Source organism: Microtus pennsylvanicus, chromosome 7 (assembly GCF_037038515.1).
Source record: "Microtus pennsylvanicus isolate mMicPen1 chromosome 7, mMicPen1.hap1, whole genome shotgun sequence".
Classification (NCBI taxonomy): Eukaryota; Metazoa; Chordata; class Mammalia; order Rodentia; family Cricetidae; genus Microtus; species Microtus pennsylvanicus.
Window position 1 is genome coordinate 112,929,725 of NC_134585.1, and position 72,089 is coordinate 113,001,813.

At 46.1% G+C, this 72,089-nt stretch overlaps 1 long non-coding RNA gene across 2 annotated transcripts; it reads left to right on the plus strand.

The window, feature by feature from the left end:
* The first annotated feature begins 26,496 nt into the window (after window positions 1-26,496).
* On the plus strand, window positions 26,497-35,504 carry LOC142853893 (uncharacterized). Of its 2 annotated transcripts, none has more exons than XR_012911278.1 (5): window positions 26,497-26,588; window positions 28,451-28,545; window positions 31,471-31,590; window positions 33,391-33,454; window positions 34,764-35,504. It is a non-coding gene; the product is annotated as an uncharacterized LOC142853893 (long non-coding RNA). The 2 variants fall into 2 exon arrangements; XR_012911277.1 differs by having other exon boundaries at window positions 35,097-35,504.
* The last annotated feature ends 36,585 nt before the right edge of the window (window positions 35,505-72,089 follow it).

Sequence of the window (72,089 nt, forward strand, 5' to 3'; positions counted from 1 at the left end):
CATACATCTGTGTGTTTTGATTTCAGATGACTTCTAATACACGAAACTAAACTAAATTCTACAATATCAAGTTCAGGGCAGTGCACATTGTATGTGATCACTGATAAACAAAACATGATTATACATGTTCACAAATACAAGAATGTTCTTTTCTTAGTTTGAGTTCCTATTGCTATGGGGAAACACCATGACCAAAAGCAACTTAGGGAAGAAAGGGTTTATTTGCCTTACATTTCCACAGCATTGTTCACCATTGAGGGAAGCCAAAGACAGGAACTCAAACAGGGCAAGAGCAGGAGCTGATACATAGGCCATGGAGGGGTGCTGCTTACTGGCTTGCTCACCATGGGTGTTTAGCCTGCTTTCTTGTAGCACCCAGGACCCCAGCCTAGGGGTGGCCCCACCCACAATGGACTGGGCCCTCCCACATCAATCATTGAACCTGTACAGGTTCACCTGAAGCCCAAACTTATCTTTCTCAGTAGAGGCTCACTCCTCTCAGATGGCTATAGCGTGTGTCAAGCTGACATAAAACTAGGCAACACACTCTCCTAAGTTCTTTCCAAGAAACTCTTTACAGTTCCTCTGTGGAGAAGAGTCTGGAGCAGGGAGATAGGCAAGAGGAGAAAACCTTGTTGTTACTACTTATAATTTTCTCTTCCCTCCACTTCTCTCTCTTCCTTTCCTCTCCTCCCCTCGTCTCTCTTCTCCTTCCTTCTCCTTCTCTCCAGTCCCCTACCCTCCCCCTTTCTTTTCTTCCTTTTGTCCTGTATGCATGTATTGATTTATGAGCCAAAAAACAAAGATACACTTTGCTGTTTAGTAGCTTTCCTGGCTCTGCCCTGGATACCCTGAGCCTCCTCCTGGCTGCCTCCTGCCGCTCATCTCCTCACTTCCTGTCCCGGTAATACTGAGTCCCTGGCAGCTCCCCACACACCTGCCACAGTGGCCCTCTTCCCAGGCCTTGGCGCTTGCTACCTGGACCCTCTGTTTCCATTGTTCTTCTCCATCCTGTAGTGAACCCCCAGGCTAGGCTAGAGTCCCAAGAGTATCCCCGCCATACCCTTGTGCATCTCTGTCTCTGTGCCCTGTTACCCTGGGATTCGTGGGTTTGGAGGCAGCGGCGGTAAACTGGTCTTGGTGCAGCTCTGTGCTGTGCTGTGTCTTTGCCCTGAGTTCTCAGCAGAGGGCTTATCATTCGAAAAGCTCTCAGGAAATGGTGGCCAGATGGATATTAAGGAAGTACACACTCTCTCCAAGATTATTTAAAGACAAACAAATAGAACTCCACTTCCCACCAAACTCCATTATGATGGATGTTGGTATTATAAAGGTTTTAGGTTTGTTGTTTGTTTTGTTTCTTAGAGACAGTGTCTCACTATATTGCCCAGGCTGGTCTTAAACTCATGATCCTCCTGCCTCAGCCTCCTTAGTCCTGGGGCTGTAGGCCTACACCCTAGTACCTAGTGAGACTAATAATCTCACGTAAAGAGAACCGCCTACAAAGCTGGGTGTTGTGTGGATATCCCTGCATCTCCATTAGCAGCTAGCAGTTGGGAGTGACTGGTCCCAGCACCAAACACCTCCATCTTGAATGGAGCATCCTTTCTGCATTGCTCAGCCTGTAGTGGCATCTGGCCCCAGGTCCATCTACAGTTCTAACAAGCAGTGAAGCCCGGGGAGAGGGAAGGGCTTACCTACCCATGTGCCAAGCTCTGGATGTATGCCAGGCACTTCACAAGGCAGCGACTCACCTGAAGCCACAAAGAGAAAAGACGTTGCCCTCATTCTTCAGGACTTTCTTTTTCACTGGAAAAGAGGGTAGGGGGAAGAAACCACGTTGAGGCAGAAGTAGTGAGTAAATAAATACTGGCAACTGAGGGGTCCAAAACTTTCAGATCATAGGTTCACTTGGCGATGAAATCCCTGCTTGGCAGAGATGTCTGCCTACAAGGTACAAATCATCATTATCAACATTATCATCACCACCTTCGTTACTATCACTACCATCTTCTTCATCATCAACTATTTTCATGATCACTCTTGTCATCATCATCATCACCATCACAACCATCTTCATCATCACCTTCATCATCATGTTCATCATCAACAACTATTGTCATAATCACTGTTGTCCTCATCATTACCACCATCATCATCACCACCATTATCATCACCATCATCACTATCACCAGCATCACTATGTAGCATCATCATTGGGTACAAATGGATTTGCAAAGAAGATGACTAGCTGAGGAAAAGATGGAAAGGAAAGCTGACCAGGAGACAATCTAAAGCTTTAATGGACCAGGCCCAAGTCAGCGACCTCCATGGGAGCAAGTCTGAGTGAGTGACCGCTGCAGGACCAGGCCTGAGCCAGAGACCTCTGCAGGACCAGGCCTGAGCCAGAGACCTCTGCAGGAGCAGGCTTGAGCCAGCGACCCCTTTGGAAGCAGGCCCAAGCAAGCAACCTCATGAGAACAGGCTCAAACAACCTCCTGAATTACAGAGAGACCTCTGGGAACACCAACTGACCTCCAGGAACAACGAGCAACCTCCAGGGTGACTAGAACCATGGCCCAGACTCCACCATGAAGAGCAACCATCTGAGCCTTGGATTCACTGGCACCTGGAAGAGTGATCGCTAGAGACATGACCCCAACTATATCAATTAGAGGAAAAGATGGGTAGACAAGGTAAGAACACAACACCACAAAGAGCAACATGGAACCACCAAAACTAGTGGCCCTACAACAGCAAAACTTAAACACCCCAATATAGATGAAGCAGAAGAAAATGACCTAAGAAATAACTATAGGAGAATGTTTGAGGTCATTATAAAGGGAATGAAAACTTCTCTCAAATAAACAGAGGAAATGACAAACAAAGAATTGAAAGAAATCAACAAATCCCTTAAAGAAAACCAAGAAAAAAAAGCAATCAAATGCTTTAACATCAAATGTACAAAAATAATAGAGTCAGGGAAAGGTTCACGTGGTTCTGGAAGTTCCACAGGACTCGGCTCCTCTGCAAGGGCTAGTCTACCGTCTGTGGTGGAGCAGATGAGGAGCGGGGTCCTTCAGGTGTGGGTACTTACAGGCAGCTGGTGTGGGAGAAGTGTGGGCAGCAGATGAGGTGTGGTAGGTAGAAATGAGTTGGGCGGGCCTGCACACTTGCCTCTCCCCTTCCGCTAGCTATTCCTGCTCTTTCCTCAACTCCCTCCTGCCTCTGCTTCTGCCTTGGCCTCTGCAGCCTGAAGGTCACAGTGGCTTTCACATTGACAGTCAGAGCAGCTTCAGTAACATGGCCTGGAGCTCAGGTGAGAGACGACGTGGGAAGTCACAGAGGAAAATGTGCAAGATCTTCCAATAGGAAAAGCCTAACACGGGTCTACCATTAATCCACTGCATGAGCAGGTGACTCCTCTCTGCGGATTCTGTCTGAACATTCTCCATGAAATTATTGTTACTAAAACAAACAGGCTCTCACTGTATGTTCCTAACTGACTTGAAACTCTACACACAGACCAGGCTGGCACTGGACTCACAGAGAATCTTTTGGCCTCTGCCTCAAGGTGCTGACAAATGTGCACTACCATGCCTGGCTTTACCATAGAATACTACATTTCACACATGTCTAGACTCTAAACTTCTAGAAACACTACAGGTAGCCCAGAGAGCAAAGAGTAGAAAAAAAACAATTCTACATATTCACCAGATTCTCTGTAAGCAATAATTGGAACACAGTGCCTGCAGCATCTAATTCATCGTATGGCATTTATTGAAGGTGCCATCCATGTTAAGCAATTGGTTCAATATTTTTTAACAATTAGTGTTTATAATATTAACATTGGTATTTTGAACACTCTCATGTATATCCCCTCCTTTACTCCTCAGTTCCGGGTGGGAAGATGCTTTCCTCCTTATTTACATGGTTTCTTTCAAAGACTCAGAGATTAAGAAACATGATCAAAGGTACACAGGGAGGGAACAGCAGGGCCAGAATAAAAATTCATGCCAGTCCGAATGACTCCACGTCTTGACACGTCCCTACCATGTATGGCCTCTTCTGGAAATAATTACAGGCTGTTTCGAAAGAACAAGCAGCTGCTATACTAACTAACCAAATCTCGTCTGCCCAGGATCTAAGCAGTGCTTTCTCCTCCACTGGGTCAATTCCCAATGAACCTGAAACTTCCTACACCTATTTTAATCTGGTTGCTCAGGTTCCTAACCCTTACCCTCTTGTTTGGGGCGGAGACCAGGGGCTGACCCAACTCTCACCCCACACTCCTTACTCCAGGTTAATCCCCTTTGTGCAAATGGTCACCAGCTACTTTTCACAGAAAGGGGAAGTAACCCACTTCTCACTGTTGCCTGCATTGATGCTGTGTGTTCTGGGCTAACAAGGCCCTGGTAGGAGCTGCCAGCAAATTGTGTGGTTGTTATTTAAACTCGAGGGCTGCTGAGCTGTCTCAGACAAAGCAAGTAGATGATAGTTTAACTTCTCCAAGAGTTGGCACCTGGATCCAAAGATCTCTTGCTTTTTAGCTGAGGTCTGGACCTCAGGGTAGAAGGTGAATTTCAAGCCACTTTAGGTGGTCCTGGGCCTGCTCAACTCTTGGTCCTGCAGAAGTCCCAAAGCCACGAGGATTGCCTCCCAGAGTCACGAGAAGAAAACCAGTTTGGCTTATTTCTCTAGGTTTGCAAGCAGCTCCTGTGAGGACCGCAAACAGCATTCTGCTCACAGGTCTAGAGAAAGGGAAAGGAATTCAGTCGATATAGCCAGGGAGGTTGTGGGTAAGACATCAGATCTGTATGTAACTCCAGGGAAAAGTAGGACCGCATGCACAGTGGGGCCGAGGGCAGATACTGAAGACTGCTGGAAAGGGACATGGCCCATGTGTCTCCCAGAGGTAGTCCCAGGCTGAGATGGGGGTGTGCATAGGAATGCCTCATCTGCTAGAAAGCAACAGAAGTCTTACTGCCGTAAGGAGTGCGGCCACTTTCATGCTATGGATGAGAAAGCTGAGGCTCAGGGAGCGGACTTGCCCAAGGTCCAGAAAAAAGAGGACCAGAATGCAGCCTCCCTAACAACTCTTGTTGCTTTCCCACACAGTCAGCATTAGCTAGGTCTCGTTCTTAAAAGGTGTGTGTGTGTGTGTGTGTGTGTGTGTGTGTGTGTGTATGTGTTGGGGTGAGTGTATACAGTCTCTGCAAATGTGAGTGTGCAAGGGCAGACACCTGTGTGCACATTCGGAGGCTGAAGGAGGCCACCATGTGCCCTGCTCAATTCTCTCTGCCTTACCCTCTTGAGACAGGGTCTCTCACTGAATCCAGAACAAAGCTGGTTGCCAACAAGCCTTAGTGAGCTTCCTGTCTCTGTGTGACAGCCCTAGGTTCTAGGCACCGTCACAACCATTCCCAGCTCCTGACATGTGGCCTGGGGATTTGAACTCAGGGTTTCATGCTTGCATGGCAAGCATCTCTTACGCACAGGGCCTTCTCTCCTGACCTAAGAAATAGTTTCACTGTTTCTCAAGCTGCAGTGAGCATCTTCATGACTACAGATACTGAAGCCTAGTGACTCTGATTCAGTGAGGTGGCAGTTTGTTTTACGTTATAAACAGTATAATAAAGAAAGGCTCCAGGCTTTGCCTGAAAAATACTTAAGAAGAATATGATATGGATCATCAGAGACCTGAAGAACTGGGTAAGAGGAATTATTGGACTTCCTCTTTGCTGCCAGAGAACTCTGGTTCTCAGAGCTAAGTCCAGGACTGGGGTGTTGGTGTCACCTGGGAACTTGTTAGAAGCAAAAACTCTTGGACTTTACCCCATACCTCCCATTGAATCAGAGTTGCTGGAGCAGGCCCTAGAAACTGTTTTCACAAGTCTCCCTTAAGACTCTCATGCACACGGTTAAGGACCTCTGCTCTGGAGTGAAGGCAGGTAAGACAAATTGACAGGAAGACAGGAAGACAGAGAGGGAAGGTCTGTGTGACAAGAACGGGCTCTCTGGGGTGGGGCAGTGAGTGCTTGCTCCAGACTGTGAACTCAGAGTGAGGGGAGCTGGGAGAAGGCAGTACCCTGGGAGGACAGTTCAAATAACCAATCATATCTCTCCAAGTTTAGGAAAATTTTCCCGTAACAGTAGGCCGGCATCTTAGTTAGGGTTACTATAGCTACAAGAAAACACCATGACCAAAAATCAAGTCATTGAGCATCACTGAAGAAAGTCAGGACAGGAACTCCAGCAGGGCAGGAACCTGGAGGCAGGAACCAGTGTGGAGGCCATGGAGGAGAGCTGTTCACTGGCTTGCTCATCATGGCTTGCTCAACCTGCTTTCCTATATCACAGGACCACACACTTAGGGATGGTGCCACCCACAGTAGCTGGATCTTAAGGAGCCATTTTTCTCTCAGTTGAGGTTCCCTCCCTTCAGATGGCTGTGGCTATGTCAGGCTGATATGAACCTAGCCAGGACAGTCAAGAATGCAATTGTTTTGCTCTTCTGGAATGTCAGCTCCGCAAAGGGAAGGGTGCGCTCTTGTTTTTGTTTTTAATTTTTAATCATTACAACTCTAGTGCTTAGAGCAGGGTACAGCTTATGAGTCAAATCCAGACCACGGCCTGCAGTTATAAATAAGAATTTACTGGAACACAGGCACACCCATTCACACCGGGGCTTTTTCTTTTTTAACTACAATAGCAGAGGTGAGTCCCTGTGATGGACCGTATGGCTGGTGCTTTATACAAAGAAGTTTGATAACCCCTGATCCATACTACTGCGTTCATTGTAGCCAAATCTTCAATAAGCATTCATTGGAAGGATGGGCTTCTTTCTCTGTTGTTGACAGAGAGATGCAGGACCTTGGCCCAGGGAAGAGTAAAGAGGACAAGGAATGGATTCTAACAGCTGAGGACCTGGACTGAATTGTGACTCCTCTTTCTATAAGGTTCCGACATTGGGCAGATACTGAGTCTCTGTGTATTTGTAGCTGTATTTATAAAACAGTAGTAGGACTGGCCAACTTTGATCAGTTTATCAGGATGAGAAATTGGATTCCATACTATCCAGCACAGAGCCTGGTCCAGGCAAGGAGGAAGACTCCTCATCAGACAGATGTTCAGGGAGAGGGGCAGACATGCAGATTTGGATAATGGGACGGCCTGGCCTCTCCACGGCTCTATCTCCAAGCCATGAGTTCTGGGGTGTGGAGGGGGCAAGTTCACAGCAGATTGTTGTGCAACTCAGCTTGGACTCGGAGGAAGCCAGAGGTCAACCAGTTGACCCCTAATGACCTTGAAGACAGTGAATAACTAGGGAAGATCTAGTTGGCTCTGGATTTCCTATAGTGTTTTGTTTTGAGATAGGGGTTTTCTATGTAGCTCGGGCTGGGTTCAAGCTCACAGAAATTCTCCTCGTGTCTGCCTTCTGAATGCTGGGATTACAGGTGTGAGCCACCAAGCTGTGCTGTGCAACCTAGGAAGTGAGCCACGATAGCCAGACTTTTGCTTTGGAATGAGTGGGGCTGCTAAGGATACGACGATCCAAAGTGAAAGGAGAGAGGGGGAGCAAAATATCATCAAATCAAATATTCTAAACAGCCTGCAGAAATCAGTGAGGAAACCTCTTTAAAGTAGCCAACTGGAGTTCCCTGCAGACTATACGCCATCTTGGGTAGGGCAGAGTGTTGCCTCTGGTGAGGCTTCCGAGTTGACAAAAAAAAAAAGCAAACAACAACAACAAAAATAACAACAGATAGAAATGATGTCATCGGGTCCAGAACTCACAGCATCCGGCTGACACCAGATGGGAAAGCTGAGGCAGCCAGCCCAGGTTCTGGGGTTAGCTTTCTCTCCACCACTGAGCTTCTGGTTCCTCAGGCCACTGCAGACACTTTTGTATTCTGGGATAAACAGTAGTAACCATTAGCAATGGTTTACCATATAACTGTTCTCGAGAATGCAACGTTTTCACTCTGGGGGTGTTTTGCTATTCTTTTCCCTCTGTGTCATAGAGTAATTTGAGGGGCATCCCTCGACAAGGGCCTTTAGGGGACATTTTGAGACAAACATGTTTAGGTCAGGGGAACCCCACTTTTAGAGTCAACTTCATCGTAAACTCAAATAACTCATGACAATTTTTGAAAATAATGCTCATGGCCCAAGCCTGTATGCTTCTACATGTATTTCCGGTAGTGAAAAGCTATGCACTTGTGTGCCATGGCCTAGTCCCCGATGACCAATTGTGAATACCTAACTGGGGGTCCGAAGCTTGTGAGCCCCTGGGCTCATCCTGGTCACAAAAGGACTGACTATGGCCCTTGTCACAAGCTCACTAAGTTCTCCAAGAGGAGAGGGTTCTTTACAATGTGGAGGTGTGGGCCCTGGGTGTTTGTGGTATGGTGAATTACTCTTTTATTTTTCTGTCAGGAGCTCGGCATAGCCCAGGTATTCTGGCAGAAGTCTCCAAGCCCTCTTAGTTCCCCCAAGGTAAAGCTGGGCACAAACTTAATTACAGGCAGATACAATCCATATTGGCAGGACTCTCAGAAGCATGCGTAGGACCTAAAATGCTCTTGATGATCGAATCTTTGCTCCTGAGACTTTGAAATTACCTCACATTCCTGCTTCCTGCCTATCAGCAAATTGAATTTCTCCCTCATGTTGAGAGAGATGCAGTGATTCCCAGAACTCTCCGGGCCAGTGCTGGCAAGTTCATTTTCACATGTGAGAATTGGACCCCGGAAGCTTATTCCTCTCCTTGCTCTCTTCCTCCAAGCCCCAGGCCCTAGACCACAAACCACAGATCTCATTAAGAACCTCTCGCTCCACCGTGCAGAATTCAATTAGCGTTATCTTCAGGGTCCGAGCATCTGCTGTGTTTGTTCCAAGGAACGGAGGCTTAATGAAAAGGAACACTGAAGAAATACAACCTGAATTTTATTTCTTCATGTTTCTAGCTTCCTATGTTTCAGGATCCAAGACACCGTAATCCCCCTCTTGGGAGGCAGTCACCACCAAACAGAGAAACAGGGTTTTCTGTCTCTCAAGAGCTTGGCTAGGCTCCCTCCACCCTGCAGCCATCCTTCATCCTGTAAACAGCTGCTGTCAATCAAAAATAAGACTCCTACAGACCACGAAGCACATCCCCCAAACACCCACAAACTCTGTGTGTCTCTCTAGTAACTCACACTTGCTGTTGTATCCTTCCAGGAAGCAGAACACAAGTAAAGGGTGCCCATAAACACCATGGACCGATTCCTAATGGCGTGTGCAGGAGTCCTCAGAGAATATGAGAACTCTGTGGATGATTGGAACTAGTCAATGGGGAGGTCTGAGGAGCCAAAAGTCCCATGCTCAGGCGTGGACTCACAGGCCATCTTGACTTTCATTTCCACCGCGCCCCCATGATCCTTCCCATATTTATATGGACCACGTTCCTTCTTCTCAATCATCTACATATCGAGGTCTCTACAGTAAGTAGAAAAAACAGATATCACCTTTCCTCAGCTCAGGAGTCCCCTCAAATTAACAGCCAAATAAGCACACCCCAGTTTCTCAGCTGTGCAGAAACAAAACCCACTGTACCTCATTCAGTAAAGAGAATCGAGGAGGACCAGCTCCCCGCCCCCAACTCACTCTGCAATACCTCTGAGCCATCTCAGCACAGGTCAGGCCATTGGCATCATAACCCTTAACAAAGGGTGGCTTGTCTTCAAGAAACAGAAGACAGTTATGCATGTCTAAAGGCTTAGTGATGCTTCTCTGTGGAATGCAAGGCTCTGCGGGAGCATCCTGAAATATTGGTACAGAAGTCTCAGAAAATCTGCAGTCTTTCTGTGGTAGTGCTATGTCCAGGTTCCAGACTGTGTTCCTCAGTTTCCCAGGCCTCAGGGTGTGCTCCTCGGCTTCCAGGGCCTGGACATTTCAGGCCACTGAGGAATCTTTGGCTTGGTTGGCCAGGATTAGTGTTCTATCTTTTTCTGTGAGACTAAGGATGGAGCCCATGGCTCCCTGCATGCTCAACAAGTGTTCCATAGCTGAGCTCCACCCCAGCCCTGTTTTTACCTTCCTTGCTGAAGAAGCAGAAAGTTGATAAGGGAGTGCACCAGAGCTAGGAGGAAGGGTAGAAGCCTAGGGGCCCTAGGTTGGGACTTCATAGGTACTTTATATGACAATGGCTTTCTTGAATCCTCCTGGCTGGCTGACTCATGAACTGACACTAACGGTTATCGGGGTTCAGTGGGACCCCCTGGGATGTCCAGGTTCTTCTGTCCTGGAACAAGGAGCTAGACAGAGACACACAGTAGATACAGAGAATGCATTTCTGAGGGAGGAAGTAGAACTATGAGGAGGGCTAGGAGCTTTTAGGAGAAGAGCTAGGAGTTCAGTAGCTTTTACATGGTGTTTGGAGGCCGGCTTTCAATAAGTCACTCAGAGTGAGGTGTTGAGTTTGTTATACAGCCCAGGCAGGATGTGAACTTTTGATCTTGCTTTCAGACTCCCAAAGAGCTGGGATTACAGCCCTGAGCCACCAGGCCCAACCTTAAAATCATTTCTGGTCTAAATCTTCGCATCCTCCTCTGTCACCACCTCAGCCAAGCTCTGGACTTCACTATCCAGAGAGGGTTGGGGCTCCTCCTCTCTGGATAACTGTGGTTCTCCCAGTCTCTCCCAGGATCTTCCCCCTGGGCAGCTTCTCCTCTGACGATCTGTTTCTGAGATCTCAGCCCTCCCGGCTCCCCACCTGGTTTGATCATCTTTTTCTCACACCCCTCCTCATGTCTCCTCACAGCCCATCTTCCACCCCATGTCTCCTCACAGCCCGTCCTCCACCGAGCATCTTTCTTCCTCCCTTTGACCTTATCCAGAAGCTCTCCTCTTTAAGACTTTCCTGGGCAAGGGAGAGGAGAGCTGGCATCTGCTTCCTACCCAACCCTAGATGACTTTTCCATCTCCACTCCTAAAACACAAGAACCTAAAGGCAGAGGTGAGGTGGAGGCAGAGCTGGAAAGGAGATCACAGATTCCTCAGCCCTGCTCCTCCCAAACAAGGCTGCAGGACACTGGACCAGAGAGAGAACTTGCTCTACCCCGAGAAGGTGAGGAAGCCCATGTTCTAAGACTGAAATCCATACAGGGCCACTCTACACAACAAGTGCCAGGTCTTTATAGAATGCAGGCTTTATTGCCGAGTTCTGTTTCTGCTCGGCTCTGACCTCCAACCCTGCCATTGCTCCCTCCCTGCCATAGTGAGTTAATACGACTTTGGTTTTTATGATCCAGGGTTCCTTCTGGAACAAGAGTCCTCTCGATCACATCTGTTCTCATATTGTCCTTGTTCTTCCATCCAAGCAAATAAACATGAATGACCTCCAAACAACCAGGAACACACACAAGCCGGCAGCTGGGGGCCCACACCAGCAGCACCAGATCAGTACAAAATGAGGTGTGCCGCCACAAAGAATCTCAAGTGTTCCTTCAGGGGAGCCCAAAGAAAACAGGCGGGCATACCTGAGTCCATGCAGAAGCCTGGGGGAGAGGGGAAGTGAGTGGGGGAGAGCAGCGGAGAGGGAGGGCAGGAAAGGGAGGAAGGGGAAAGGAGGACCCAGTGGGAGTGAGGAATGTCACAGAGCCAAATGACACCGGGAGGGGGGACACTGGTTGGTTGAAAGGATTCTGAACTTGAGGTCTGCCTGGACTGGCTCGCCTTTTGAGACCGCAAACCCCTGGAGTAAAAGGCTGAGCCCACATCTGCTGCTTCTTCCATCTAGTCTGAAGGGCATGGGTGATATCAAGAATAGGCAGCATCACGCTATGCTTGGCTAAATGATGAACTTCCTGCCTTGAATATGTTCAATGAGGAATAGCAAGAAATATCACAACATACACGTTCGCCATTTTTACTTAACTAGTTTTCTTTGCAGGCTGAAATCTTTCGATGATACACACCTGAAGGGCTGTGAGCTGTCAGGAACCTTGTCAGCCTCATAATTGGTGGAAGGGGATTCCTAGAAGCTGACATGTTGTTCTTTGGACCATGTTTCATCAGCGTTTGCAGAAAGAACATAGGTCCATGCTGGAAAGTCACAGGCTCTCCAGAATTGCTGGTGGAGAGAATGATGTGATGTGTCAATGAAGGCCTGAAAGTAGAGGCTAGGCCCTCACCTTGGCCCCATCAGGGGCACCCAAGCAGGAAACAGGTCTCTGAATAGACAGGCCTGTGGAACCCCTTGTCCCGGCTCCTGTAGGCACAGACCTTCACAGCCTCTAAGCTATACCCTACTAAATCCCATCTCATCACATTCCTACTTTGTAAAACTGGCACCCATAAGTGTTACATGTTGTCAGCTCTATGCTGTGAAGCAGGAGGGGGCCTGAACACTGGTCTTCCAGAGCCCTCATTCCTAACCCCACAGCCTGACCAGCTACCTGACCATTGCTTCGTCTCTCAGGTGGTCAAGTCGAAGTTTCCTCGTGTATAATGGGAGTACAAAACCTGCTTCACCAGCAACTGATGGGAACAGATGCAGAGACACACAACCAAACACTAGGCAGAGCCAGGGGAGCCCTATAGAAGAGGGGAAGGGAGGACTATAGGGGCCAGAGAACACAGCCTACGGAATTAACTAAGCAGGGTTCATAGGGGCTCACAGGGACTGAAGCGACAATCGCAGACCCTGCATGGGTCTGTGTCAGGTCCTAACATATATGGTTGTGTAGCTTGGTGTTCTTATGGGACTTGTAAAAGTGGGAATGGGCAGGGTGTGTGTGTGTGTGTGTGTGTGTGTGTGTGTGTGTCTGTGTCTGTGTCTGTGTCTGTGTCTGTGTCTGTGTCTGTGTCTGACTCTTTTGCCTGCTCTTGATACCTTTTTCCCTCCTACTGGGTTGCTTGTGATATGAGGGTTTCTGCCTAGTCTTATTGTATAACTTGTTATGCCTTATTCAGTAGATACGTCTGGGAGGCCTGCTCTTTTTTGAAGGGAAATGGAAGGGGAGTGGATGAGGGTGGGTGGGTGGAAACTGCAGTTGGGATGTAATATATAAGAGAAGAATAAAAGAGGAAGAAAATCTACTTTAAATCCCTGTGCGAAGTAGGCCATGTGTGTGAGTCAGTCAGCAGGGGGACAGTAGGTTTATCTTCCAAAGGCCTCACTTTACAGTTTGGTGGAAAGAGGCCCATGAGGAGTTGGAACCCCAAAACAGCTTCACTAAGAGGCTAGAGTCTCGCAGACACCCCCACCCTCCTGGCTCAAGTCCTTACCTCCTTACCCATCCACTCAGTGAGTGGAAGTTATAGGCTGTCCATGAGCCAGTTGTTGCCAAGGAATGGGAGAGGCCAGTGGGGACCTAGGCTTTGAGCTGGAGGCTTAGGCTGCTGTCCTTCCTCGTTTCCTCTTCGCTGGCCCCGAGACTCGGGGCAGGTCCATTAAACCACATGATCCTCAGTATCCTCACCTGTCACGTGGACATGATAACTTCACCCACACAGCTATGAAGTTTAAATAAGATTTTTGTAGCAAAAGGGCTGGCCTCAACCCAATACACAAACCTTAAAATCAGAGCTCATATCTCCACTGTTGACCTACTGAGGGCTGACCAGGAGTGACCCCGTGGAGCCAACAGACAGGCCCCATTTAGCCTGGCAATTGTTTAAGGTTTAGAATAAAGATTATGTATTGGGAAAGGGCGGAGTGCTTTCGCTGCTGATATTGTAAGGGATTTCTAGTGCGAAGTAATAACACAAAAAGCAATGGACTTCCAGGCCATTTTACAACTGTTTTAAATTCCTAGTCACCAAAGCAACCTTCCTGCCTGCACCTGAGGCAGGCCATGCCCCAGGCTAGCCCCTCAGTAAGCGCTGGCTTGCACAGGTGTGCTCTGATACTCAGGCAAATCCGGATCAGCTAGCACAGCTGCCAGCCCCACCTAGAATAACACCCTCTTGTATTTACTGGTGAAACCCGCAGACTTTGCGCGATAGCAGCAAATACCTTCATTAACCCAACAAAAATACAGTCTCGCCTTAACTTAAAAAAAAATTATACTATACATCAAATATGCATGTATTGCAGCCTGCTGGATGTTCATGAGTAGAACATACTCAGGGAAGCAGAAGCCGGCTACGTAGTATACAGAAGAACCCTGAAGGCCCTTCATGTCTACATTCATGTAACCTCTCTCACCCTTTTGTGTAAGCAGGATGTGTGTAGTAAGTATGCTATTGAGTTCGGCTTCTCTCGTTGAACATTATGTTGGTGTGTAATTGGAGATGGTTCATTCCCATTATTGTATGATGTCCCATTATGGATCTATACCCTACTTGACCCATTCAACAACCAGAGGGCATTTGGGCTGTCTTCAATTTACATATTTCTTTATCAATAATTCATTGCCCATAATGCAACGTTAAGAACTGACTTTTGGTGACTATGTGAACTGTACATGTTTCTGCTGGGCCTCTAGCTAGGAGTAGAGTTACCAGGTCAAAGGGCGCGCACAGACTTGGTACTAATGGACACTGCCAAACACCTCAAAGTGGGTTTTGAGGGGCCCCTGAAAGAACTGTGCTATCATTTCTAAACGTGAAGTCCTTTGGACTGAGGGGAGCAATAGGCTTCTGGAAAAGGCAAGAAGGCCCATAGAGCCCCAAGGCACAGAGCCTGTCAGCATCAAAATGGCCCCCGGGGCTGAGCACACCAGATACCCCACTGTAGGAACAGGCCTCGGTGTCCCAGGTCTAAGACTTCCCTCACTAAAGGCTCCTAGGGATTGCCAAGGAAGTCAGGAAAGAGGGAGAAACCAAAACTATAAAGAAATCCGGGTTCTATAGAGAAGTTACGAAACCCAGAGCCAACACTCAGAAGGAAACGTGCCAGTCACAGAAGTGAAGTGTGGCTTCCTCGTCTGAGCCACCCGTGAAGAAGAAAAGCAATGTTCTTAGATGCCCTTCCTGGCTCCTCGCCTCACCCAGCCTTTCTACAGAGCTCTCTGCCACCTCACTTGTCAGCAAGTTACTTCCTCAGTTGTTCATCCCCGCACAGTCCTCAGCACCAGTCAAAAGGAGTCTCGGTAACTCTCTGCTGCCTCCTAGTCCCTCCCATGGTCCTCATTTACCCAGAGTCCGGAGACAGAGCCCACGTGGCTCTGCCTCCCAGAAGCCTGAACCTGTCTTCCCTCATGCCTTTAAATGTATTTCTAAACTGAACATGGCCACGTCAACCCTTAATATAAACCCTTGGAAGCCTTCCCAATATCAGCAGAAGCCAGCCAGTTAACATACTTTATCAAGGCCATTTGGTTAGGGAGAGTCATTAGAACCCATCTTATTATTTAATGTGTTCATAAACAGTAATAGACTCCGAGACCCATATTTAGTTCATTAACATTTTAATTCCTTCTGCTTGGGTGAGGCTCAGTAGCAGAGCACTTAGCTAACGTGGTAGAGACCCTGAGTTTGATCCTCAGCCCTGCAAATAAAACAAAATTGTCTTGGCTGAGGGTTTGTTTTATGTTTGTTTCTCAGTTTTTTACAGGCTAGGTTCATTGGAAGAGGGAGAAAATGTCTCCATAAGACTTGGATTAGCCTGTAGAGTGATCTGTGGGAATATATATATATATATATATGTATATATACACATATGTATTTTTTAATTAGTTGTTGATGTAGGAGTGTCCAACTCACTGCGGGTGGTGTCTGCTCTGGGCCAGTGATCCTGGGGTATAAAAGAAAGCAGGCTGAGCCCGTCAAGGGGAGTGAGACAGCAAGCAGCATTGCTTCACAGCCTCTACTTCAGTTCCTGCCTCCAGGTTCCTACCTTAGTTTCTGCCCTGACTTCCTTCCTTGGTGAGGTGTTACCCAAATGTAAGACCCTTTCTTCCCTAAGTTGCTTTTGATCGCATTGTTTTTATCCCAACAATAGAAAGTCTGACTAGAACAGCAAGTAAATGAAAAACAGTATTTCACTAGGATGGATTTCCAGTTTCCTGCATAATCTTGCAGCTTGAATTTGACTGTTTCATTGAGGGGAAAGTCAGAAGAGGGTGTCAGATTGCCTGGAATTGGAGTTATGAACAGTTCCAAGCCTTCACGTGGGTGCTGGGAACTGAATTCAAGTCTTCTGCAAAAGCAGCAGGTGCTCTTAACTGCTCAGCTACCTCTTTGGGCCCCTAAAAAATGTATCAATTGAGGCTGGAAATTTCGAGATGGGGCTAACAGGAATTAACCCCGGAAGACGGATGGACAAAAGGAGTGGCGGTTTGGAAATAGTGGGGAGCGCAGAAGAGGTCTGAACGAGGACAGGGAGAAGGCGAAGAGAAAAAAAACAGCTCATCTTGTAAGAGAACTCAAAAGTGGCAAGGGCATTTGAACCGATGATTGAAAGCTGTGTACGGGTGGGAGGCTATTCACCTGGTCCGACCACAGGCAATCCTGCGGTCACTTCCACAGAGTTCCATTACAGGGCAACCCAACCTTGGCTTCAGACGGTGGAGCCTAGACACATGAATGTAGAGTGTGGCTGGGTATGGGAGGAGTTGAATTCGACAGACAAAGTCACTTGATGGTAAAGGGCAGACCTATTTTTCATGGGCCTGTTGCAAGACAGGCTGGCAGGAAAGGAAATTTTACCAGGTTTTACCTAGTTTACCAGGTTTTACCTAGTTTACCAGGTTTTACTAAGTTTACCAGGACACATTAGCTGGGACCACAGGAATAAAACGAACGCAGTGATGCAAAAACCAGTCAGACCTAGATTCCAATGTGGGTCTCAGGCATGTTATCTAATCTCTGTGCGCCTGTTTTATCCTGTAGAAGTATGACTTAGTACTTGTTTCAGACTTGTGAGGACACTTGGCGTGGATGAGAGCCTGAGAACTGTTAGGACATTTTCCTTCCCCCGGTGTATAGCAGCCAGCTTCACCAACTTCAGATTCCCAGGGGGGGTCTGACCTGCATCGCCCATTGTCCAGACTCCGCTGCCTGAGTTTGCTTCACTAACTTCTTAGTGTGCGCTTCACCATGAGCTAAGACCTGTCTCCTTTTGGCCTCACAAAACCCAAGTCAAGTCAGAAGTCTGTTTTACGCATGAAGAAACAGGCGCAGAGATGTGCTGTGGCGTGCCCAGTCTCATACCGAGTGAGTAGCAAAAGTGAAATTCACATCCAGGTCTGGCTGACATCAGGTCTCTCAGCCGCGTTGTGTCGTTGCTAGGAGAATAGTCAGGGCCATGAGGTTGTGTAAGACTTTAATCCCCAACTACCGATGCTTGCCTGAAGCCTGAGTGTGATACACCTCCGCACACAATGCATTACACACCTAAATAAACAAAAGCACAAAAGCAGAACAATGAGCTGCCCAAGTAAAAATGCTCAAAAAGAAGGCAATATAAACAAATGCAGTAACAGCAGCAATCTCCTGGGCCCTGGAGACAGCGCCATCCTTCTCAGGCAGTTAAAGGCAACAACCACAGTGAGGCCAGAGACAGCAGCTCCACCTGGAATGACGCCACCTACCATTCTCGTCCCCCACCCTGCATCTCCTGCCGCTGCTGTGAAGACTAACTTCACGTGGCTTTTAGTCAGCGTTCACTTTTACTTTCTGTTTGCTGCCGTGACCTTGGGACAGGGTTGGGACTAAGGTCATCTGTGTTCTTGTAAACCCGAGGCTCAGAGAAGCAAGGTCACTCACTCAAGGCCAGGGACGTAGTAAAACAGAGAATTTTCTCACTCCTTTTTTAGGGTCACATCCACACCAAGTTCATGTCAGTGCATGTGCTAACTCACACGTGGAGATCAGAAGACAACTGGAAGGGGCCAGTTCTTTCTTTCCACCACGTGGGTCCCAGGAATTGAACTCAGGTTGTCAGACTTGGTGGCAAGCCCCTCTACCCATAGAGCCATCTGGCCAGCCCTTCCTGGGTATTGATTGGAGCCTTTTCTCATCTCTATTGTATAGGCTTTACAGATTTAAGGATCACCTCCGTGCTTCTTTGGTTACATCCACCACAAGATTCAGAATATCACGGTTTGTTGTTGTTACTGTTTTCATTTATGTGTGGCTTATTTTCTGACATCCTTTCTCAATTCTCTTTTTTGGATAATTAAGCCTTAGCAAATAAATGCATTTTCCAAGATTCCTTCATTACTGACTTTCAGTTTCGTTCCATTATAGTCAGGCAAGATATTTTTGGAGGACTTCTCTCTTTTCTAAGCACATTGAGGCAAATTTTGAAGCAGGACACATGGTCTAGCCTGTGGACTTGTCAGGAACATGTCTCCTATGGTTGTTGGATAATGTTTTGTGGGTGACCACTGATGTCTAACTCAAAACTATTGCCTTTTTTTTATTAACTTACAGTTATAATGCAGAATAATTTATGGTATTTTTATTCATGAATATCATTGTACTTTGTTCATCTCACCTCACCCTCTCCTGTCCCAACTACCCCTCTGGCTGGTCTCCTTCCTTCCCCAAATAGTCTTCCCTGCTTTCATATAGAAAATGTGTGATTTTCCTATTTCAGTGGTTCCCAACCTTCCTAATGCTGTGACTGTTTAATATAGTTCCTCATGTTGTGGTGACCCCGAGCGCAAAATTATTTTTACTGCTACTCCCTAACTTTAATTTTGCTACTGTTATGATCATAATATAAATATCTGATAATGCAGACGGTCTTAGGGAAATGCTGTGTAAGGTCGTTTGACTCCCAAAGGGACACAACCCACAGGCTGAGAACCAATGTCCTATTTTCAAATATTTCACACATATATAGTTGAATCTAGAATCTACATGAGGAACACTGTGGTGTAGTCTTTCTTTCCTTATTACCCTCTCTTGCTTCTCTGCTACTCTTTTTAGACCTCTCCCCCATATAATCTTCCTTCTACTTTATATACTGACCCCCAAAAGGAGTGGCACTAATGGGAGATGTGGCTTTGTTGGAGTAGGTGTGGTATGGTGGGTTAGAGGAAGTGTGTGGAGGTGGGCTTTGAGGTCTCATATATGCTCAAGCTGTATCCAGACCACTTCCTGTTGCCTGTGGGATCAAGATGTAGCTTCTTCACCACTCTCAGCTCCTTCTCCAGCACCATGTCCAAACATGATGATAATATACTAAACCTTTGAAACTGTAGGCCAGTTCTAATTAAATGTTTTCCTTTATAAGAGTTGCTATGGACATGGTATCTCTTCACAGCAATAGAAACCCTAAGACAATATATGTGTGCATATATATTATATTATATATTCATGTATATTTGTATTAGTTGCTTTTCTGCTGCTATGATAAGACACCACAACCAAGGCAACTAATAAAAACATGAGTTTACTTGGGTTTATGGTTCCAGAAGGATGAGTCTGTCATGGCAGGGTGGGGTTACTGTAGCAAGCAGCAGACATACTGAGAGCTCATAGCTCAATCACAAGCATGAAGCAGAAAGAGCAAACTAGAAGTGGGTGCAGGATTTCAATTTCAAATCCATTCCCAGGGACACACTTCCTCCAGCAAGGCTGTGTACCATCCGTCCTTCCCCAAATAGCATCACCAGTTCAGCATCAAGTATTCAAATGCCCAAGACTATGAAGGCCATTTCTCATTCAAACTACCAGAAGTTTTTAAATGCAGATTCAATATAAGCCAGGTTTGCATCTTTTAATTAGAAAGCTAACATCATTTACATTTAGAATTTTTTTGGAAGACATTTGCTGATTTCTGTAAATTTGTTGGGAATTTAAGTTTGATGGTAGTTGCATTATTGTTGCTGTTGTTTTATTTGTTTATTTCTCCCCTTTTCATATTGGGAAAGTATACTGACTGGTTTTTTGGGTCAACTTGACGCAAGGTAGAGTCATCAGAGATCCAGGAACTTCAGTTGAGGAAGCTCCATGAGATCCAGTTGTAAGGTATTTTCATAATTAGTAATCAATGGGGGAGGGTCCAACCTATGGGGGGTGGTATCATCTCTGAGCTGATGGTCTTGGGCTTTATACAAAAGCAGGCTTAGCAAGCCAGGGGAAGCAAGCCAGTAAGCAGCACCCCTTCGTGGCCTCTGCATCAGCTGTTGCTTCCAGGATCCTTCCCTGTTTGAGTTCCTGAGCTGACTTGCTTCAGTGATGAACAGAGATGTGGAAGTGTAGGCCAAATAAACCCTTCCTTCCCCAACTTGCTTTTTGGTCTTTTTTTTTTTTTTTGTCTCAGCAAACAAAAATAGAAACCCTGGCTAACACGGGGAGTCTGCTGGATAGTTTTATGTCAACTTGACACAAGCTAAAGTCATCTGAGAGAAGGGAACCTCAATGTAAAAACTAACTCTATCAGCTCGGGCTATAGGCAAACCTGCAAAGCATTTTCTTAATTAGTGATTGCTGTGAGAAGGCCCAGTTCATTGTGGGTGGTGCCATCCCTGGGCAGGTGGTTCTGGGTTCTATAAGAAAGCAGGCTGAACAAGCCATGAGGAGCAAGCCAGTAGGCAGCCCCCCTCCCTGGCCTCTGCAACAGCTCCTGCCTCCAGGTTCCTGCCCTTTTTGAGATCCTGTCCTGACTTCCTTCAGTGATGAACAGTGATGGGGAAGGGTAAAACAAATAAATCATTTCTTCCTCAACTTGCTTTTTGGTCATGGTGTTTCATCATAGCAATAGAAACCCTAACTAAAATGGGGGGAGGTGGAGTTGCTGGTTTACTGAGCCAGGCAGGACTAACTTTTCTCCTTTATGTCCTTATTCTTCTCAAGAAATGCCTTCTCATGATTGAGACTCTCTTTCTGTGTTTAGCACTTTTTAAGCATCGTCTGCATGGTCTAGTGCTCATGAATTGCTTTGGTTTGTACTTGTCTTGATGCCTTCTTTTCTCTGTAAATGTAGGTTAACACCACTGGACCTCGCCATCCTGGTTGGCATTTATTTATTTGAAACACTGTTCTATGTTTGTCTGGCTCTCAGAACCAGGTTTTTCTGGCTCTCGGGTCTGGTGTCATTTGATATGTTTTCCTGACAAATGAGTTAACATTTTCTTTTTCAGCTCTTCATTCTGCCTCTGTTTTGTGACCTTTGTCATCTGTACTACAATGTACCATGGAAAATGTTCCCTTTGGGCCATGCCTATTTCTCAATGGCTCCTGTTCTTAGATGTCCCTTTCTTACTTAGATTTGGGGAATTTTCTGCCATGGTTGCCTTGACTTTCTGCATCTTTAGTTTTACTTCAGCTCTTTCTGTACCATGAATCCCCAGAATTGCTCTTACTCATGTCCAAGGTCCTAGGTGTTTACGGTAAGGGTTACTTGATTTACTTGTCTGTTTATAGATGTAGTCCACTCTTGACCTTGTCTCTCAGCTCCGGTATTCTTGTTGGTTGTGGTCCAGTCTACTGGTGATTGACAGCTGTCACTGGCCATTTCCTCTATGTTTTCTCCAAGTCGTTGCATTTTTGATTTACATTATTTCTTTTTTTCAAAACCTTTTCTTTTTTTTTTCTTTGCTGGTTTGTCATCTGTGTTTAGTTTTCTCCTCTGGGTCCTTAATTTATTTCCTTGTTTTTTTCATCAGCTCGCTTGCATCCCTCTTTGAGTCACTGTTCATTTTCACAAGGAAGCCTTGCCATTTGCATCCATTTCAGCATCTTTGGACTCAGTAGCTGAAGAGTTATGATCTTTTGAAAGGGTTGCGTGGCTTTGCTTTTTTGTGTTTGGGGGTTGTGATTTGTATATCAGTTGGGGTGGATATCTAAGTGTTAGAAGACATATACAACATGAATAATCAAGAATACAATCTCATGGGTAGAGAAGATAAGAAAAGAAGGAGAAGAGACATGTAGAGGGGGTGTGATCCCCATCAGGCTCTAAGAGTCTTTGTAATAGGACTTACACACCCAGGGCTGCCGTGTGGAGACAAAGCTTCCCTTGCAACTCTAGTCTCCACAGATGAACCTTGGCCATCTTCAAGAAGCCACAGTTAAATGACTAAGCCAAGGGGCATGGTTCACTCTTGGGCAGCCTGAGGCCCATGACTTGAACCAGCAGAAAAAAGAGGAACTATGTGGACCAAATTCTCTTTGAGAAGCTGAAATAAGAGAACCACCAGCCCAGGCAGGTGCCCAAAAACTTGGAGCAGATGTCTCATGTGGTAAAAGTGGAACTAGGGGGTCTAAGGCGAGCTGAAGCCACAGAAGCCAACGCTGTTAGGAAACAGAAACTGTAGAGAGGCTAGAATCAGCTGGGGAGGAGAGGGGCGGACACGCAGCAAGGGTCATTCATAAGGAAAAGAACAAGAGCCTCCAGGCAGCCTGCACTGGGTCTACTTGGAACTTGATGTCTTGCCAGCTGCAGTCTGAGCCCGCATGTGGTCTGATGGCCACACCTCATTCCTCTTTTCCTGGTGACTGATTGACAGCTAATTGCAGATTCAATTTGACAGAGAAGAGACCAGCATTCCAGAAGTCCTGCTTAGCCTGGATGGTGCCAAGAGGAGGGGGAGGATCAAAAGAGGACTTCGTAAAGTAAGAGTTAAAAATGACTATCGCATGTTGGGTTGTTATTAATAACAAGTCAAAAAATAAATTTAAAAAGACAAAAATTAAAAAACAGGTCAAATTAGTATTTGATACATAAACAATTGGATATAGAACAAGGCCAATAAGTAAAACTTTGAATAACAGCATCAAGACTTTAGGCTTAATACCATAGGCTATAGGAAACCTCAGCAGTTTAGAACAGGAAGGTGAAGCCATCCATCTGGAGTATGAAATCCTGAAGGTGTAGAATATATTCCATCTCAACAGTAGAACAAGCTTGTCCACAGTCAATGTGGTTGGGCTGAACACGTATGGCTAAGGTGTGAGAGCAGTGGGGGAGGGGGGAAGCAGAACTACACGACAAGATGACTGGGGGAAGATTCCACCCAGAATGCCTAGACGCTATCTAGGAAGAAGCCAAAGACATCAACCAGGCAGGCTACTATGGAAATGCTGTAACTCCCCGACTGCCTAGAAGCAGTTCCAAGATCCTGGGTTGGGCACCATCAGTTTTCAGTGGGTTGGACAGAGCAAAGGTCAGGACTGGGGGGAGGGGGGAAGCAGGTCAAAGGTATATACTCCAATGAAGAAGAACAAGTTCAAGAGGGCTGCTGAATAGGCTGCAGTATATTATGGTCTGGGAAGAAGGGCAGTGTGGGTGTTGAATAGTATTACAAAAATGATATTTGTATGAAGCAAAAAAAGCTAATATCTGATTATCTAATTCCATGATGTGTAAATGTATTTAAATATCGTGTTGCACACACATACACACACACATACTCTCACACGCATAAGCAAATAGCATCAAATCTGTATACTTTTCTGTACAGCCACTACAGGCTTTCTTTTTCTTTTTTTCTTTTTTATTTGTTTGTTTTGTTTTGTTTTTTTTTTGTCTTTTGTTTTTTCGAGACAGGCTTTCTTTCTAGAGCCTGTCCCGGAACTAGCTCTTGTAGACCAGAGATCCGCCTGCCTCTGCCTCCCAAGTGCTAGGCTTAAAGGTGTGTGCCACCACCACCTGGCTCACTGCCGGGTTTCTTTTCAATCCAGAGCAGTTTAGCAGTTTAGACAGAGGCTTTTTCTTCCTCCAGCAGTTTAGGACCCACCCTCTGCAAGATGACAAATGGATGAAGAATAGTTTTTTCTTGTTGAAGGCAGAGCAAGGAGTGCAAGACTCTGATTCCCCCCATATGACACCTGCTTAGCTTTCTTGGCCCCCTCACCAGCTCTCTGTTTCTTATATATATGTGGAGGGATGTAAGGGTGTGTAATGTGTGTGTTCATATGTGTGTACGTGCATATGAAAGTCAGAGACTGACTTCCTCAGTTGCTCTACACTTTATTTTTTGAGACACTCTTTCCAGGAAACTGACTGGCCAATGACCTCCGGAGATCCGTCTGTCTTTGCTAGACTTGTCCACTTGGCTTTAAGGCATGTGGTGGGGATCTGAGGGCAGGTCTAAGGCTTGTGGCATTACTAGCTGGGCATCTCTTCTGTCCCTCTGCCTCCTGTTTCTTACTCTCTAGTATTAGAGATGGGCTGGGATGAGTACCGGGGCTAACGCCATCTCCCAGTTTGGACTATGTGGAAGGATAAAATGGAGGGAGACAACTGTGCAGAAGGCAGCTACATAAACCCAAGCTTATGAGCTCGGTGTCTGCAAAGGGAAAAATGGATGTTGGGCCAGTCAGAGTCACAGGACAAGGGATGTACATCTTGGGACTTTCCTGTGGTGTGTGGTGTTTGGCCCTGGCTGCCTCTCTTACAGGCACGATGCAGCCTCCAGCACAGGGTAAGGAGGCCAAGATGGCTTTGTCTTTCCAGCCACCCACGCTCCAACGGCATTCAGGGTCACCGTGAGCCCACAGTGACTTTCTGATGAAGTGGACATAGCTCCCTGCAGGGCCAACAATCCCGCGGTCTGAGGGAAGAGGGGAATGCAGACAAAAGCCCAGGAGGCTTCCAATCTGCCTTTATCGGTGTGTGCTTCTTAAAGCTCACCTACTGGACGCTGTTTTTATTCTAAGCCATCCATAGCTCTCAGTCAACAGCAAGATGTGTGGCTGGGGGGGGGGGGGTAGAAACCAGCACAGCCACCGCCAAGGGACCAGCATCTGTGGGAACACCTATGGATATATACTGTTCTCAGCGGGAACAGAACAAAGTCCCTTTTATCTCTTGCTTTCCAAAAGCCTTTGTGTGCTTTAGAAGCTGGGTTTTATTGTATTATTAAAGCCCCAGTGAGCCTGGCCAAGGCCAGAATTCAGGGAGCTGTCCCAGGCAGCTTCAGCTGGTTCAGACTTCTCCTGTGACCCCACTTGACTCTAGGCTGGTAGCAGCAGCTGCCCAGGAAGGAACAGGCAGGTAGGGAGAGGCTGGCCCTAGCTGAAAGTGCCCCCAGTTTCTCACTAGACTGGCTCAACCAGTTCCCAGGAGTTGTTCTAAGTAGAACCCTTGTTGTTAATATTGTATTTCTTAAAGAACCAGCAACAGACTTAGGGAGCCGGTCGTGTTTGTAATATCTGAAACCAGGCATCTTTCAGCTTCGGCAAGGAGGTGCTTGGGGGAATGGGAAGGACCAGGTGGTCAGGTTCTGAGCGTCCTGGGGCTTGGCAGTATGTTGCAGTTTGCTGCAGTTTGTTGCTTTTCTGTCACTCGGTCATCCCAGCATTCACAGAGGAGAGAAGATCCCAGAGGGGAGGTGACTTGTCCAAGGTCTCACCTTGGCTCGGCGCTCAGTTCAGATAACTACAGTTGGGAGTCTGGCTGAGCATTCAAGGTGTCTGTCCCCTGGTTGGCGGGCACTTGGCGGGCACAGACACCCTTTCGACGGCAGTGCCTGTCTGCTGTTACTGCAGTGAGGGAACATCTCGGCAGCAGGAAAGATGGATTGCCAGCCAGAGTGAGGGCGAGCAAAATCTTCCTTCTTTCTTCCCTCCCAAACTCAGGGTGGGTCTTCCCACCTCAAATGATCCAGTCAAGGAGATTCCTCACAGGCCTGCCCAGCTACCTAGGTTTTAGCTGATTCCGGATGTAGTCAAGTTAACAACTAAGATTAGTCGTCACACTTGTCATGACACGCATACACACACATAGACGTGTGGCTTTTTTTTTATGTGCATGCTGGGGATCCTGACTTGGGTCTCTGTGCTTTCATGGTAAACACTTTACCAACCGAACCTTCTCTCTGGACCCTGTAAATTTCTTAAATCACTGATAATCGAAACAACAAACAAACAAATCAAAGCCAATTCTGAGCTTTACAAACAGGTATATAGAATATAGAGACGAACACTTACCATAATTATTTATTTATTACATTAGCATCCCCTGCCATAGGAGGTGCATTTTAGAACTCACCAGAGACTCATGGAGAAGCAGGAGACACTTGGCTCCTGTCTTCCCTAGCTGGCAGCTGGTGCCTGCTTGTCTAAGCTTGCAGACTCAGTTCATCCCAGGGTTGAAAAGTTTCAGGCAGTCAGCTACACCACTGAGCCAACATACCAGAAAAAGGAAGAGACTGGAGGGGAATCTTGAGCCCTCAGATATGCATTGGCTAAGGCTTTGTGCACTGAACAAATAGAATGGGTGATCTGATTGGGCGCAATAATGGTCACCAGCAAGGTTTACCTCCTGAAGAACTTTGCCAGTGAGGAATCAGGAGGTGGACAAATGCAATCAAGCATATGAAAGTTCCATTTTGTGCTAAATCAACATGCCAGCCATTTTGCCTTTTTACTAGCTGACATCTATTCTTGTGAGGTTGTAAAATAAACTGTTTAGATTTCTCTCCTGGGTCTCCAGAATGCTTCTTATGAAGTGGGGATCATTGCTTCTCACAGGATTGACAATGGCAGAGAAGGAGGAGGAGGAGGAGGAGGGGAAGAGGAGGAGGAGGAGGAGGAGGAGGAGGGGAAGAGGAGGAGGAGGAGGAGGGGAAGAGGAGGAGAAAGAGAAGAAGAAGAAGAAGAAGAAGAAGAAGAAGAAGAAGAAGAAGAAGAAGAAGAAGAAGAAGAAGAAGAAGAAGAAGACTGTTCACATGATTCTTATTTCCTAGCCCCATAATTCTGTATGCGTGTGTTTCTGTGTGTGTGCCTTTTACCTAATCTAAACTTCTTGTGAAGTCTGGGTTTGGGACCAGGCTGGGTGAAGTCCAGGAACACTTTCCCGCCCACATCCCAGGACATCCTCAGGTGGGGCGTTGGCTGGGTTGTCCCCACCCTAACCTATTGAGATACTTGGAAGATTCTTCAGTTACACAAATAACTGTGGTCTGAAGTTCAAAACAATAATACGGCTGTCATAAGTTTTCTGAGAAACAAAAATCCTAACGGTAAATAATGTTGTGGGGGTTCTCCTTCACCAAGAACTGCATCTGCAAGCCATTTTACCTGGCTTATACTAATGATGTAGACAGATCCTGAATCTCTAAATGCATTCTTGCTGGCCAGCAGCATGGTGTGTCTGAGTTTCTTTCTGTTGCTATAGTAAAAAGAATGAGACTGATTAATTTGTAAAGAATCAGAGTCGGATGGGAAGATGACGCAGTGGATAGAGGTCTTGTCTCACAAGCATGAGGACAGGAATCAGGTCCCCAAGAGCCTGGTATAACCTGAACAGGCATGGCAGCCACCTGTAATCCCGATACACTCTGGAGACAGACCGGAGACTCCTGGGGTGAGCTGGCTAGGTGGATGAGCTGGAACTGGCAAGCTTTAGTTTCAGAGAAAGACCTTTGTCTCTGTATAAAGTGGAGAGCAGGGGAGAGAGACCACCAACATCAACCTCCACCTCCACATGCGTGCACACAAATGGGTGGGGTTTTTTTTTCAGTCTTGCAAAGTTAGGTGCCCACACATATTCAAACATGCACACACAGACACAGACATACACACACACGGTTCTAGAGTCTGGCACTGGTATCTGTTTCACTTCTGATGAGGGCCTCATGAGGTGATGCATAACAAACCTACTAACTAGGGTCTGATTTCAGCCTATTCAGTCAGTAATGTCATGGCGGTGGGGGGGGGGACCTCATGCAAATGACCTCATCTAAGTCTGACTGCTCCCTTCCCAGAGGTGCCACATCCAAACACCACTTGTCTTAGGGTTACTACTGCTGTGATGAAACACCATGGCCAAAAAGCAAACTGGGGAGAAAAAGGTTTATTTGGCTTACTCTTCTAGATCACTCTTCATCACTGAAGAAAATCAAGACAAGAACTCAACAGGACAGGAACCTGGAGGAAGGAGCTGAAACAGACGACACAGAAGGGTGCTCCTTACTGGCTTGCTGGTCACAGCTTGCTCAGCTGCTTTCTTAGAGAAGCCAGGACCACCAGCCCATGGGTGGCACCACCCACAATGATCTGAGCCCTCCCCATCAATCACTAATTAAGAAAATGCCCATAACTGGGCAGTAATGGCCTATACTTTTAATCCCAGCACTTGGGAGGTAGAGACAGGGGGATCTCTGGGAGTTCCAAGACAGCCAGGGCTATACAGAGAAACCCTGTCTCAAAAACCAGAAAGAGCTACAGGCTTGCTTATAGCCCAGTCTTATGGAGGCATTTTCTCAACTGAGGTCCCCTCCTCTCGCGTGACTTTAGCTTGTGTCACGCTGACATAAAACTATCCAGCACGCCCCTCGTGAGTGAAACTGAGGATCCAATTTCCAACATACAGACATTTGAGGGGGACACATCAAAACCATAGCAGGATGTGCCCTGCTCTGCGTCCCTACTGTTGGGATGGAAGATGACGGGTGGAAAACATGAAAATGAAGTATCCGTTCAAGTAACTGCAGTCATTACAGTTTCAATGGCATCTTTCAGGATTAACAGCAAGAAAGGAGATGACATTCAAAGGTGGTAAGGAGGGGGAAAAAATCGCAAGAATGCTAGCAACAGATGTGGCTATTTTACATTGCAGCAGCTTCGATGCCTGTGACCGCGGTGCTAGGAAGGCTCAACTAGTCAGGAAGCATCCTCTGCTGGGGAGTCCACAGACACAACCTTACGTACCAGGTAAGCACGTTTTCCCCATTCCGGGCATAGAAAAGCTGGGACCTCTAATGTTCGCTGTCCTCGGGTTTATGAAAGAAGTAAGCAGATAAGCGCTAGTAAAATCCTGATCCATTCACCCCAAACCGAGTACACCCCCTGACAGTCTGCCATCTGCTGCACCAAAAGGCGGAACAAAGTCCCAACAGACCCTGTCTTCTGCAAAGCTTTCTTCGCTTGACCCTGCTGTGGTCACCATGGTAACGGACTCAAATCTCCCTCTCGCCTTGGTTTGATTCTCTGCTGCATCAATCAGCATTCTTCTCGCTGCGGTGAGCAGAAAGTCAGGGAAACTGGCTTGAGCGTGTCAGGGACAAAATGAACTCGTGTTCAACAGAAGACAAACAGCGCTTCAGGCCTGGCCACACTCGGGGCTCCTAGCACATTCATCTGGGCCCTATCTGTCACTTTCATCTCTCTGCCCAGCCTTCCTCTAGCTTCTGAGCATAGCTTGGTTTTCAAAGGGCTCTCACCTCTAGACAGACATTCCACTGCCTTCCCTTCTCCCAGTGTCTCTATTGCTCATATACGAAACATTCGTGGGAACCGGCATTTCCAGCCCAGAGCAGTCGCCCATCCCTCTGATCCTGGTGGATGTCAAGTATTTGTGCTGTGTATACAGAAGCTTTCATTCAGTAGCCTAAGTTTAGACCAAAAGCTATGTTTTAATCATGAGAGAATGACTGCTTCTTGGTGACGTCATTCCATGGGAGTCATGGATTGCTTTCTTGTAAATGTCTCAGTGCATCAACGATGGGTTGTAATGGACAAAGGGCACAATTACTCCCGATTAGCACCCATGACAGCAAGCCCAGAGTGATGCAGCAGGACCTGCTGCTGCACACAGGATTGCAGCTGCCTCTGTTTGAACCCGCCAATGAAACCATTGCCCCTTGTTTGACCGGACTTGTGGATGCCTCGCTGTGTTTGCTCAGACAGCAGTCCTGGCCTTCCCTGTGGCCATGAGCCACACAGCTGTTTCTGCAGTGCCAAGAGCTGCAGCTCTTTCTCAGAGACCATGTGGTCTCTGAAGCTTGATCCCAGGATCCCTCACTTGTGGGATCTTCCTGAGTGTCCAAGAGCATCCGCAAACACCATCCGTAAATGCATCCTCAGGTTTCACCAACTATTTTGCACTTCAAAAGTCAGTTATTTTAATTGCAGTTGGCTGAGCATCTCCCCTCCTGCCCCCACGCCCATTGTAGTCACATCTCTTTCTCTAGGTGAGGTGAAAATGTCGAGTCCCGCAGGCACACGGGGTGGGGAGGAGAACTAGGCTTTGTGTTTGCATTTATGGAGATGTGTTCACGTGGGTTGCAGACATTCCGCGCTCATCACATCACATTATTGCAAGTCATCCCGAGCAGGAATGGCTTTCTAAAACACTCCTTTCGCCCACTGTGCCAACTCAGCCACCCACTGGTGTGCAGATCCAGGACCCGAGGTCATGTGGAAACGAAACGAGCCCTACAGTGCTCAGTGCTGAAGTGTATGGAGCCAGGAAAGATGTGGGAAGTTCTCTCCAGACAACAGATACAGAAGCGTGTAGGATGGTCATCCTGCTTTTTATTCTTCAGACCAGAAGTCCCTTCTTAGCAAGAAGCAGCCTGAAAGTGCAGTTATGAAATCATAAAGAAACAAGGACCTTTGTTGTTCTTTTTGCTGTGTTAGGGATCAAGCCCAAGACCTCACACACGCTAGGCAAGCGCTTGACCACCAAGTCCCAGCCCTAGCCCTGAGGTTGTGAGCAATGAGTGTTATGAACAGCAGAATTTATGGGAATTCCTGTTTGTACAGTGTGAATTCCACACAGAACAGGCATGGCAAGCCACGATAGAAATGAGAAAAGATTTTCAAGTTTTACTATAACCATAAAATGAATATGACTTGGCCAATTACAAAATAATAAAATAAAATAAAAACACAATAATAGAATCATCAATTCAAAAAAAAATTGGGGGACTGGAGAGATGACTTGGTGGTTAAGAGCAATGTACTGCTCTTGCTGAGGTTCTTCTGCCTTTGGTTCCCGGCACTAATATGAATGGCTACAACTGCTTAGAACTCCAGTTCTAGGAGACACGATGCCTCTTCTACCCTTGACGATATCTGCATTCACACATGTGCACACACACACACACACACACACACAAATCAAAACAAGTATTTAAAGAAGAAATGTGGATCCACCATGAGAAAATGTTAAATTGTCTTCCCTTTCGGGTAGGGCTGTAATCAGATGAAAAGATAATCAAGGGCCAGGAAGATGCTCACCAGGAAAACATGCCTTCTCCGGAACCACAAGGTAAAAGAGAACCAAGCCAGACAAGTTGGCCTCTGACCGGCACATGCATCCCATAGTACATGTACCCCTGGCCCCGTCACACATAGAATGACTCTGCAGCAGAATGTTCTCAAGAGGGAAACCTGCATAGTTATGCCAGGCAGTTAATAAAATACTTTTCATGAAACTTGTATCTGTCACCTTTAGGACATTTAGTTTCTTATGATTTTTCTCCCAGTCTGTATGAATTATTGATATATGTGTGTGGGTGATTGTTTATAGATACTTTGGGTAATTAAAGCTTCAGCATCCCTACCCCCAACCTTCTCACTGGCCAGGGAAGAAAGGAGAAAGGGAAGCAATGTTAAAGTTCATGTTTGTTTTTCTCATTGCTGGTGAGTCTGCATCTCGGTGCAGGATCTCCCATAGAGGAAACAGGACTGGTTTAGGAGGAAACTGGAACAGCACATTTAAAACCGATTGGTTTTCTTTGGTTATCTTTGGTTACATGTATATGTGTATATATATATATATATATATGTATATATAAGTATGTATATATATAAGTATATATATATATAAGTGTATGTGTATGTACACTTTAGTGCAGGTGTCCACGGAGGCCTGAAGAGGGCATTGGATTCCCTGGAACTGAAGCTGCAGGTATTTGTGAGCTGCCTGATGGGATGGTGCTGGGAGCTAAACTTCGGTCCTCTGCAAGAGACGTAAGCACTCTTAACTGCTGAAACATCTCTCTAGCCCCAGGAACAATAATTAAAACAACAACAGGTTTTATTTGCATGTATTTTGTTTTGAATGTGTTTGCATGTCATAACTTTTTGTTTCTTTGAGAATATTTTTTTTTTTTTCTACTGTGCAAACTCTGCCTTAGGCACCATTTGTTCTTTTCTGGTGTCTTAGTCAAATGTTCTAACGCTGTGAAGAGACACCACGACCATGGCACCTCTTATAAAAGAAAACATTTAATTGGGGCTAGCTTACAGTTTCAGAGGTTTAGTCCATTACCAGCATGGTGGGAAGCATGGTAGCATGCAGGCAGACATGGTGCTGGAGAGGTACATGAGACTTCTACATCCAGATCTGTAGGCAGCAGGAAGAAGAAAGACTGGGCCTGCCTTGAGCATTTGAAACCCCAAAGTCCGCCCCCAGTGACATACTTCCTCCAACAAGGCCACACCTCCTAATCCCTATCAAGAAGTGCCACTCTCTAATGACCAAGCGTTCAAATATATGAGCCCATGAGAGCTGTTCCTATTCAAACCACCACATCCAGTGAGGGGTCTTTCCATGTGACAGGGGATCTCACGTATGGGCTAATCTGACCATGATCTCTGTTAAACATGGTGGCATGTTTGGGTACCTTGGTGATCTGGATATCTGGAAGACTAGAGAACCAGTATCTAGAGGCTTAAGTTCAGAAGAGCTCTCTTTATTTTTAAGTATATGTGGGAAATGCTCAGCACTTTTTCTAAGCCACCGACCCTGTCTCCTGCCTGGGCACTTTCCAACCCTGCCATTATAACACTAGAATGCTACACACTACCTCTCTGGTTTTTTTGTTTTTTGTTTTTTTTCATTTTGAGTCAAGTTTTCACTAGGTAGACCAAGCTGGTCTCAAGCTCATGAGATCTGCCCTTCCCTGTATCCGACATGCTGGGAACAAAGGCGCATGCTACCACACCCAACTCCACCTTGCCTCTTTCAGGTGACATCTTTTAGATGTGGCTTTTGGGATAGGAAAACACTCAATGTCCTGAGCAGATTCGTGGACATTCTTAAAGTGAATACAGACATTTGAACCTCTTGACTTATATGGGATTGCAGGGTTTTCCACATCAAGAGTCGTCAATGATTTTCATAGGTCACCCAGGCTGCTTACAGGGAGAGACTGAAGGCAACATTAGTCCTCCGAACTGACAGACAGTGCAGGCTGGACTGGCGGTAGATACTATATTTGGTTGCCTGGTAGAAAGAGAATCCAGATGTCTTCCTGAGTGAAAGTCAGGCTTACCCTGTCTATCTAAAGCTTGCTTTGCTTCAGGAGCTGGGGATTGAACACGGGGCCGTGTGCATGCCTGGTGACAGGGCCTTGTGATGCCAGGTGACAGGGCCTTGTGATGCCGGGTGACGAGGGTGACGGGGCCTTGTGCATGCCGGGTGATGGGTCCTTGTGCATGCCGGGTGGCGGGGGTGACGGGGCCTTGTGCATGCCGGATGAGTGTTATTCCATGGAGCCATATTTGAAACTCAGGTTGGAAATTGTGGGCCATGATTCGCTGGGTGACAGCTCAGTTTTTGATTCTGATTTGCACAGCTGAGCGTAGCTAACCGGAGGTGTTCCAGGGCTTGTAGAGCGAACACAGGAATGACTCATGAATTTTTAATTGGTAAATGACTGCTCTTAAGTGTGTGAAGCCGGATCATTCTCATAAGTAGGTTAAACATACCCCCTCATCTATTATTTCATGGTGTTCAATTATTTAATAAATCCCTTTCTGTAACAGGGCAAAGGTGAACTTTGTAGGCCCCCTCTGGGTGCGCATCAATTCTGCATGAGTGGCATCCAAAGTCAGCAAGCTCTGCTGTTACCCTCATCCTGCTAACTCCATTCGGCATCCCCCCTCCTCTGTTTTTTAACTACCTCACCCAAGCTGGCTTATTTTATCTCTACCAAATCTTCAGTGATAAATGGGGCAGGGACAATCATTTCTCTTTAACACATTTAGAGGCAGAAAGGAAGGCTCAATTTCTCTTCTACTAGTTGTACTTGACCAGAGAAAGAAATATGATTAGGATCCAGGTCTTCGAATGTCTAGGTCACCGCAGAGGTTGTTACATAGAAATGAATGTCTGGGGTACGCAGATGGGCAGTCTGGTTCTTTCCAGTTGCTTACTCGTGTTAGCCGAAAGCCCAAACAGCCCATGATGACAGGAACAGGAGTAGTTCAATCACGCAAAGTCAGGGAGAGATTTGGAATTCACTCTAAATACTAAAAGAACAGCAATTGGCAGTAACGAGTCCCTGAAAGTGAAGTGAACGGTGTCCCGACCCCTCTAACCAGTCTGTGCACACAGTTAAACACAATGCCTGAGCATTTAATGGTGACTGTCACCTAACTCCAAGTCTCTGGCGCACAGAGAAGACATTCAGGTCCAGGTCATATGGCTACCACTGGCTCGTCTGTACTGACTCGTACTGTAACAGATGTTTGCAATTCAGCCCCAGGAAACGGATGCAGACAATCCTCCCTGTTCATGTGCCCCTCTGTATGCTTGTACCTGCTCGGGAGCCTCTATTTAAATATTGATCAACAGCAACCCTGTCACCATAGCCACCCAGCCAGGGCCTTTCTGCTCTACCTTCTAGTGAAATCGGAGCTCTCTCTGAAATGCAGGCTCCTGTGTGTCTACAATAGCCCAGTCCTTCTTGGATCTAAGTCTGGAAGTTAGCTATTGTTAGATTTTTTTTCCCCTTACATATGCATGTGCGCACACGTGCACACACACACACACAGAGAGAGAGAGAGAGAGAGAGAGAGACAGACAGAGACAGAGACAGAGACAGAGACAGAGACAGAGAGGGAGGGAGGGAGGGAGGGAGGGAGGGAGGGAGGAAAAGAAGGAGGAAGAGAGAGGGAGACAGAGAGAAGGGAAAGAGAGAGGAAAGAGGAAAAGAGGAGAGAGAGAGAGAGAGAGAGAGAGAAGCAGGAGAGAGAGACCTCACTGACACAAACATATATCCTGGGCACATTTTAAGCTTGTAAGTGAAATAGGCTCAGTTTAGGTCAATTTATACATTAATCAGGGGAGGCTGCTGTGAGTCACAGTCACACTGTGTAGAGCAGGTTAGCCACTAACTCACCATGTTGTCCCTCAGCCTCCCAAGTGCTGGGATCATAGGCACGTGCCACGCATGATCCATATCCAACAGCCAGAACATCTTCTGCTTGCATTTACTACTTCCGAGAAGATGCTCTCAGAGTTCCCTCCATGCCTATCCGGTGACGTCCCTCTCGTCTACAGCTAGCTGGAAGGAAGCGAAGAACGAGGCAAGAAAAGAGAACTCATGCTTTGTGAATGTGGTCTGGACTCCATAGTCTACACACATAGACCTTCTCTTTTCTGACCTCTGCCCAGACCTGAGGGCTTAGGGTCCATCTGTACCAAGGCTCTTAATGGTTAAGAACTTTTCACCCCTTGTTGCATTTAGAGTTGACTCTGGTCTGCTCATCCTGAAGATTCGCCTCCAATGTCCTAATCTGGAACATCAAGCAACAGTTTGTCAAACTCAAGGGGCTCCATGGACTTCAGCCGACGAAGTCGGTCTGCGTTGGTGAGTCACCTCAACACTCAACGCCTGGCATTTCAGCACTGCAAGGCAAACTCATAAAATACTTTATGTGGTGGAACTGCTGATAAAGGCTAATCTGTTAAGGACCGGGAGAACAGACTGTTCTTTACTTACCTAATTGTTCCTGCATGCTAATGTCCCAGTGAAGATCTGTCTGCAGATTTCACCGACAGCCTTGGCTTTTCCCTGCGGTTGAGAAGGATCTCGATTCGGCGTTCAGCTCCGCCCTGTTCTATTTGCCTTCTCTGTAAAATGGATTCAGTTAAATACCAGAGATGCAATGGTGTGATGTATACAGTAAAGCGCAAAGAAATATGGCTTAGGGGTCCCGATGTGGGAGGTTGAGAAATACAGGCAGGATATAAAATATCATGACTAAACAACAGCTGCATAAAGAATAATAAACACACGGATAAATAACAGCTGCCCCCTCTCACTGTGCCCTACAGGCCCTGTTCTGGAAAGCGAGGCAGGCATCAGGCTGAGGGCTAAGCACCGTGATGGATACCAGAGGCCCTGCGCTAAGAGCTGCAGGCCCTGAACTGAGTGCCGCAGGGTCTGGGTTAGGTACTGTAGGCTCCGTATTCAATGTTATAGACTGCACTGAGCACTCCAAGAATTGTGTTAAGTACTCCACGCCCCGCACCGAGTGCCTGTGGTCATCATTTCGCATCAGCCTTTCAATCCCGTGAGACAGGTATTTGTTCTTCTGGTTTACAGATGGGAGCAAACGAGGTGGGGAGGAATTTTCTCCGTCTCACATCCGGGAAAAGGCTGCGCTGAATGAGAGCCCAACCCGGATGGTCTCTTTCCAAAGGATGCTACCATTAAGTTTCACCGTGTCCCATAAGTAAATCTAAAAAGAAGAAGGATGAAAGGAAGGGGGTGGGGGAAGGAGGGAAGGGAGCTATTTTCTAACAATGAGGTTAGCTACCAAAGACAAGGAGTTGACTTACGCACTTTGCCAGATTTCATTCAAACCCACCCGTCATTGTGTTGGCACCCTGGAAGAAGGCCTGATTGGTTCTGTGGGCACCACCTCTGCGCTTGGCATTCCCTCACAGATCTCCCCCTACAGTTCCAGCACCGCGGCATCTACAGAGCCGACCGCTGTTCTTCCGGATCCTCTCGGTCTTCTAGTCCGAGGGCCACAGCTCTCTCCCATCTCCTCCGTCCCCACGCCCTACTTACCTCTTGCAGTCCCAGCATTTCTTCTCAGTCCGTCCCAGCCCTAATTTCCATCTGCTCTCAACACATCACCCAAATATAGGCTCTGCCTACGTTCTTACACCGTGACGATTGTGTCCGCCTAACTCAGAACCTCAGTCTCTCCCCTCCACTATCCCCGCTGCCTATCTCACTGCACAGTGCAGTTGCCCCATAAATATTTCCCGAGCTTCTCTTCGGGTGCCTGGATGGAAACCAGTATTATTGGCGTGCAACAATATTAGAAATTCAGATTCTGAAATTTCCCCTATTAGACGTAATAGGAAAAATAACTCAGAGGTTTATTTCAAACAGCCAAAGCATTTTGGATTCAGTTGAGAGACTAAGCTAGAGTTTGAATTAAAATCAGCGTAGACTATTCCCCCTTGACCTAATGGCTGGAGCCCCGACTGGCTACAGCTCTGAGAACTGACAGTGATCATCAATTTACTGCTAGCCTTGGGCCAGAACAGGCCAAGCCGGCAGGTGTCATGAATAAAATGGGGATTAGCACCAGGGCAGCAGGGTCTGAACTCTACCTAGCCTGGCCATCCTTGGGCTCTTGTTTTTGTTTGTTTGTTTTTTATTCTATTATGTCATGAATCTCTTTAGCAACTGGCAGAGCCTATGGACCATATCTTAGTATAAAGTTTTTAATGTATAAATAAAATATATAAGACTATCGAAGGAAAATTTTGTTAAAATACTGTTGAAACAATGTCAAGACGTCTCTGAATATTTGGAACTGGTGCTAACATAATCCGTCTGCTTCACGAGGCCATTAAGCAATGCAGTCTAGAGGCGGGTTTCCCAAGTACCAAAATATTGCCATAGTGATGAGTATGGGCAATAATTCCAGATATTATTAGCGGGGATGTGACATTAAGTGATCAGCAGTGTTTACTACAGCCAGAGATGCCAGTATTGCTATTACTACAGTGACTTGTGGCTTCAATTTGAATAGAAGGAAACCCCAAATTTCTGCTGGAATCTAATTTAGAGGTTAGTGGGGGAGGGGAGGGGGAAGGTTGCTCCCACTGCATTCCAAATTCTATGCGAATACCTGCGAATGGCCCCAGAATAGCACTCAGGAAAACCTAGCAGCCTGTCTACTTCGGTGTCCGTGTCTGAAACCTGGGGCTTGACCGTCATTGATAGTATTTTCCATAGCAGTGGGGTAGTTAAGGACTCCTCAGACACTGGGTAGCATCCTCCTGGCACTCACTTCTTGGTCATAACCAGAGTCACTTCTCTCAGCTGGCCAATAGGAAGTCATCACCACTTCATCCACCATGGTGCTGAGGGGATAAAACCCATGGCATCCTGTATGCTATCGCTGAACTCTGCTACCAGCCTGCAGAAGGAAGCCACCTTCTAAAAATGCATTGTATTTGCCATACATTCATTCGTTCGTTCGTGTGTGTGTGTGTGTGTGTGTGTGTGTGTGTGTGTGTGTATGTACATGGAAGGGACACACTTGTCGCCAGGCAAGGCATGTGTCGTTCAGAGGACAACTGATGGGGAAATCAATCCTCTCCTTCTCCCATGTAGGTCTCAGGGACCAAACTCAGGTCACCAGGCTTGGCAGCGGGTGCCCATCCCCACGGAGGTACCTCACTGGCCCAGAATTCATCTTCTGCAGCAAAGAATTGCTATTTTCACAATGTCCCTTATTGGCCAGGAATTCTGGCTTGAGAGAAACACAGATGTCTTCGGAAGTAAAAGGCTAAACTTTAGGAGACCACTATAGAAAGCTAAGGGCTGGCTAAGTACTAGGGAGCTAGCACCCTAAGATTTAGTGAGACCATCTCTCTTGTTGTAAGTTAGGGAGTTTCGACACTTGCTGGCTCAGGAAAAGATCCGAGTGATGACATAAAAATATCCACGTGGGACAATCTCCCAGTCTTATTCCCGTCTGCCCGTGATCCTTCTCAAACTTCCTACTGCTCGGGCCGCAACGCAACCCGCAGGTTGAGAACCCTGCTTTACGGAGGCTACATTGTTTGTCAAACAAAATCCCACTGGGTGTGCGCCTGTGGGCTTCTAGGAGCTTTCCCTAAAGCATAGCTGTGCATTTGCCTGTGTCTGCACGGCCTTACAAGGCCAACTCTCCGGCTGCTGTCCACCTCAAGACAGGATCTTTACCATCTCTGGGAGACGTTGAGCTGGTTTCCAAGTACTCAGGAGGAAGGGCTTTGCTCTGGGCCAAGGCATCCAGCTCCACCCTCAGTCACAACCTGTGCCGCCTCCCCGAGCTCTGTAGTTAGTAGAGGAATCACTCCTCAGACTTCCCTTATTCCAGGAGCACTGGAGGAAACCATCACACCACAGACTGCTGGACCCACCCCCCCTCCCTCCCATCTCTGGTTTGATGGGCCAAAGGATAGCCCTGACCAACACTGTGTTAACAAGCTTCTGTGTTTATTGGGATAGTGTGAGTCCCTTTACAGGATGCTTGGGCAGATCAGAAAACAAAGATGATAAGGAGACAATATAGCCAAAGTACTAAGCCTCTAACAGAAATTTAATAGCTACCCTCAGGGCGTGTTGTTGGAGGGAGGAAAGGATGACATCAGAGCAGTCTGGAAGCAATGGAAAAGTGGCGGTGGGGAGAGGAAGGAGGTGAGCATGCATCCAGAATAATAATAAAATAACAACAATAATAACAATAATAATAATAAAAAGAGTGGCTCAGTGGTTCACAGTACTGGCTGCTCTTCCGGAGGACTGAAGTTCAATTCCCAGCACCCACATGGCATCTCAAAACAATCTATAAGCTCTAGTTCCGGGGGATCTGATGACCTCTCAGGCAGGCACATGGTACACAGACACGAATGCAGGCGATATCCATCCACACAAAATACAATTTGAAACAACCCCAATAAAGAACTAGTGTCATGACCGGGTGTACAAAACGCATGGCTGGTTCAGAAAGTCACCAGAAGCTGCCCTTGTCTGGAGTGGGTGTGGATGATAGGTACATATGCAGGGGCTGCATAACAAGGTCCCTTTGGGTCGCACCCGAGGGTCTCAGGGCTGTTCTGAAAGGGATGGGAAAGCACTGGAGGTTTTAAAGCAGGTCAGCAGCAGGCAGTATGGACATAGGGAGAAGACGGGCTCCAGGCTGGGGTCCAAGCGTATGTGGATGTGACAATATGCAACCCACAGAAGTGTCTCAGAACCGCAAGCTGTGGGGGTAGAAGACAAGTTAAAATGGAAATCTGCTGTACTCGAGGTCTCCACGACACATCCACAGAGGGACATCAAAGGGTAGTCAGATACATGACTCTAATGAGCTACAGGAATCTGGCAACATAAACTTAGCAGACCTTAGCACAGGGGTTTCCATAAGACAACTCACACTCCCAGAACTAGCTAAAGTAGCTTAGAGATGGTAGGGCCTGAGGGAAGCCCTGAAGACAGAGTCTGAACAACACTCAAGAGCGGTCTCCAATGGAGCTGAAGTGGGCACGGCCCGCGTTTCCTCCTCCCACCACATCTGCATAGGAGTCGGTTCTGGAGTACGGGATCATCAGGTCAGCCTTGGCCAAAGGAAGCGACAGGTACCTATCCAGTACCGCACTTGGCTGGCAGAAGCCATGTGAGCAAACAGTGCCAACGGGTGTTGTTACAAGCAAGTGTCCCGCCTGATAAGGATGAGGGTGAATGCCATTCCACACTGCCCTCCTCATTCCTCAACTGTCGCTCTCTCTGGAGAAGGGAGTGAAGGAACAGCTGCTCACCCGCTAAGAAGGGTTTCTTCTCCAAGCAGCTTTTTCATGAGTGCCTTTGTTGGATTTGCCACAGCTCAGAAATCTTCCACAGAGAGGAAGATGCTGAACCGTGAGTCATCATAAAAAGAAATGCAAGTCCACAGTTCTCTTCCTTCAGATAAACAAGACACCAACATGGATCTTATTTCATCCTGCCAGACCTAGCATCTGGGGCTCAGCCAAACCCCCACAGACAAGCAGGGACCTGCACCCGGCAGCCTTGAGCCCTCACCTTTCCCTTCCTGCCTCAGACTTCCGAATAGTCTGGCCCACTGGGGAACAGCTCCGAGCTCAAAGGCATGACCCAGAGGAGGATGGAACGATGGAGTACAGAAACATAAAGGGGCCAGGCGGTGGTGGTGCACGCCTTTAATTCCAGCACTCGGGAGGCAGAGGTGGGCAGATCTCTGTGCGTTCAAGTCCAGTCTGGTCTACAAGAGCTAGTTTCAGGACTGGCTCCAAAGCAACACAGAGAAACCCTGTCTCAAGAAAAACAAAATAAAACAAACAGCAACAAAACAACCCAGAAACATAAAGGGATCCTGCGCCTTCTCTGTGTGGAGCAGGACAACAGAGGAGCAGTGGGGAGTTAGTCCCTGGGGATGGAGGAAGGACACATCAGAGACCATCTAAGAAAATGTTCTTAGATGTTTGCAAAGATCCAAACTGTGGGTAAATTAGAAGAAAATTTCTATTTTCCTTCTCTCATCTGGGAAAAGATGAAATTTTAGCATGTGTTCATACTGAGAATCTTGGCTTAGCCGTCCGTAAGACACGCTTTGTGAAAGGCAAGGAACCGATGTCAGGACCTTGCTTATCCTCAGAGGGTTTTCTCAGGGAGGAAAGCTAGGACTTACCACACGGGAGAAACGGCCCCATCCCGACTTCAGGGAGGGCAAGGCTGGAGGTTCAGAAAGGCAACTGCTGGGGCACTGACAGGATTATCACGGGCTTGGCAAGCCCAGGAAATGCTCAATCAGATGGAATGGAAACACAGTGTACGGATGGAAATCTCATCTTGTGGCGGATCTTTATTACCACTGGAGGGGGCGGGCGGCCAAGAAGCAGGGAGCAAATCAAAGGCTGCCAGACTGCTGCCCCAAAACATAACAGTGCAAAAAGTCTTCCTCCAGTCCAGGAGGGCTGGGGCAGCCGCAGTAAACACCTGGGCCTGCCTGGAGCCATGGAATCCAGGGCCCTAAGTACCTGGGGTTGGAACATGCTATTCTCACCAGCTGAGTTCCTGAACTTTCTAGGTGGATTTGTCCCTATTTTAATCATCAGTTGGAATGTGACGGCTTTAACTTTAAACCTAAAGAAGCAATTTCTTAAGGCAGTGTTCCATGAAAAGGGGAGAAATGGCACACAGGCCATTTCTGGCCCCTGCTCTCTGGAGGGAGGAGGTGGTGTGGGAGCTCCGGCTGACTCTGGGCTCTTCCATGCTTGTGGTTTAGGCTCCTAAAGCTAACTGGGCGGGTGTGGTCATGAATCTGCCAGCCAACAGCCTAATTAGAAGCCCAGTGTGAGGAGAAAGGAGGGACTTTCTTTTTTAGTTTTTTTTTGTTTTGTCTTTTTGTTTGTTTTTGACGCAAGGTCTCACTGTGCGCAGTCCTGGCCTAGAACTTGATATGTAGACCAGCCTGGCCTTGAATTCACAGAGATGCCCCTGCCTCTGCCCTCTCAGTGCTGGGATTAAAGCTGTACGCCACTACAAGAGCCAGCGGTCCCTTACTTAGGTGTTCCCCTCCCACCCCCTCCAGAAGTGAGAAAAAAGCAACTCTCCTCGGGAATAGACAGGCGCTGGTTAAACTCTTCCAGTTTGAATGAGATAAGCCTCGTCACCACTGAGGTTGGAACCTTCTTTAACTTATTTGCATGGCATTTTTCCCAAAGAGAGTCTATACGAGGACTTGGGGGAGGAAAATCCAGCCTCCCCAGTGACACAAGAAGTGGGGAGGCCTGGTGCCCTTCAGAACTCAGTGCCTCAGCCACTTCCCCGTCTCTTCCAGGACAGCCCCTGGGCCTCTTCACCCCTCCTAGCTTGGTTGAAACACTGAGTTGACCCACACTAAGTGTCTGCTCTGCCTGCAATCCCGCCGCCCCCCCCGCGCTCCCTCCCACTCCCCCACCACCATCCCACCCCCTACAGCTACACACATAGGCTTGATAGAAGAAGCTCAGAGGTGACCCAGATGACCTGTGACTCAGCCAGTCCTTGTCCTGGTGCCTAAGGAGGCCTCTGGGCCAAGGTTGAAGTGACCATTTAGGACAACCAGTAGCTCCACTTCAGGATTTGGCTACTAGATGGTCTCTTGAACCTTCATTATATAAACCTCAAGCCAACAAGGGCTCGGTTGAGTCGCACAATAAAAGCCTTCTCGTCTTCTCTGTCAGCAAGCAGGAAAAACGCCGGGGTTATCCAGCTAGACCGACCACCAGTCTAAATTAATCTTCCGCAGAATGAATACATTCTTAGTACTCACACCAAAACCAAATTCATGTGTTCTGCTTTGGGAAAGGGCGGGCTGCTCTGTTTCTAAGCAGACTGTATCAGCAACCCACTTAAGGTTCTGTACTCAACCCTCCAGAACGCCTGAAAGTCAAGGTCACGAATGTCACCAAGGAACCCATAATTAACAGCCAAGCATAGCATTAGATTCTCTAAATTGCCTCATTTTGCTTAAAAAATGGGGAGAGAGAGAGGAGGGAGACTTTTTTAAAGGAGAGAGTTAACATTTTTAATTTAATTTCATATTTTAGGTGTGAGATAAACTTTTGGGTTCATAACTTTTTCTTTTAGAAAGAAATAAAAATAAATCATTTAAAATAAACCCTGATTAAATTGCATTGCCACCTTCTAGGTGGTTTGTAGACAATAGCAACATCACAACCACAGAGTAGCTAAGAGGCAATTCTCATCCAAGCACGCGTGTGCACGCGCGCGCGCGCACACACACACACACTACAAATAAGGAAAAGGTGGTTCGGGTGAGGAGAGAGACTTTCTTCCCATCTTAAAGCTGGCAGGCTGCAGGAACAAGAGCGAGTCCCACTTTTACAGCTCTCGAGCTTTGGCTGTGGTCTCAGGAAGCAATCACAAAGCAGTGAATTCACATCCCTCAGACCCGCTGATTCGCTTACGCTGCGTTTTAAACAATATCTTCAGACTCCTTTAGATTCAGCCCTCACCAAAAGCCTGCCTGGCCTAAGTCCTGCATGCATTTGCCATACAAGTCTCCCTAGGTTTTCAAAGGTCTCTTGTGGCTTTTGTGATGGCAAGGAGGGAGAGTTCGGTTATCCCTGAAGAGCCAGAGCCAGTGAGCAGAAGACCAGAGCCTAGGACTTGTCCCAGGTGGGAGGCGGCAGTGTGGCAAACTTGCTGGATTTCAGCTTTGTTGATAAGAGAATCACTCACAGACTCAGAGGTCCAAAGTCACCTGGACTTGCAGAGATTCTCAGGAGATCAGTCCGGGCTGGGGTTGCAGGTAGGAGCATTTTCGAGGGCTCCTTGGAGATTTACAGGTGTAGAGAGGGTTAAAAACCATGAGAAAGCTAAGTTTTCAGATGAAACTGGGCTTTCAAAAGTCTCTACCCCTGAGGAAAAGCACACCGTTTTTGTCTGACTTTGCCGTACTAAACTAGACAGCCAGGATCTTCTGTACACCGACTGTTCTTTTATGCTTTAATCAAACCCCTGCAGACAAGCAGTAGCCTAAATCTGGTGGCCCTGAGCCCTCATCTTCCTGCTATATGAGCCTGAGCAATTTGGCGAATCACAAATTGTGTGTTTGTGTGTGTATGTGTGTGAACATACATATGCGCTGAAAACAAGCCATATGCATTTATTCTAATTCGCCTTCTGTCGCTGGGATAAACACCACAACCAAAAGCAACTTGGGGAGGAGAGGGTTTATTTTAACTTACTGTTTATAGTCCATGGTGCCCAGAAGCCAAGGCAGGAGGTCAGGGCCAGATCGTGCGGCAGAAACCCAACAGAGGAACGCTGCTTATGGGGTTACACCCTTCCAGCCTGGCTCCCCTCGGGTAGCTTTCCTGCACAACTCAGGCCCATCTGCTTAGAGATGGTGCCACCCACAGTGGGCGCTGGGCTCTCCCACGTCCATCAGCAATCACCCACAGACATGCCCATGAGTCAGTCTGAAGGAGGCATTTCTTCCCAGGTTGGTCAAGCTGATAACTAAGTTTAGCCATCATACCCTGGAAAGCAATTTTGATAGACAGGAGATAGAAGGAAAGAATCGGGATGCTGGAAGTACATCCACTTCAGTGGAACAGACTGATCACCTAAATGTATTAGCATAGAGTATACAATACTTCCTGGTACCTTTGACACCTTTCCCCTTCCCTGTAGGCACCAATAGACCAGAAAGAAGCCTGAAGCCATCCTCCAGTGAAGGAGAGAGAGAGAGGATAATGCAGGGCCTCCCTTTGTGAGAGGTATTTGTCACAGATGGATGTATCTGTATTTCTCTCAGCCCTACACTCTCCTTTTTGGTCAGAATGTCTAGTCTAGGCTGTACACTATTGTACGACATTATTTCTGGAGACGTGTGAATGTGCTGTGTGCTCAGCCCAGGGAAGGGAACTGACAACTGACTAAAGTGAAGAAACCACCCTAGTCCAACTTGGTGAACCAATGAATTTCATCGAGGTAACTTACAGGAGCCAGCTACGCCACCAAAGCCCACCCCAACGTGAGTGACAGCTAGCAAAAGCAGGAACCTGGAGCACACTGCACAGCCTGCAGGCAGATCAGCAGGTTGGAGAGCATCCTTCCGAGCATCTCTCTTATCTGTTCTTATTTCCCAGGTAGCTTGGTTGGAAGTCTTCTAGCCAGCACAGCCGAGAGTCTGAGAATGTCTCTCCGTGGTCCATACAACTTACATGTGTTTGGGGAAGGGGGCACCCAGTCTATCTGGTCAGTTTCAGGGCTTCTTAGAGTTATTAAGTTGCTTATTTCCTGAACTAGAGGAGCTTTCCTGCAGGAAGACCACCCTGTGTCTTAAGAAACTTCCCTTGGAAGCAAAATGGTGCTATCTCAGAGAAAATTGCCACACAACGACATCCATATTCCTATGGTGAGTCAGGGGCTTGGTCTGTTTCACCCTCCGGGATGTGGTTCTTTCTATTGGGTGGGATACATCCCTTGGTTAGTGCTGCGCAGTTTCCGGGGTCCTTTATCAGTACAGGTCTGCCCTGTGCGTGAAGCTATCAGATGCTTTTAGCATAGGGCCAAGGCAGCAGGAAGCTGGCTAGGTGCAGAGGCATCTCTTCAGAACCTATGTGATTCATTAAATACCCAGGTGGGCCCGTGCAGTTCAACACAGTCCTTCCTAGGAATGTCTGATAACATTTTTAATCTTTTATCTGAACACAGACTGTGTGGAAAATTCTGGTGTGGCATGGAGCTGAAAAAAGCATTACGGTAAGTGTCAATGTCCTCGGTTCTCCAGGCCACTCCAGTGAGCAACACTGCCTTTTGGTGTCTCCATTCCCTGTACTTTCTTAGGCAAGTACATCAGCTTCTTAACCTCAGAGCTCTCCATGCCTGGGCATTTAATCCTCTGTCCCTGATTTGTCATAAACCTTAGTCCAAGGGAAGCACTGTGCATCCTCCCAGTACACCTGCGGCCTTTCATTCCTATGCTTGCTTCTGTCAAACACTCCAAACCCAGCCTCAGGTCAGTGCGGTCATAGGCTTTTTCCCATGCCCTGTGCCCTTTAGGGTTCTCATTTCACATGCCTGAGCACCGGTTTCCCAAGGCTGCAGGTGCAAGGCTCTCTCATACAGGGATGTCTGTTCCCTGTGTGCCACCGTTCAGCTTGGGCAGGGAAATGTGACCTACAGAAGCAGTGATGGGTTGTTCTGCAGCCCCACAGTTCTATGATGACACTGCCCAGGGAGCATCCAGGCCACTGTCTAACACCCACTAGCTGCCTCTGCCAGATGCTTTTCTTGGGTAACATGTCCCTGTTGTGTGAGTTTTTAGTGCCCTCCCATAAAGCAACAGCCCCAGCCCAGGAGTCTAGAGCATTTAAATGGGGAAATGGTGACAGACTCCCCGCCTGGGGAATTCCTGGCCCCTTTCTTCTCATTTCCCAGCATCTCCAGCCCCTTCCCCAGCAGGCTCCAAGCATGTGAACCAGTCTATTGGTTTATTGCCACTGTTTTTACTAAAGTGTGAAGGACTTCTGGGGTTAAAACCACATTTAACAGAACTTAAAGTCCCCGCTTACACAACCAGGGCGGTACACATTTATATCACTAAACAGCTCGTCCTCGGCCCTTCCTGATTTCACTACTTAATAAATCAACTTCTCTGTTTCTTAAGTTTTTCCTTTGAACACAGTATCCATAAACGTATGTCAAAACCCCTGTCCCCTGAAAGAAAGAAAACCTTTCTGTTTCCAGACTTGAGTTCCAGCCTCGAGCTTAGATGGTGTTCTTCTCTTGGCACCAGAATCTCTGAGACAGCAAGAATTTCTGAAGGAATATTAGCTGGAAGCTTTTCCATCCTGAGATTGTAGCCTCACAACCCTTCATTGTACATTTAGAGTCTCAAGTTGACAATGGTTGACAGCCAGGCCAAGGCAGTGGGAAGGGGCTATGAGGGTCCCTTCTGAGCAGGAAAGTGAAGGGGAGACTTCTGAACAGGCACCCCCACAGTAGAGCAGCCAGACATGGATCTGTATGGGTAACTCCACCGTGGTACACAACAGATGTTCCTCCAGGGGCTGCCCATGCTGCCTGCAGAGAGTCTCCATTGGTGCCTTAGACAGGAAGTGTGCTGGCTCCATGGATCACCTGCTCAATGTCCCATCACCTTCCTGGGCAGCTTGTGGCCAGTGACTCTTAGAGTTGGTTGACAGATGCCCGGCCTTCTTCACCTAGGCTCTAGGCAACTCTAGAATAATATCTCTGCTTCAGAGAGAGAGAGAGAGACTGACCTTGGCTAAGCTTCTTTCTCTCCAATTTTTTCTGGTATGAATCTCACTGATTCTCACAAATTCTTCCCAGCACACGCAGGCTTGCTAAGCTCCATCTCAGAGTCGGCTTTCCAGGTAGCATCAGGCTCTCCCACAAGTATCTGAGAAACGCAGAGTGTCTGCCCCACTTCAGAACCAACAGCTGATTATAAGGACCGTGAGTGATGTCCAGGCCCCGACCACGTGGCAGCCGGGGGAGGAAGGCTTCTGTGACATGACCCCCACTCCCAGTGTATCCTGACCCCACCGTTTCCTGTCCAATGGGGATAAATTGCTCTTAGTTAACAGGTAGTGATCTTCCTAAGAGGAGTTTGGGGAGATTATCCTGCCCCAGAACCATCACAAACAAAGAGGATGAAAGCAGAGAGGAAAGTGCTCGTGGTGGGGACTGAACCGCTGCAGTGAGCAATGGGTGGGGGGCATTAAATGCATCCAGAGAAAGGGGCTAAGTCTCCCTGAGCTTTGAACTCAAGCAGCGATTTGAATCTTCCCCAGGTGGCAATGAGGAGCCTCATCATCTAGGAAGCCTTTCCCAAAGCTGGGCACTCATATTCCACGAGCAAGATGACCTCACGCCTGAGAAAACTCCATTCTCCTAGCCGCACCATCTAATGGATCTCATGTGTTCCCCAGAAAGAAGAAACATTTCAACTGAAGGCAGCATGGCAAAAACTTAGGGTAGGATACCTGCTTGTGTATGTTAAGGGCTAACAAAATGCTACCATGGTTCTCCATGACAGCGAACAGCAGGTTCAGGAGACCCTTTCGCTGTTCAGAACCACAGCAGTGAACAGCCTCTCTTCATGTCTTTACACAGAGCTAACTTGACAGGGTTTGACCTTTATGCAGCTCTTCCAATAAAGGTCCCCCAGCAGGCAAGGGTGGGTGAGTGACTCTCATGAAGGGCACTGCTCCAGCATGATTGATTTAAGCTGGGCCGTGGCCTTTTCCTGCTCAAGGAACAAGGTGGAACAGGCAGCCCCGGAGAGACAAACCTGAACAGGAAAATGTCAGTCAGCTTCTGCCCAGAGGAGAGACCAGGCTACAAGTTCCAGATGTGTTAGAGAAAAGGCATCTGACTGCTCTCTTCCACCGAGGAAAGTGACTACACCTGACCAGAACATATGTGGTGACCATCAAAATGAGTGGTAAAGGGTGGGTTGTGAAAACGACCAGAATTCTCAGTGTTGCTCAACTAGTCACAAGAGTCCTGTTTGTCCCGTTCCTATTCCCAATTCTAAATTTGAAAATGAGGATCAGGTATGGATAGAGAGCCCCCCACCCCCACTTATCACTAAAAGTATATACCAGGACAATGGAAGGGGGTAGTCCAGAATATGTTTTTAGTGCTTGTTTTGTTGAGACAGTATTTCAGGTACACTAGGCAGGCCTTGAACTCAATAGGTAGCTGAGGATGAACTTGAACTTCTGGTCTTTTCCTCCATCTCCAGACTGCATACATTGTCATGCCTAGTTTTCTGTGGTGCTGGGGACAGAACCCAGGGCTCTGTGCGCAATAGGCAGTACTCTATAAACTGAATTGTATTTCCAGCCCATAGTGGGTTTTCTTTCTCTCTTTCTTTTCTTTTGCTCGTTCTTTTGTTCCTTCCTTCCTTCTTTCCTTCCTTTCTTCCTTCCTCCCTCCTTCCCTCCCCCTCTTTTTCCCTCTCTCTCTTCTCCCTCTCTCTCTCTCTCTCTCTTTCTTTCTTCCTTCATTTCTTTCTCTCTTTCTTCCTTTTCTGCAATGACGGAAATATTCCTGCTCTGATAGAGAGATGCTGCGGCCCCGTGAGAATGAGGATGCTGTACCCCCTCTGTTCACTGCTTGACCACACTCACAAGCCTGTGGTACAGAAAGCAAGCACATTCCCTCCCCACAGGTAGGAAAGAGGAGCAGCGGAGCACCATCCAAGGCTGAGAGGAGCACAGAAAGGAGAATTCCCCTTCCTCTCCATCCTAACCCAGTTGTGCCTAGGAGATGCAATTCCAGCACACTGAAGCAGAAAAGCAACTTGAGAGAAACAGAACCCCACTCAAGTCGCAGACTGCACACACCAGAAAGGTCTAAGGAGCTGCAAAGAGAGGAAACACGCCTCATGGTGAAGCTCCAGTGTGTGAAAGCAGGAAGCTGGCAGAATTTCCAGGCCAAATCTGCGCAGACTGACTACAAGTTACAACAAGAGCACCAACCCAAGATGCAGCCTGCAGCTAGGGTCTCGCTACAATAGTCGGATGTTGAGAAGAACACAGTCCAAATCATGCAAATTGTGGAACAAATGACCACAAGTTTGGGCTTTAAAGAACACTATTTTTTTTTTTATTTTTAGAATGGAGGCTTGCTGCACTGTCCAGGCCGGTCTCCAACTCCTGACTCAAGTGGTCCTTCCACCTCAGCCATTGAAATGGCTACAGGATTAAAGGTGGACACCACTGTGCCAGGCCACAGCTTACCTTGTTTTAGGGATCTGTAGGTCAAACACCTGAAAGCAGCTTTACCAGGCCAAAGGCTGTGGTGCTAATTGAGCTGGCTCCTGCTGGGGTATCTCGGGAGAATCTGTTTCCTTGTCTTTTCTAGCTTCTAGGGATACCCCCACATTCCTTACCTCGTGAATCCCCTCCTCCATATTCAAGACCAGCTATTTAATATTTCTCTGACCCTTACGGTATCACATCCCTTTCTACTCACAGTCAAGGAACTCACTGCAGTTTTCAAATGTTTGTGGTGTGTTGGCAAAATGGCTCTGTGGGTAAAGGCACTTGTCATGTATCCTGACAACCTGAGTTCAATCACTGGGATCCACATAGTGGAAGGAGAGAACTGTCTCCACAAATTGTTCTCTGACCTCCACGCGTGTGCTGTGGCTCACGTGGGTGCCCAGGTGTATACACACACACTCTCTCACACACACATATGATGTGGGAGTGTCATATATCAATCTGTTGATTTCATTGTTTAAGCAATAAAGAAACTGCTAGGCCCATTTGATAGGCCCACCCTTAGGTGGGTGGAGTAAACAGAAGGGAAGGCTGGGAGGAAGAGGAAGTGAGGTCAGACTCCGCAGCTCTCCTCTCCGGAGCAGACGCAAGAGAGACGCCATGCTACCTGCTCCAGGGAAGACGCACACCATGCCCCAGCTCCGACCCAGGATGGACTTAGGCTAGAATCTTCCCGGTAAGCGCACCTAGGGGCGCTACACAGATGATTAGAAATGGGCCAGAGCAGTGTTTAAAAGAATACAGTGTCTGTGTAATTATTTCGGGGCATAAGCTAGCCGAGCCAGGCGGCTGGGGATTTGGGGACGCAACCCCGCCGCTCCCCATATTACTACAAATGACGCCCAGACGTGTGGCTAACTAAACCCACTTAAAAAACCTGAGAAGGCTTAAAAATAAGGGAGAGAGCATTTAACACAGATTTTTGCTGTTTGTTGGTGGCGTGCTGTAGAGAGATTTCCTGATTCAGCAACAGCAGCAGAAAAAAAGCTGCGTTATTTTAAAGTGTGGCTTCCCGGGGCTGTGCCGCCAGTGCAAACTCTGGCTTTATGTTTGTGTTCCCGCTTGGGATCAGAAGGAGAGTGCTCTGAGACCGTGAAGATGACTCAGAGCTCCCCGCCTGCTCCTGGGCAGAAGGCAGAATCAGGCTTAGGCAGGCGGAAGAGCATGGCGGATTCCTGCCGCCATACAGGGACGTGTTTTCAGACTGCGCAGTGCTCTGCGTGTCAGATTTGGATGTAACTTGGATCAAAAGAATTTCTGTGCTGCACGCTCAGTCTCAGAATTAAAGTGCTGAGTGCCGCTCCTACCTGGTAGCCCCAAGAGGCTTCCTGACTCAGCTTCAGCTGCAAAACCCTGCAGCTCATTAAGAGGTCCTGCCACGAAACACTTAAACGGTGTTGACGAAAAGCTGAACGCATGCTTTTCGGTTTTCAGCCGTAGCAGGAAAAAAGCTGCGCCGTTTTAAAATGCCGGCTTTCTGGGCCATCCTGCCAGGGCAAACTCTGACTGTTTGAGGCAGGAGGGCCGGCTACCGAGAGAGGACTTGAATGTTGTCTGTTGTAGCTCGCTGGCTGGCAGGGACCTTGAAATGCTATAAACATGGCTGCAGCCTGTATTTCCGCCATGAGGCTGGAAAGCTAAGGAATGGACTGGATCTAGCTGGCAAAGCCACGCCTTTAGTCCTACTGATATTGCTTGGCAAATTAAAGGCTCTTGTGGTCAGAAAAAGAGATATACAGTAAAGAGAGATTCAAAGACAGAGAAAATTTCTGAATGGTTTAAAGTGTGTTAAAAATATATGCAAGCTGAAAGTTGAAGTTCTTAAAGCAAAAAACAAAAAAAAAGGAAGAGAGTTGTTGTGTGTACACACCTTTAATCCCAACACTTGGGAGGCAGAGGGAGTTAGACCTCTGTGACTTCAAGGTGTGGTAGCACACGCCTTTAATCCCAGTGCCTAGAAGGCAGAGACGAACAGATCTCTGTGAGTTCAAGGTGTGGTAGCACACGCCTTTAATCCCAATGCCTGGGAGGCAGAGACAGGCGGATCTCTGAGAGTTCAAAGACAGCCTGGTCTACAGGGTTATTCCAGGTCAAAGATATATGCTCAAAAAGCAAAAAGTTAACCTAGGAATGTCACAGCTTAGATTCTTAAGCGCCTAGTGATTTAAAGGCGCAAATCAAAAGTGCTCCTGGATAGTAAAAAATTACAGATTCACAATAGGACAGATTCAGACCACTAAACGAGTCACACTGTTGGATGAATGTACGTAGGCTTGGGAGAGAGAAGAAAAAGAATATAGAGAATAAAGTTAATGGTTTAAAAAGAAAAAAGTAAAAGTAAAGTCTTTAAAGAGACAGAGTACAGATAGTTATAGATATAAATAAAAATAAGCCGCGTAAAGATGAAAAATTCACAAAGAGTCTGGATTATGTACATTGTGTTTTCTTTAAATTTTTTGACTGTGAAGGAGCTAAGTACAGAGAGATATTTCATTATATTGGCTGCCAAGCTAAACCAGAATGGATATAAGGGTATTACAATTTCAGAATTTGGGTCTAAGGATATGATGCTTTGGAGAGAGTCTTCTTTTGTTTTCACAGAGGATGAGACTCTATGGATTTCTTCTATTCCGATTTGGTATGATGGACCACGTCCTCCTGAAGGGTTGCTGTGAACATCTTCAGAAAATTGCTTTGCTCAACTGCCAACTGAGATAAACCTGGCACACAGGTTACACCCTAAATAATCTGATTAACGACGCCCCCATTCAGCAGGAAGCAGTTTGGAGAGAAAAAACTGCGCCCATGTTCCCAAATATAGTTTATAAATGTTCTTTTACATTTAAAGGGGGAAATGATATAGGTATGAATAATTTGCATTGGTATGGATTTTAAGGTCAATTTTGTTATATGTATAAATGTTTCTGATGTAACTTTTACTTGATAACTGTTATATGTAATTTTGCTATGTTAAGGTTAAAGCCTTCGTTTTTTTTTTTTGTTTAAACAGAAAAAGGGGAAGTGATGTGGGAGTGTCATATATCAATCTGTTGATTTCATTGTTTAAGCAATAAAGAAACTGCTAGGCCCATTTGATAGGCCCACCCTTAGGTGGGTGGAGTAAACAGAAGGGAAGGCTGGGAGGAAGAGGAAGTGAGGTCAGACTCCGCAGCTCTCCTCTCCGGAGCAGACGCAAGAGAGACGCCATGCTACCTGCTCCAGGGAAGACGCACACCATGCCCCAGCTCCGACCCAGGATGGACTTAGGCTAGAATCTTCCCGGTAAGCGCACCTAGGGGCGCTACACAGATGATTAGAAATGGGCCAGAGCAGTGTTTAAAAGAATACAGTGTCTGTGTAATTATTTCGGGGCATAAGCTAGCCGAGCCAGGCGGCTGGGGATTTGGGGACGCAACCCCGCCGCTCCCCATATTACTACACACATATACACACATTCATGCACACACATACACATACACACACACAGTAAATAAAATGTAACAAAACCAGTAGATGAACAATCCTAATTGCTTCTGCAATCTTAATTCAACACGGTTCTGTAGGTAGAGTGCTTGCTTTGAAAGCCTGATGACCTGAGTTCGAACTCCAGCACCTACACAGAGGTGGAAGGAAAGAACCAAGGCCATAGACATGTGCGCATGTGCCACCATGTCCCCAGTAAAAATAGAGAAGGTATTTTTAAAGATGTAGGCCTTTGTCAGGAATACTTTGTTTGATCTTCATCTCTCAGTCATCATAGATGACTATGGCATCTCACCTCACACAAACCAACATGGAATCAACTCACACAAGACAACATGGAACCAACTCACACAAGACAATATGAAACCAACTCACACAAGACAACATGGAACCAACTCACACAAGCCAATATGAAACCAACTCACACAAGACAACATGGAACCAACTCACACAAGCCAATATGAAACCAACTCACACAAGACAACATGGAACCAACTCACACAAGACAACATGGAACCAACTCACACAAGACAACATGGAACCAACTCACACAAGCCAATATGAAACCAACTCACACAAGCCAATATGAAACCAACTCACACAAGACAGCATGGAACAGAGGAAGCTGCAGATTCTGTTATCTATGATAAAGACTTTAAAGCTTTAATACAATATTCCAAGAAGGAAGAATATTTTGAAATGAGTAGAAAGATGGACAATCTCAATGGGGAAATAGAAATGATAAAGAAGATCCAAATGTAAATTTTGGAACCAAAAATAGAAATGAATAGACCAATAAAAATTGTCCAGTGTAAATAAGAGAGAAGAAAACTAGGAGAGAGGTCCCAAGATGAGGATGGTACCAGTGTCTCTAACATCTGTCATTGGAGTCTCAGAAAAAGAAGAAAATGAGTAAAAAGAAAAAAACAATACCTTGGAAATATGGCCAAAAGTGTCTCCAATTTGACAAAAGGCAGGAAGCCACAGATTCTAAAAACTCCGTGATTCCAAACAGTATAAACACACAAAGCCATTTCCAGAGGCACCGTAGCTAACTCGAATCCATTATTAAGAAAATGTTTTAAAACATCCAAAAGGAAGACTTCTTATATATGGAAGCACAGTTCAAAGGACAAGGATTTCCTAACAGAAATCATGGAGACACGTTGCATTTTTATCTCCCATCAGGTTAAGAAAAAAAGCCTGCAATATTACTGTTGTTGTGATAGGATCTGAGAAGGTTCATGGAAAAAGAAATAAATCAACCTTGATAAAGGGCAGGTAAGCATCATCTATCAAAACTTTTATATAAACATCTTTTAATAGGTTTCCCATCTAGAAATTGATCCCACAGAGGTGTTTGTAGGTTTCCTAGGATGTTTATTGTGACATCACATGCAATGGCAAATAAATGCACTAATTAGTACATTATAGATCAAGGCAGATGAAGTAATTCTCAAGGGAATTACTGAGCCCCACGCTGGGATGCAGTGTACTTTTTAGAACAATTACCCTGGAGCCAGGTCTGTTGGCATGGAAAAGAAGCTATGATATATTGTGAAACAGCACAATAAAATTTGCCACACAGTACATACATAAATCAGGACTTGTAATTGTGCCTCTGTGACTATAATTGCTGGGGAAAAGAACTGAAATAAACCCCAGGGTGACATCAGTCATTGCGTCTGGGGAGCAAACAGGAGCGCAGAACATGTACTCTTTATTATAACCCTGTGTAGGCTTTAGGAAGAACATCCTCTTGCAATGCTCTGGTCTTAGAAATGCTCCAGTCTTTCCCTGGTTTCTGGAAACATAGCTCTTATCCACTTCTCTTATGGAAATCCAGCCATTTAGCTGTCGTCTCCCAGGAAGGAAGTTATGCAGTGTTGCACAGTAAATTACATCAAAATTTACCAGCTCAGAACATCCACCTTGTTGTCTCATGAATCCTATAAGGATTGGGAACCCTTGGATGATGTGCCTAGGTGCTGTGGTCGGGATCTCTCCTGAGGTTTGGGTAACAGTATCATCTGGGGCTGTAACCATCTAAAGGTTTGCCCAGGGTGAGAGGGTCTGCCTTATCCAAAATGCCACTGTGATTACTGTCAAAGTTCCTCATTGGTCTTAATTCCTCGCCCCATGGGCCTTTCTACAGAATGCTTGTAGGACAGCTTCCTTCTCCTCCTAGTGACTTCCTTCCCTTGTGGGGAGGAAAAGCTTCATGCATGTGTGAACATGGGGGTGGATGCAAGTGGGTGTGTATGCCAGAAATGGATGTTGGCTGTGCTCCTCAATTGTAGTCCACCTTAATTTTTGAGACAGAGTATCTTGCTGAGCCTGGAGCTCACCAATTCAGCTAGACCGACTGCCCACTGAGCTCTAGGATCTGTCTTTGTCAACACAGTGGGGTTACAGACACATGAGCTTCTGCCTGTCTTTTTCCTTGGGTGCTAGGGATCTGAACCCAGGTCCACATGCTTGCTAACAAACATGTCACCCACTGAGTCATTCCCCCAGCCCCTACTATGACTTCTGTGGCAGCTTACTGGCCACACAAACCAGTTGTGGTGTTTGAGAAGAATACTGGGAAACAGGGAACATTGCCCTCACCTTGAAGACACCAAGGAGAAAATTTTGCTCACTCTTTGTCTTCTGGTTTAAGTTCACCTACCTAAGAACCTGTGAAGTCTATAGATCTGTTCTCATATCATCACAGGTTAAGGGATTTGGGGGCTTCTGATCTCCCATCAGAGGGTTAGAAGCTAACTAGCAGCACCAATAAATAGAGGCCCCCAATCTTTCCCAATCTGCAGGGAACTCCAGTTTACCCAGAGTGCAATGAGTCTGGGGAAGCTGGGGAAGCTGCAAGGGCACACAACTGATGGAGCACAGAACTAGGCACCTCTGCGACAGTCCCTTCAACACTGTCATTCACTCTTGACACTCAGTTCTGCCCTGCAGCCCAGCAGGCCGGCAGGACCCCTATCTCCTCCTCCGAGCTAATTACCCTCAGCCATGGAGACAAAGGAACAGAAGTACTTGCCAGTTCCAGACCAACTGGAGAGTCAGTCAAGATTGTTGATCGCTAAGAAAATATTAGAGGGTGATCGATAAAATCTGAGGATTAAAGGTTCCCACGTCTCCAAATAGCTGAGAACTTGGAGGAGAATTTTCCTGACATATACAATGTTTACAAAAGATTTGCATTTAAATACCCTGGGGGCTAACTGGGTGGATGTGTACTGGCTTGCCTAGGTTCAGCCTAACATTTCACTAAGTCTTTCGTAACATGCTTGGAGAAGTCATGGTGAGGGCTGATTCAGCACAGGTTAAGCAATCCTTATTCGAAGAGTGGGGATTAAATCATGGCTGTCAACCTGTAAGAAGTTCCACACCTCGGGGCTTTGAATTTGGCCCTTTCTCATCTAACACGTTTAATAAAATAATTGGACAAGGACAAAGAAAATGGGTCCGTTATAATTGCAAGGATTGTCTGGCTAAAAGAGAGAGTTAAAGAGCTGAATGATGAAATCAATGTTTCTACAGGTCTCCAACAAGCTGAAAAAAAAATAGAAATAAAAAAAATGGGCACTCCTGAAAATGAGGGGATGTAGCATAGAGTCCCGACAGAGTGCAAGCCAGGAGAGACGCATGGCCACGCTGATTAATTGAGAAACACCTTAAAGGACCCACAAATTTACCGAGTCAGCTGCTTGCCAAGTCTGCCAACAAGATAATGAAAAAATTATTCCAATAATTTTGTGAAATCACTTAGCGACTGCGTCTGATGAACAATGCCCTGTAGAGGTGTGGATTCCTGCTGGGGTCGGGAGGTTCCTCTATGCTCTTCTGCATGACTTAGCTCCAAGATTATCCTGTGCTTTGCAAGGAACAACACCCTTTGTGACCAGACTGCTAACTGTATCCAGACAGAAAGGCAAAGAAATGATTTTGTGTTCTCTTTACAGATATATTCAATCATTACTTAATAGGAAAAATATTTGCCAGGAAGGAAAACTACTGGAACCTGGAATCTGTCTGGGTCACAGAACCCAAGGGTTAGGATTAGAATCTGGGGGAGATGGAGAGATGAGGAGATGGTTATTCCTACCCTCTTCTCAGATTCAGATGTTGGAACCAAATCCTCGCTGTGACGGGATCAGGAGGTGTGGCCTTTGGGAGGCAACTGCAATGAGGGCTCTGTCTTATCTTTAAGGCAAAGTGAGACCTGCCACACTGAGTGCTGCCACTGGGGTCTCAGAATTCGTAGCCTCCAGAGCTACAAGGAATGACAGCTGTCTATCATTACTCTCCTTGGGTATCTTCTTACAACAGCTTGATTAGATTAGCATGGGATGAGAAAGGGGGGTCCACAGACGGTCTCACCTCCAAGGGTCTTAGCCTTGGTGCTCATCCACCCACTTCTACTCATTCCAGAATGAATGCTGGGACTTCCGGGAGAAGATTGTGTCCACGTCATTAAGGGTCCAGATAAGGTGACTTTAAGAAAGGCCAGCTGGTAGACCTGTCCTAATCTCCTGTACTCTTTATGAAGGGTTTCCTCTGGCTGATAAAGAAGCACAGGATTCAAAGCAAGAGGACCAGGTACCACTGCTGCCTTGATATCAGAAGAAGCCACATGGTGAAGAAGTATGGCTACTTGTTAGAGTTGAGAGTACCAGTAACTCAAAACTCTCTGGTAGCCTGTAAGGAAACAGAGGCCTCAACTCCACAACCACAAGAAAATGAATCTTGCCAGCAACAAATATGACCTTGCGAGGGGGGCGCTGAACCCCACATGGAAACTACAGCTCCAGCTTGGTCAGGTTTTAAGCAAGGCCTGAAGCCATACTATTGGAGTAAATTAGTCACCCTTGGCATACCTCTTTAATAAAATGCTTCCTTGTGGTGTGTCCAAAGTCATACTGTTCCCCGAAGAATCCAGATCCTACCAACTTCTCCATTCCCCTCCCATAGCACCAAAGTCCCAGTCTCTTCCACTTCCTTTGCTGTTAAGCCAGAAAGTCCTAGGAAGAGGAGTTCAAACTAGAACCCTCCGCTGTTCTACAGACACGCTTTATTTAGCACCGCAAGTAGCTGTTGACGTCTATGCGGTGCGTATTGTACATACCGCATTATGTTGTATTTAATCTTCAAAGCAGCCCCAACAGGTAAATGCCATTATTACGCCCTGGATGAAAAAGCCACAAAGACCCTGAACGTTTAAGGGCTGTATCTGTGGTCCTGCAGCTAAGTGGCAGAGCAGAGATGAGGACACAGGCAATCTGGAGCCCGAGCCCACGCTCCTCCCACTCTGCCTCTGAGACTTTTCTGCATTCCCGGTAGCAGAAGGGGTCCTCTGCACACACTTTCTCAAGTCTTCACAGCATTCTTATAAAAGACTTATGTCCTCAACTTCACATCCAAGAAACTGGCGTGTCAGAGGGATTAAATAAACTTGCCAATGATCTTGCCTAGAATGTAAAGGTTGGATTTCTACCAGACTGTGCTTTCCTGGAGTTGGTTTTTCACGCCCTAACCAGGTTCCCTATTGTCCTTCCAGAATCTTCCTAAGAACTCTAGTTGAGGTCTTCATTCTGGGCAAAGGGGACAAGGGGAGAAGGACAGAGGATGATGATGTCTGACCGCTGCTGCTTCAAATGAAACACACCCATATTTACAAAGGCCCTAGAGCTGGTTGCTTAGCAACATCTTTCTACCTCCCCAGTCTGCTCCATCCATCCTGACCCACCACCACACAGCCATCCGTCTTGGTATGCAAGGCCCTCCAGTGCCCTCCCACTTTGAGGGCACCGTTTGTGCACCTTAGCCTGGTTCACTGGGAAAAGCTTGCAGCTTGCAACCTGTAGGAAGTCCAGGTAGCATAAGCATCTTGTGCTATTCCTGACCCTGGGACAAGGCAGAGATAGAGCTGTCCTCTCTGCACAGCCGGTCCTTCAGCAGCCGCAGGATAGTTAATGCTTTGGGGAAAAAGGGCTTCATTTCAGGCTTTTTGTGATGTCCCTAAGGTTTAAAAAAGGAGTTTTGTGTTTCTCATAAACTAGGTACTTTAAATAGTCCTTTGAAATGAAAGCTTGATTGGCATAGAATTCGAGCAGGCTGTCTGCTTCCTCTTTTCATCTTATCTTCCCTGTTTGGAGTTGCAGCCTCTTAATTTAAACCTATCTTCAGTGCGACCTGCCCGAGCAGCCTCGGGCTCTTGTCTTAACATCAAGTGAGACAGGACAAGACAGAGGATACAGTTTTCTGAGTTCTTTAAGCATAAACAAAAAGGTCATTCCAAAACTCCCACCTTCACCCAGAACGGGATGCCACACTGAGTCAGGGCTGTGTTACCGCTTTCAAGGGCGCTAGGTCCTTTTGCTTTCCTTGCCTCTTATTCCATTAAAAACAAAGACAAAAATATGAAAAGCTGTACCTGGTGACTGCACTGTTAATGACAAAAGATACATTCATTGTATTAAATGGTGTTTGCTTTCCCCTTAATGCTAAAAGAAAGCAGAATGTTTTCCCAGCCTCCTGAAAAGATGGCAGGTCCAATCCACTGTGCCACTGTGCCCAGGATGCCAGTAGGTAAGTGACCCTGCTGGGAGCCGGTCGGCATACAGGAAGTGCTACTGAGGCACTGGTGCCAGGCCCCACATGTGGAGCAGGGTCAGCAAAGATGCAATTAGTGGCATCTGCCTTCATAGGACCAAAAATCTAGCTGGGGAGGGGGAAACAAGTTTGATGGCCACAAATCACTGAAGTGTGGAAAAGTCAAGTTTGGTGGCCTCTAGGACAGTCACCAGAACTCTTCTCTTGCTTGGTTGTATTCTCATTTAAATAACCAGTCCATTTCTCCCCCAAATAGTCTCTTCATTTCTTTAATATTTTCCTTAAAAGTCGTCTAACTCTTCCGATTGATAAAATTTCAAATACAGACTGAAGGCATCTTTAGCAAAGGCAACTGGAGAGTTAGCCCAGGAAAATGGACCTCCATCAGAGAACTGAGCAGTAGCTTTTGAAAGCATAGATTACAGAGAAATGACCAGAGAGGTGAGAAGTGATACTGGTCCATATGGAGACAGACTGGATGTAGGGTTATAGAAAAGTTAGTGGAGATTTCTGGATTAGGCTTTGGTGAATGTCTGTCCCCGATGGGAGATGCAGAGACCATGCATCCAGCATCATGCCAAATGGCTTGGGGTACTTTGGGACAGGAAAAGGCACAAACCAAGTTATTTTACTCCACATTGAATCAAAACTGAAACTAGAGAGCTGAGTGCATACCTGTAAATCTAGCAAAGCAAAAGCCAAGGCAAGAAGGTTTGAGGTCATCCTGCGTTACAGAGGAAGACACTGTTTCAACAGAACAAAAGAAGAGGTGGGACCAAAAGGAGGAGAAAGAGAGAAAGTTGAAGATAACTATGAAAAAGAAGAGAAAGAATGAGAATGAGGGGACAATGAAGAGGAGGGGTAGAAAAAGTAAAGACATTATCAATTCTGCCAAAATAAAAAGACAGTATACTGAGCAATTGTATGCTAATACACTAGTTAACCTAGGTGAAATCAACAAATTTCTAGAAACAATAAAAAACTACCCGTTCAGTTTCAGAACAGATCTGTCACTAATAAGAAGAGTGAATCAGTAAAAATAAAATCCTAGGTCAAATGATGAGTTTCATTAAACATTGTAAAAGCTATCGCTAAATCGCAATGTTTTCCAAATAACAGAGAAGAAGAAATAACACCTGCTGACTCATTCCTTGAGGCCCTGGTGATGGTCAATTGTCTGTGTCAAGTTGACCGAATGTCGAGTTATGCAGGAGGCACACTGTAGGAGTGTCTGTGAGGGCATTGACAAAGACATTTAGCTGAGCAGGGAAGACCCAGGGGAATGTGGGCAGTGCCATCTCATAGCTAGGATCCCAGACTGAATGAAAAGGGGAAAGGAGTTGAACCCCAACGGTCAACTTTTCTGTCTCCTGACTGGACACAACGTGACCGGCTGTCTCGTACGTCGTCACCATTGTACCCTCCCTGCCGTTAGAGACTAGAAACCCTCACTTCCTTGAGATGATTTCGGGTAGTCTGCCACAATAATAAGGGAGGTAATAATAGACCATTGTTACTCTGATGAGAAAGCAAGACAAGGACACACATGAAGTCTGTAGACCAATGACCTTACATTAAGAGCAATGCAGCTATTCCCAATAAAGAACTAGTAAGCTGTATTTACCAGCAGACACACACACTGACCAAATGAGATTGTTTATGGAATGCAAGGACGTTTCAACCCACAAAAATCAATGTAACGTACCACATTAACAGAACGATGGAGGAAGAAATATTTCAAGATCTCAATTGAGGCAGAAAAAATAACAAAAATGAACCCAATCTCTTGATAAAAGCATTCAGTAAACTAAGAGTTGGGGGAGACTGTGTCAACATCAAAGAAGCCTTACATGAAAACTCACAGCAAACGTCACACTCAGTAGCCAAAGACTGACTTTTTCCTCCGATGATCAGGAAAAAAATTAAAATGACCATTGCTTACCATTTCTTTAATATAGTCTGGAAATTCAAGAAATGAATCGAAAGGCATACAAATTTAGAAGGAATAAATAGAATAATCCCCTTCCAGAGTATATAATCTATGTAGAAAACCATGAAGACTGAACCAGTATTAGCCCTAAGCAATGAATTCAACAAAACAGCAGGACACAAAGTCAACATACAAAAAAAAGGAGTTGCATGTCTGTATACTAACAGTGAATAATCTCTAAGAGATGCCATGGCTGGTAAGATGGTTCAGTGGGTAAAGGCACTTGCTGCCAAGACTGATGCCTAAGTTCAATCCCTGGAACCTGTATATTGGAGGGAGAGACCCAGTTCCCCTAAGTTGTTCTTAGCCTCCATATGTGTGCCATTAAATATGCATCCACACGCAAGCACATACAACACATTGTGCACACACATAAAATAAAATGCTAAAAATTTTTAAAGAGAAATTAAAAAGATCAGTAGCATCAAAAAGAATAAAGTATTTAGGAATTCACTTAACCTAGGAAGTAAAGCATACAGATGAAAATCCTAAGAACTAAGTGGAAACACAACCAAGTTCAAGAAGTGAAAGATTTGATGTCCTTAGGATGTCAGTATACTCCCCCTAGGAAAAAAAGAAAGAAAGAAAAGAAAAGATTCAGTAAGCAGTTCCTAGCAAAGTCCCAAGAATTTTGTAGAAATAAGAAAATCCACCCAAAATACAGAAGGAACTTCAGAGTTCCCTGAATAGTCAAAGCACACTGGAGGTGTGGTCTTGTTGGGGAAGGTGTGTCACTAGGAGTGGGTTTGAATCAAAAGACTCCTGTCGTTGCCAGTTAGCTGCTTCTCAGTCTCCAGCACCATGACTGCCTGCCAGGCCCAGCACTTTAAATGGAACAAAGATGTACGTGTAAAACTTAAAACCTCGCAACTGGGGCCAGCAAGATAGCTGGATGAATGGATAGATGATAGATAGATAGATAGATAGATAGATAGATAGATAGATAGATAGATAGATAGATAGATACAGATAGATGATAAATGTAATAAAAAATTAAACCATAGATACATTAGAAAAAATAATGAATCAAAAGCTTTATAACATTATGTGGAGCGATGCTTTCCTAATGTGATCTAATAGAAAAATGAAGCTTCTTAGGGTAGAGAGATGACTCAGCAGTTAGGAACTCTGGTTCACTTACAGAAGCTCTAGGTTTCATTCCCAGCACCCACATACTGATTCATAACCTCTTCTAATCCCCATTCCAGGGAATCTAGGGTCCTCTTCTGACCTCCTTGGGCACTACACAAGTATGCAGGAAAAACACTCATACACATAAAATAAAAATAAATATTTTTAATGAGATTTCTTGATTTTTTTTTGAGTCAGGGTCTCATTATATAGCCCTGGATATCTTGGAACTCACTATGCAGACCAAGCTAACCTTGAACTAACGGAGATCTGTCTGTCTTTGACTTCCAAGTGCTGGGATTAAAGGTGTGCAGCCACATCCAGCAAAGCAAGGATCCAGAGTTCATTGCCAAGGTGGGCTCCATGTGGCAAGGTGGTCCAAACTAGCTTTGGGCTACACAGGAAAGCTTTGTCTCCACAGAAGAAAGATGAGGGAAGGGTTTGTACAGACATTTGTGATGGTTGGCCCTCGCAGTTGTGGTTTATTTGTTTGTTTGCCAATTTAACTCAAGCTAGGGACAACCAGGAAGAGGAAACATCAATTAATATGTCTCCATCTAATTGGCCAGTGGGCAAGTTGGAGGGCATCGTTTTGATGAATAATTGATGTGGATGAGCCCAGCCCACTGTGAGTGGTACCACTCCTGCCCTAGTGAGCCCGAGTTGTCTAAAAGAGCAGGCTGAGAAAACCATTGGGAGCAAGCCAGTAACACATTCCTCCATGGTCTGGACTCTGCTTTAGTTCCTTCTTCCACGTTCCTTCCCCAGCTTTTCTTCATGATAAACTGAGTTATAAGATGAAATCAACCCTTTCCTCCCCACGGTGCTTTTGATCATAATGCTTCTCACAGTGATGGAAAGCAAACTAGGGCATTTCTCCCAAAAATTGATGTGCTAATGGCCAGAAAACACATTAGGAATGCTCAACAACACTAACCAATAGGAAAATAGAGATCAATGAGATGATGTCTAATATCCATTGTAATAGCTACTACGAGAAAAGCAAACAGCCAAACACTATTGGCGAAATGTGGAGAATACAGAAACCTTGTGCACAGCTTGTGGGTGTGCACAATGATATGACAAGGTGGCAAACGATGTGGCAAACGCTTCCCCCAAATTAAAAATACAATCATCACACTATCCAAGAAAAGACATCTCCTGACCTGCCTTTGATTAATCACATCATTGTAATCATTCTGGCACATAAAGTAGCAAATTCTTAGATACTGGGTCTCTGGAACCTCTTGGACAATAGCCATCCTCCTAACCCACTTCAGCTCTGTTACAGTTCCTCTTTGCACTGTATACCCTGTGACTACTTGTGGTTTAATGTTTTGTTAAAACATAGTAAGAATTTTCCCCACCCCACCACCCATGTCTTTCCCAGTGGCCACAACCATTGTTTAAAATGTCAAAGTTTAGGATTTGTCTTTATCCTGGTCATCCCACTCTGTATGCCTAAAGATATCTCCGGGATAGTGATAGGGCATCATGGGAACTCACTGTAAGGTAGTAATAGATGCTTCGGGAATGCTCACGGTGGGCCAAGGACCTGGTAATTTCTGTAAATACCCAGTGTTTCCATGTTCTCTGTTACTCTACACGGAATAGGATGTATCTCACAGTTTTTTGAAGGACCTTAGTTCTTACATGGGATCTACAGACCCGAGTAGTGGGATCCAGGAGTCTCAGTTCTCAGTCTTTAAAACTAGGATGCTGGTCTCACTAAATTCAAGCAACCTCTGCTTTCTAATGGGCAGAGTAACACTTGACACCACAGGGCAACATTGTTGCTCTCTTCTGCTGTCCTCTGGCCCTTGCCATGATCCTAAGGAGACACTCAGAATGGCATTTTCCCCCCTGGGGTGACCATAGTTTATTTCTGGGTGATTGGACTTGGGGTATTTTTGCTCATTTATGTTTTCTTCGTTGTTTTCATTTTCCCCCCTGGTTCTCTGTGTGGGTTGGCTTTTCCTGATGAACATCAGGATATGTGATTTGATTACCAACTTGTCAAAGTACAGAATTACCTAAATCTAGGTGGAGAAAACCAAGAGGAAGCTTCTAGGTTGCGTTAGATGGGGTGAGAAGATTCACCCCAAATGTGGGTTGCTCCATTTTATGGGCTGGGGTCCTGGACTGAATAAAAAGGAGAAAGCAAGCTAGGCAGACTTGGCGCTCTGCTTCCTGCCTGCAGGCGCAGTGTGACGGGCTGCCTCGCGGCTCCCCACCATGATGGGCTGTACCCTGGAACTGTGGGCACAGATACATCCTCCCTCCTTTTTCAGATACTTTTTCACTGCAACGATACAAGTTTTCCACCATAAAATTCACTGAGTTCATTGATCTTAGCATATTGCTTTACCTATGAATGTATCAGTATAATCTAATTTAGGAGTATGGCTGCTTAGTCATTGAGCAAGCCTGTGCTGAACTTTTAAGAAACTGCCAAACTGTGGTGGTTTTTTATTCCCTAACAGGGACCCTTCATTTTACATCCATACCCACAATACACCTGTATTTCAAGAGCTCTACATTGTTTTCAGTACGTGTCCATATGTGTCCGTGTGTGTGTGTGTGTGTGTGTGTGTCCGTGTGTGTGTGTGTGTGTGCATGAGTGCGTGTTGGCATGTGTGGAGTTCAGAGCTCGTCTTCCTTAGCTGCCATCCACCTTGGTTTTTTTTTTTAAAACAGAGTCTCTCCCTTGGCCTGGAATTGGCTAATCAAGCTAGTTGGTTCACCAACAAGCCCCAGAGATCCTCATGTCTCCATCATCCAGCATTGGGACTACAAGTACATATGATCTGGGTATCAAATTCAAGACGTTGGAATTGCGTGGCAAGAACTTTGAACAACTGAGACATTGCCCCAGCCCTGCCCTTCCTATTTACCCTAGGGATTCTGGTTGGTGTGAGCAGTTCTTCATTATGCCTTGGTTTGCAGCTGCCAATGGCTGATGAGAGCAAACATCTGTTCGTGCCTTAATTGGCAAAACGCATTACTTTTGTAACCATCCAAAGCAGGCTAGAGATGGAATTCAGTTGGTAAAGCACCCATGTAGCGTGTGCAAAGCCTCCACATAAACACAGTTACAAGCTGCATCCATGCCTGTAACCCTAACACTTGGGGAATGAAGAAGAGAGGATCAGAAATTCAAGATTAGCCTTGACTAAATAGGGAGTTTGAGTTTGTGCATGAGACTCTGACTCAAAAAATAAAAATAAAAAACAATTGGCCCCAACACTAAGAAATAAAAAGATTTGGGTATCTATTATTGTATGCAATCATCCCGATGCCTTTTGACCAACTGCAGTAAGTAAGACTTCCTGCGTATGCGTTCTGCATTTTACTGATGCTGTCAAAGCCTTGAGCTAACGTCCGCAGTGGCCATATTGCACCACCAACTAAAATGAAACCTTCACCCAACTCACCACCCTGCAATCCTGTTCTTATTGACCACTGTGCAGCTGAACTTTTATTCTTAATTGAGGCATTGATTTTATTGGATCTCAGTGCTGGAGTTAGTGCTTAGCCCTACTGAATTTCACCCTGTCAGTTTAGACCCAATATTGTCACCTATAAAAATAGTACATCATCTCTTCTTACCCAGGTAAATCAACTTCTGCATGCCAGAAATATCCAAGAGATTTTTAAAAAAATTGTGTGTGTGTTTGTGTGTGTGTGTGTACTTTTGCATGTAAGTACCTTTAGAGGCCAGAAGAGGTCATCGGATCCCCAGAGCCTAATACAGGTTCTGGAAGCCCGACTTAGGTTCTCTGGAAAAGTAGCAAAAACACTTAACCAATGAGCCATTTCTAGTCCCCAAGAGATAGATTTTTACATTTTCTTCCATTTCTGAATCAAAATGAAGTCATAATTTTTCATAAGTAACATAAGCACTCAATTATGATACATGGAAATCTGTTTGTTTTTTAAAATGTTTCAAAATTAAAACAAATGCTGGAGGTTCATACAACTCTAGTCTCATTTTTCAGCATAAGGACACTTTTTTTTTCTCGACACGGGGTTTCTCTGTAGCTTTGGAGCCTGTCCTGGAACTTGCTCTGTTGACCTGGCTGGCCTCAAACTCACAGAGATCTGTCTGCCTCTGCCTCCTGAGTGCTGGGACTAAAGGCATGCGCCACCACCGCCCGGCCAAGGACACATTTTTAATACATTGGAAATTGTTCCAGGCAGTCACCACCACTTGATCTCAGAGAAGAGCCACTTTTAATATTACTTTGTGTTAATGAGGAGAGAAAGCATGTATACAGTGTCATTGAATGTAAGACATGCCATTGTAGGACTTTTCTATCACATTTTAAAAGTAGATTGCACTTAGTCTTTGACAGACTTTCATACACGTACACGGTTTATACCCATTATATCTATTCCTATCTCCTTCATCACATTTTGATTCTAATTTTACTCTTAGTGGGAAGTTTTTCTTATAATTGTGGTAACTTATTGTCACTTTTCTGCATTGATTTCTTTTTAAAAAATTTTTAGGGTTACTTATTTATGTGTATGGATGTTTTGCCTGCCTGTGTGTACGTGCACCATGTGCATGCAGTGCCTGTGGAGACCAGAAGAGGTCATCATATCCCCCAGACTCCTGTTACAGATGGTTATGTACCATCATGTGGGTGCTGGGAACCAAATCCAGAGCCCCCTACAAGAACAAGTGCTCTTAACCACTAAGTTCATCAGCCTCATCTACATGAATTTCTTTTGTAAGCTATCTCTTCCTTGAAGGCCCTGGAGTCTTCTCAAACTGTTGCAATCATTTCTCAGTATATCCTTCTTCGTGTAGACTTATTCTATGTTTGCTCTTTTTACCTGCTGCCTTGGTTTGCTTTCCTGTTGCAGCAATAAACACCGTTACCAAAAGTATTATGGGAAAAGAAAGGGTTTATTTGACTTACAGTCTGTAATGCATCATCAAGGGACAGGAGCTCAACATAGGAACGTGGAGGCAGACACTGAAGCAGAGTCCATGGAGGACCACTGCTTGCTGACTTAATCCTAGGCTCACATTCAGCCACCTATCTTACAAGGCCCAAGCAGGCCCATCTCCCTAGAGATGGCACCACCCGCAGTGAGTTGGCTCTCCTACGTCAGTTAGCCATACCAAAAAAAAAAAAAAGCCCCCAAATACATGGCCACAGGCCAATCTGATGGAGACAATTCCTCAACTGAGACTCTCTAGTCCCAGGTATGTCAAGGTGGCAACTAAACTTAATTATGACCCCTGCTCTCCTCAGCCCCTTTGGTGCTCCCTGTTATAGCTCTAAGCCTAGTATATTTAAGTCTCCCAGCCCAGCTTGCCTGTGTTTGTTTAGGCAAATGTGCATTCATAAGGGAATGTGTGTATGTCTGTTTTCAAATGTGTAAATCAAAAAGGAGCTATAAGTCCTGTTTGATTTCTTACTCAAACATTGTTTATGAAAGCTACCCATGTGCTGCCTGTAAATCTAATTTATATTTCTGCATGCTGAATTCTATCCCATCACACGCCAGACGTGTTCATCTGTATATACTTTAGAACGCATGCTCGCCTTGAGACATCGCGTCTTGAACATCTCTGTACATTGACTATATTTACACGTTCCTGGATGCCAGAGAAAATTCCCACAAAGAGGAATATTCAGCGTCTACCTGTGACCAGATCCTTTGGGGGTGGGGGAGGAGGATGCACACAAGGAGGAGACAGCTAAGTGAAAGGCTCATGCACATGTCACTTCTGTCAAATCTGCTGTGCCGCTCCCTCTGTGGGAGAGCTGTCTGCCTTGCCACACTTGGTCCTGGCTGGCTGCGTGTGTTTTGCCAGGCTCGTGAGGTAAAGCAGTCTCTCGGTAGTGCTCTGTGCACTCCTCTGGGACTGCTGGTCAGGACGACATCTCTTCAGAGGACACGTGACTTGCCTATTTGTGCCCATGTCTGTTTTGTATGTGTGCGGGGCAGGGATGCACATGCGGAAGTCAGAAGTACCCAGATACCATTCCGCAGGTGCTGTTCACCTTGCTTTGACTGGAACAAGGCCTTGCAGTGGCTAGAACTTGCTGATTAGGCCGGGCTGGCCAGAAGATCACCCGGGTCCATCTTCCCTGTACGGGGTTTTCAATCACACACTGCCAGGCCCAGCATTTTCACATGTACTCTGTGGATCAAACTCGGCTCTTTGTGCTAATACAGTGAGCACTTTGCCGGTTGAGTTCACTCCCCGGCTCCTCCTGCCCTTTGTAAGAATTCATTTTCTATCTTATTATCGCTGTTTGCCATTAATTCTCCGTGTGTGCTGCTGCGGGGACTTTGTAGCTTCCTGGCCTTGTAGCTGTCTCCCAGAGTGCCACCAACCATTTGTCACTGTTCACTTGGTCTAGGATATCCTTCACTGGGTCCAAGTCTCTTGTTTTTGATTGTTGTGAAATTCAACCATTTGTTTCTCAGAAGCTTGTGATTAGAGCTTTATTTAAGGATTTCTCTACCACCCCAGGGCACACAGATAGCCCTATCTTTTCTTCCATTAGCTTTAGAGCGTTCCTTTTGTATTTTGACACTAATTCATCTTAAGGTTGTTTTGCTAAAAGGTCACGATAGTACTTCAACTGTTTGGGTCTCCCCCCCACATAAATCTTTCTCCAAAGCATATTCCAAATAGCCTTTCTTAGTTATGGTTCCATTGCTGTGAAGAAACACCATGACCAAGGCAACTTATAAAGGGAGGCATTCATTTGGGGGCTTGCTTGCAGTTTCAAAAGGTTGGCCTATGATCATCATGGCAAGCAATGTGCAGCAGACAGGCAGGCATGGCACTGGAGCTGAGAGCTTACATCCTGATCCGCAGGCAGGAGACAGAGGGGGTGGACTGGGCTTAGGAGGGCTTTTGAAAGCTCAAAGCCACCCCTAGTGTCATACCTCCTCCATCAAGCCCACGCCTACTCCAACACCTCGTAAGCTTTTTCAAAACTCTCCACCAACTGGGAACCAAACATTCAACTACATGAGCCTATGAGGGCCATTCTTATTCAAACCACCACACTCACCATCAACCATGTGCTTGGTGAGCTGTTCCTCACTATTTTGTTAACCTCTTCCCTGGGGAAATGTACCAATGACAAACCAAAGTGCCATCCCACCAAATTCCGACTTGGAGAGTTGATGACTTTATTTTTCCTAACAGAGCATGGGTGAGAGATTATTTATAGGTCTATTAGTGATAGCAAAGTAGCCACATCACCACTCCTAACGTCAGTGATGGGTGACTTTCCCATAGCTGTCTACATGGAGTCACTCCCTTCCATTGGCCTGCCATAGGCTATATACTCCCAAGACTACGAGACCATGTGCAGCTTGGGCAGGATCACATGCAGCTGGCTGGGAGGTCCCGGAAGGGAAGACTGGAATCTCACATGAAGATCCAATGAGCCACCCCAGCTCCTCCCACCTTTTCCTCCTATGGGGGAACATCAATAGTCAACAGACCTCATCTTGAACATCAGTGGTCAACACGCCTGATGTTGAACACTAAAGGTCAACAGACCTGTTCTTGAAGGTTTCCTACACATCACAGCTGACCCAACCAAGAGGACGCTGCTCTGTTGTGATGTCACTGCTCGGCAGTACTAGCCTGTCATGTGACTTTGGTTTGGCGATTCTCCATTGGTCTATTTGTTCTGCACCTAAACTTTGCAACTGTAACTACGGCGTCATTCTCAAATGTCACATTCCCTTGAATGCCCCCATTCCTTTGTTCTTGTCTTTCAGAGTTTATTAGTCAGGAGCCTTTATTACTTCCATAGAAAACTTATAATGAGTTTATTGTAATTCCGCAAATTCCTGTTGAGAGATTTTGATTGGAATTGTAATGAAATCTATAAAACACCTAGGGAAAAATGCTACCAGAGTGATACTAAATTTCCCTAATCACTTATGTAGATCTTTTCTTCTTCCTTTGAATAAGTCAATGGAGTTTCAGTCCTGTCTATTGTTTTTATAATGCTACTAATTTAACATGTGTTGCCATTATAATGTCTTTTGTATACACATGCTATATGTGATCATACATGTATAACTTTATGAATGCCATATGCTCTACTTAAACCTCTATGGCCTCTTCAGAGTTATATTAGAGGTGAGGACTTCAAGACATAAAGGATTCACCCCTTGTCTGTAGTCATTTTACCCATGCGGTGAACACGTTCACCGTAGGTTTCTCATGTGACCAGTGGCTCCAATGAAGCAAATCTAAGATACCTACCTGCACATTACACTTGACCTCGATTTCCTCACGATGTGACTCAATGCTATGTCCAGAAAAACAGGTAGAGAGCAATAGCCTGCAGGCCCATATGCTGGCGTCAGAAGACTTGAATGTGTTTCTCCCTTTGCCTTTGAGACAGCCCCTAATTCTACTGAGTGTCACCTTCTCCGTCCCTAACATAGGGTAATAAGCCATCATTTCATAGGGCTTGGCAAAGAGAGCCAGTCATGGCTATTTAAATCTAAAAGCAACACATACTTAAATTAGCTACAATAAAGGGAAGAAAAGATTTGAGAACTCCCCAACTGTCCTCAATGATTGGAAATTATGGCCAGGCTTACTCTAGGCAAGGATATCAAGGACAATTAATGACGGTGTGCACAAAAATCACATCCAGTCATCAATCATAACCAAAGAGCAAAGTTCCCATCTCTGTCGCTGAACTTTCTAGAACAGTCTAAGGAACTTTATTTTCTGGGACTCTGTTCTGGGTGAAGGAGGACGCTGCTGTGGGTGGTGAGACACTCTTCCTCTGCAAAGAGATAATTTCAGCAGAATCCCAAAGAGTAAAATTAAGTTAGCTGTACCGAGATGCAAACCGTATGCATATTAAAAGTGATATGCCCCTCTTATCCAAGAAGATCCATTCCAAGACGCTCCGCGGACGCTTGCAACCCCGACAGCATCAAACCCTGTGTACACTCTTTTCTCCTGTAGGAAAATATTAACGAGAAAGTGTAATTTATAAAGCAGACATAGTCAGAAATTACCAATGGCTAATAACAAAATAAAGCCTTAAAGCAATATCCTGTAATAAAAGTTATCTAAATGAATGAATTGCTTATTTCTGAAATTTCCCATTCGATATTTTCCCATGATGA